Below are 70300 nucleotides of genomic sequence, written 5' to 3'. Positions count from 1 at the left end.
CACCTTTAGCGTTATATCATCCGCATATAAGCTGTGGTGTAGGTGCGCGATGTTTTCGAGTGTTTCCGGGATCCCAGTGAGTGCGATGTTGATTAATACGGGTGATAGCACCGATCCTTGAGGCGTGTGTCGTCCACGTTCATACTGTTCGACTGGTATCCTCCGATCTTCAGGGTAGCAGTTCTGCCGGAAAAAAAATCCGTAATATATCTGTATATCTTATGCCCTAGGCTTAAGTTAGAAAGTTCTTCTAGTATTGCATTGTGGCATATGTTATCAAACGCTTTCTTTAGATCCAATCCGAGTATGACTTTTGTAACCACAAGCTCTTATATACACAAGCGCAATGCGCTTAGCATGACACAAGCTTCGTATAGAAGTAGATGAGCTATGTATCTATTCTCGGTACTCCAGTGGAAACTTCACTTGAACTGTAGTGTGCAACAGGTTAAAACATTTAAAAAAAAATTAATTCTGGGCTTTTGCGTGCCAACACCACGATCTGTTTATGACGTGTGCCGCAGTGAACTACACATTAACTTCGACGCCCTGGGGTTTATTAGCATGGGCCCTATGCACCATACATGGTTATTTTTGCGCCTCGTCCCCATCGAAATGCGACCACCACCGCTGGAAATCAAACCCGCGACCTCGTGCCTAGCTGCGCAGTGCCATGACCTGCAGAGCCACGGCGGGAGTAAATTTTTTTACGCTACGATTTAATTCAGTTCATTCTAGAATAATATATTCGTCTTAGCCCGTAGAACCATCAAAAGGCATCAAAGAGGTGCAACAAAAAGCAAGTGCATATTATCGAAGTCCACGTCTTTGGTCTCGAGCAGCGTATAAAATGAACAACCACACCGTGCCTTGCCATACGCCGAGGAGAGGCCCCGTCTAAAATAGCATATGGCCGTACCGGGCTACTTACGGAGGTCAAGATGAAGCTTCGTCGTCACTAGGGGATTGTGTGAGGAGCGCTGTTTATCTCAACATCGGATATTTTGCAACGCCGAAGTCTTTATAGAAACCTCTGAACGAGTACCGACAAATGGTCTAACCACAAGTGTAGCGTGTTCACTACTTTGGGCATCGAATGTGTACAACACATCATATTTATCAGTAGATTTCAGGTTCGCTGCAGGATGACGGATTCTCCCGAATACGCCCAGTCCGGCGCCTGTGAAACCTCTCCTGTGCCACTCCTAAGCTGATGATTCCAGCCCATCCTCCGACACACTCGGCTGAGCCTCCTTTCTTGTGCCACTCGTTCACTTTCTCTAGGATGCCACCGTTTATGCGTTTCACGAAACACATGACGTGTGCAAGTGCACGTCTTCCTCATATCTTAGAAAGTAAATGTTATCCCCATGTCGTTTGCATTAGTTCCATCCCTCGCAGCGAGATATTTTGCTCCCTGTAAAATTTCTTTGTTGTCCTTCTTTCGGTATCATAAGAGTATGAGTGGAACGTAATGATTGCATATATAGGTATTTCTTTATGAGCACATTGGTAAGGTTCTCGTACACGAGTTGTGAATACCGGCCATATGGACTCCAAACCATCATTTTTTTCCAGCAAATTTCATCCTGACAAGGATTCCACAGAGACTTTATGGAGGTATAGCAACATTTATTTTGTACTTGAGGGTTCTATGTTCGTAGAACTCTGCTATGTCAAAGATAACCATGATGGCACAGAAAGTCTTTATGGCCTCGTCCCGTCGGAAATAGTTGTATGCGGCGCTATTGGCCATTCCAATGAGGAATGAAGCGTTCCTGAATAAAAAGAAGCAAAGGCAGGGAGGTTAACCGAGATCTCGCCTGGTTGTCTACACTACCTTACACGTGAAGAAAGGGAAATGGCAAACAAAGGTAAGAAGGAGATAAACAGAAGGAGAGTCATTGTTCAATCACCTGTAGACGAATGTTCACTCACGATGAATGTTCCCTCACAAATGCTTGTCCAGTCCGGGTCTCTTAAAAAACTTAAGAAACTTCAGTAGCGCTTTAGTGGCCTTGTGCCAGAGGTGAAGATCAGAATCATGCCTTAAGTACAGATACAGATATATATAGGTACTGCGAACCGCTAAGGCCTACAAAAAGCTGTAGCTACGACCACAACAAAATCGGTTTTATGCTTGAGACAATGGAACAGAACACAGTAGAGAAGCACGTGCAATCGAGCTGTCAGGTATGGTAAAAAGAAAATGTGGTTTATTGATTGTTGCCCAGAAGAAAAAATAATCAAGTCTGTGCATTTGCCCGTCCCGATTGGGTCAAGTGGGGCCTCGGAACATTCGCTCTAAGGTCGAGTTTGTGGTGCCAAATTCGGGACGGTTGCCTACACTACAAATGATTACAAATCGGACGGCTCATCACAAATCAAGTGCTACTCGTGTTTTTGCTTAACCGGGAAGGTACGCTCTCTCAGAACACCAGTGTATTCTTTTCCGCATTGCTTTACGACTACAGCGCTCTCCAGGGTAGAAGAAGGAGGAGAAAATTAGGAGGTGCTGAAAAGGAAAAAGGGGAAAATTGCCTGAAAAGTCATACCTCAAGGGAGTCGGGAACCAAGCTCAAGCTTCGCCATCTGAACTGGCATGTTACTGCTTTTGTCTTGGTGGTTGCTTTTTGTCAAGCGATTCAAGTGCAAATTCCCACAGTATACAATTACTCACGTGCCGCGTCGCTCCAATCACTGATCAACGCCGCGTTTTTGCTCTTGGCCAACCAAACGTTGCCTCGCACACGTACAGCTACACATTCAGCTGACTGATTTCGCAGGGTTCCGTGGCACAGGTGACGCGAGCCAAGCTTTGCACGAAAGCCTGACCACTAAACTATAAGGTCAATCAGTGCTGATATCTTCTCTGAGAGCACTTGTACGCACGGATTTATTCCGCGTTTTATAAGGCGCTCCCTCTTTGTATTTTTCTCCTGCTTCCTGAGCCTACTTTCGCTGAAGTGGCCCGACTTGCGTATAGCAGGGATGACACGCTCTCTTTTCATAGAAGTATTTTTCGAGGGTGTACATGTATGTAATGCAGCGTTGGAAACGAGCCCCCGATACTAGAACACATCGTTGTCGAAAGACGCTGCCGAATATGAAGTGACGAAGGAATGACCTAGTGCCTATACATTAACTCTTTGGGCGCTTTCGGTTGATGCAGTCAGTGCACGGACACTACGAACATTGTCGGTCAGAGCTGCGTCGGCAGCTCTGATAAAAATAACGCGACAATACAGCTAAAACACAGCATTACTGCCTGATCCAGGGCATGCCCTTTGAATCATGCCGCCGCGACTTACGAAGCCGTATTACGGTGCTCTGCCCCTTCTGGCGTAACGTGTCCCTTCACGGTGTGCTGATGCCGAAGCCCCTGAGACCAATGTACAAAGAATGGTAGCGGGAATTTTTTCTCTCTTGTTATTTCTTTTTCAGCGCAGTGATTCTTTTTTTTTCGTTATTCATTCTGCTTTGAAAGTATAAAACGGAAATTGAGCTATTGACTAAGAAAGCAACGACTAGCTTCTGCGTACCAAGTCAATGCGTAGCTTTGTGCTCCAACGAATACTATCCGCTATACCTCAGTACACAAGCACTATTGCACAATAGTTCGTAAGAATCCCACTCACTTACTTGACTTGTAAACCGAAAATATGAACTTTTGAGGTCTAATAACCATAAATTTCACTCGTTTTCACTATACTAGAGACTGAGCGCTGCCTATAGACTACTCCCGTTGCAAAAAATTTCCGTAATAAAGCCTACAACTCGGCCCCAGACGCTCGAAAGCTCAATTATTTTTCACTTGATCAGCCTATGCTTCCGCGTCAAACTTGAATATTCGAATCGAAACAACTAGAAACCTGTTCTATCACAGCACTTCCTTGGGCCACTAGAGACTATCTCTGCACTGGCAGGATCAAGTTCCCACGTAAATTTATGAAAAAGAAAGTCGCAGTTTCACCCAAAAGGCGGAACATCGATTGCGATAGCGAATTAGTAGACAACTATACGAAGTAAGGGTAGTAGTTCTATCGGCCGTTTAAACTTGTAAACATGGGCACACTAATTAAATTAACAAGCATGGTGTCACGCGTGCTCAAGCAAAATGACCACATCTGACTCGATATTGTGACCGCAGAAACTCGCTGTCAAAACGCTGGCGTGTGAAACGCGGCAGCAGCAGCGAGCGAAGCGACACTCGTGCTGTCTGTCACATCAACGAAAAGTGAGCGCCGATAATACACATCACGCACGAAGCTAGCAGCCGCCGACCCGCCTAGAATCTGCCCCTAACTCAGATCGCCCTCAAGATGCGGCCGGTAGAAGGATTCCGGCTGCCACATGTGCGGTTGCCACCGAAGTAGAGCGCCCCCCCCCCGCCCCCCCCCCTTGTCTCCCCCGCCCTCCAGTGCCTCGCGCACCATGGGAGACGGCGCGCTTCCTGCCCGCTTACGTCTCTTTCGCGCGGGCAAGATTGAACCGCGATCGTCGGCTCCCCTCACGTACCTTCAGTTACACATACAGCGTAGGGCGCGCGGTGACGGTGTCATCGCCCTTGGACTTCATACGGAACCTCCCGGCGATGGCGACGGCGGAAATGTGCTTGAAGTGTCCATATAATTGCTATCGCAAGAAAAGCACAATGAACACCTACAGAGTTCAGCGATTCCTTGGGCGTTGCAATCTGACTGCAGCAGGTTATTGCAGAAATAACGTGCTCAAGAAGTTCTTCTTTGCGATGCACACAACGTTCTCGTTGGCTACACTACTGAATGTAGTGTAGCCGAAATACATGAAGGGTCACCATCAGTCTCAGTCTGTGTGATCCCCAAAACTTTGCAACAAAAATTACAAATCGTGAAAGCTGCTTTGCAAGCACGCATTACACTTTGGCATTGAATTACCGCAGTGGCAATGACGACATTGACAAGACCTCAAGCGAACATGACCGCAGGGACACCAGTTAGAATGCAGTGATGGGGGCGGGACTGGTTTGTCTTTAGCGCATACACATAAATTTGGCTACGTTCAGTGTGTTTAGCCGACGTTTATGTAGCAAGAGTTTCTTTTCTTAATTCGAAAGCTTGCCCTTATGCAAATTACAAAGCATGTTAAAGTACACTAATAGATTTGACTCGTGTAAAGAATCTAGAAATGAACGATGATATGGGTCCATGAATCCAACGTTCAAGGTCGGGTGGGCGGCTAGGCCGAAAGACCTGTTGCCCGGAGGTGGTGGAGACAGCTTAGATGAAGTCCTGGGCACGTCCATAGTCGGTGTGCCACTGTCACAATTTGGATTTTTGTACCACAAAATGGGCATAGAGCTCCGTAAGGATCATGGTAATGTTGCGGCCAGAGAGCGGTCACAGACGGGGTGAGCGTGACCCCGAAACGTAGCCTCCTTAACGTAACGTCGTCTCGGCGGGTTAACCCACCAGGGAGGTCTGACCCACACGGAGGTATAAGAGCTCGTATGGTACGTAGGCGGTTTTTCTTTTCCCAAATCAGTCGTCCGCAGGCTTCTTCAGGAAAATGTGCAAGTGGGTACGTTGTAATCTGTGGGTGGGTTGCCAAATCTGCTCATGGAGACCCGGCAGGGCTGCTCGAGGCACCCACTGGACGCGTATCAGGATATTCGTAGTGGCAGCAAGACGGTGAATGCTATCTGAGACTATAGTGGATCAGATACCCTACGCATGTCGTGGATGGCTTGAGTCTAGCCTGTACGAATGAAGAGCTGAGAATATCGAACAGCTTGGACAGAAGGGAGCTTGCCGTCTCGTATGGCAGCAAGTTCGGCAAGATCGGCCGGTGGTGTAGCACCGGCAACAAACGAGCACGTCTGGTCTGCCTCTGGTGTCAATGGGCACACGAGAGCTGCGGGAATCATGGTGCCATTAACACAGACATCAGTGTGTGCTACAGAGTCGGATCGTCTTATCATCACCGCGACGAAGGCGGGAAACTTGGGCATTCGCCTGGCGTGAAACACAGCTATACAGACGACCAAGATGCTTATTATTACTTAATTGTACCCTGTTCCACGAAGCTACATCGGGTCTCGTAGATGCTGGATTGTCTGTTTCATGTCCCATGTAAAGGGCCAGTGAAGCAGTCTAGCAGAAATTTGACGATTTAGGGCGCGCGCGCATCGACGTTGGTGTACGAGTTCGTCGATAGCGTTGAGTTGGGACTCGGCCTGTAGGGTTGGCAACAGAATGAGACGTGGTAGTCCCGTTATGGCCCGCATGGCTTCGTAAAAAATGGTCTCAAGGCGAGCCCGTTCCACATTTGTGAGGTGATGAAACTGGGCTCTGTGGACGAGTCGTGGTTGCAGTACAGAATGGATAAGAAGGCGAGCCATGTTGGTGCTCGCTCCGCGAGATTTCTTCACAATCCGACTTATCAACTGTATCGTTTCTGATGCTTGTTGCTTTGCATTCTTGACCTATGGTCCCCCAGATCCGGAGGAATCCATTTCAAGGGCGAGTACATGGAGAGTTGGAGCCTCGTGTAGTGGCTGCCGATCCAGAATTAACTGAAGAGGCCGGAGTTTCAGTAGACGGAGCCCATACTTGTTCGCTACTAACATGTTTGTCGTCTTGTCCTTGGAAATTTCAAGCCCTATCTGAGCATACCAGTTGTGCGTCACGTTTAGGGCCTCTAAGAGCGTTTGTTTTTGGTGGCAGATTTCAGGATGAACTGACCAAACAGTGATGTCATCTGCATGCATTATGTACCGCGCGTTATGTATCGTCGCTAGCTTCCAAACTAGTGGAAGGAGGGCAATGTTGAAAAGGACTGGTGTGGGCACAGATTCTTGTGGAACACCCCGATGTGCGACGAACTGACCTGCTGCTTGGCCAGCCAGCGGAATGGAGAAGGCACGAGCACGCAGGAAGGCTTTGACGAATGTGCAGACTCGTCTACGGAACTTAAGCCAATGGAGAATTCCAACAATGGCGTCGTGGCTCACATGGTCATACACCCTACGAATGTCCATTGCCAGAATGATTTGAATTTTTCGGGAGCGATCTTCAGTGAGAACCATAGAAGAAAGGTACGCAAGGCCATCATCTGCGTCCAGATGAGCACGGAGCCCGATTTGGCCAGGATGATACCAGGAGTATCGCTCGAGCCACCATGCAATACGTGTCCCGAGCATATGCTCCATCAGCTTGCCTAATATGAAGATATTGTCTTGGGTGTTTCTTGGTTTGGGAATAGGGACCACTTCTGCAGGCCACCAAGAATCAGGAATGACTCCTGTATCCCAAGCTTCGTTTATGGCTCCCAATAGCAGATCGAGAATCTTGCCTACCGTGTTTTTATAAACTTCATGCGGTATGCTATACGGTCCTGGTGCTTTGCATGGCTTCGACAGGTCTATCACCGCTAAAAATTCCGCCATGGGGAAAACACCTTGTATGCCCTCGATGTCGGAAAGCGTAGGTGGCATCCCTGCGTCCGCGGGAAGGCAGTTTTGAACAACGGAAGGAGGCGGTGCTGTGTCCAAAGAAGGAAAAAATGTGTGGGCGACAGTTTCCGCGAATACCGCTGGTGTCTGGCCCTATGCTAACAGGGCGCAGGTCGCGGGTTCTGTAGAGCACCAACCACATTCCGTTACCCGGAAAGTGTGCCAAATTGAAGTATTGGACGACGAAGGACCGAGAGAAGAGCACCAATCGATCCAGTTCTAAGCGGTATTCATGGCGCCGAGCTACTGCACTAAGGTGTTGGACCTCTAACCGAATGGCATTTGATGCAGGGTCACGTTCCAATGCAAGTTCTGCTTGGCGGCGCGACGCCCAGAGACGTAGAAGTTGCAAATATGGAGCGGTTCGCGATTGATTAATGCACGACGTACGTGTTGCCTCAAATAATTCCGCACTAAGGCAATGGAACGAGTCCTGCATGGAGTTGGATGCAGTGCTTTCTGACACTGCCCTGTACCGATCTCAGTCTAACACTCGACATAGTCGGTGCAGGAGGCTGTTCCGCCCGAAGACAAGCCAAGGTGAGTCAGATGATGGCTGCCACCCCAGCAGTCGGGTTCACATGATCACGAGACGGTCGTCTTTCCTAGCCACCAAGTCCGGTGAGTGTGACGGCGCACGAGGGTGGCCACGCCGACGGGTAGGCACTAACACATTATTAAGAAGCGTGAATTGGGCGTCCATAAATGTGCCCAACAGACACAAACCATGCGCATTGCAAATGGCGTAACCCCATGTGGTGTGGAGCCCGTTAAGATATCCTGCTACCATAATGGGGCAACCAGGGTGTTTCTGTCGTAGGTGCGCCAACCAACCGAGACATAACCGAGCCGCACGACCGCCGTAGGGGCGGGCATAGTACGAAACGATGATAACGTTTGTGCGCTGGAGACGAACCAATACTGCCACGACTTCTTGCCATGAAATACACCACTGTGAAAGATAAACACGGGTCTGATGAAGAATGGATCTTACATAAGCTGCAGCCTTTCCTGGAAATACATGGGGCGTAGCACTTCTTCGGCACTACATTGAAGGAGATGGGTATGCCACAAATCCTGAAATGGGTGGCAGGCCGTTGGATTCTTGAAGCAGGAGAGCCCAAACATGCTGCTTCCCATATCTGAGACGCTGGCGCAGCTCTTCGACCTTCCAAGCGATGAGCGGCAGTTCCACTGTAAAATTCCTTCTGGCACAATTGAAGACGTGACAGCCATCACAGGTTAACGTTGGCTAGTCGAACCGAGGTGAGATGCTGGAGCTGCTGCGCAACGAAGCGCAAAAGTTCTGGGGTGAGAGAGGTTTAGACATAGGTGCCGGGTTAGCCGTATGAGCAGGAATAGGCATTGACCGCGAATGCGACGACCGCGCTCCAATCATGACGACGCCGGAGCACTGTACGGCGTTCCTTGAGACGTTAGATTTCCTTTTCAAGGGTGGCTAGGCGAGCCAAGGAAAGAAGGCCAAGGGAAGCGGCGTGTCTTCTATTGATTGTGATGCCCGTTGTGGTCGTGAAATGGATGACCTAACAGCTGCGCTAAATGTAGGAATGGCAGCATCATTTGTCGCTGTACTTGCTATTGTCACCTGGCTAGCTTCCTCTTCCAGCGAGGCCAGAACCGCGCAGCGGTTGTACACAGGTACCTGTTTCATTGATGCATCTGGAGGGGTCTTTGCTGGTTGTCGAGAACGGTGTTGCCGAGCTTTTTAGTGGCCTTCAGCGTAGTAGGGCACGTCGCGGAAGTGATGTCATGATCGTTTGTTTGGCATGGGCTGAATCTAAACGATGCTGATGGTTCAGGCTTCATGGTGTCGTCCTTGGGTGGGTAGGGGCTGTATGACTTCATGTGTCCCTGTCTAAAGCAAAAGTAGCAGTACACAACGGAAAGCTTGAACGGACGCGGGCACAGTACGCAGCCGTAATACAGGATACGTTCAGGCGGGGAATTATGACCTTAAATCGTGATTAGGCATGTGCCAGGTCCCTCATGTTGTTATTGGAGACTTGAATGCTCATAATCCTTACTGGGGAAGTGCCGCAATGAACTGCCGGGGTAGGAACTTGATGGACTTCATAGACACAGAAGGTCTGGCTGTCATCAACGATGGATCTCCAACTTACATCCGCGGCACTACCTACGGAAGTTGCTTAGACCTCACTATTGTATCTCAGAGCATCCTGCCCTTAGTCAACTGGTGCTTGGACATAGAAACGCATGGGAGCGATCATACACCAACATATGTGCAGATGAAGTGGTTTGTGCAGTCAACTGCATCTGCTGTACACTGCACTGATTGGTCCACATTCTCTACATCTGTCGAAGAGTACTGCGGAGACATCACTTCACCATCTGATATAGAAGACATTATTGTATCATCAGTGCAGAAGATAACTAAGTTCATCAGTGCACCTACATCCAGAACGGCGATTCATATTGAATATGAACGGCTCCGAGGGATCCGTCGTAGAGCGGAAAGGAAGGTTAGGCGAACTCAATCGTCATTAGACCTTGTCTTATGTCGACGAGCTCAACGAAAAATACGGCGTCACCTTCAAAAAATGGGAAAACAACAGTGGAGGACCTTCTGTTTGTCTCTGGATCCTCGAAAACCACTTTCTAGGATCTGGCAGATAGTACGAAGCCTTCGTACCCCTCCTCAGCAAAAACATCCTTTCCGTGCTCTAGCACTTCACCAATCTCTGACGGAAGTGCAGGTTGCCGAAGACTTCTGTAAGAGAGTAACCCGTACCGATGTTTCAGCATATCCAACATTGGATCGACCCGTGCTACCTCCTAAAGATGATCGTCTTGACCTTCCTTTCACGATGCCGGAATCGGAAGCTGCACTTGCTGCGTCGAGACGATCTTCTGCCCCTAGACCTGATGGTATTTCATATACTGCTCTGTGCCACCTTGGGATGGAAGGTCGGAAAGTCCTGCTGTCATACTATAACGCCACGTGGTCATCCAGTACAGTCCCGAAGCAGTGGAAAACCAGCCGTTTGGTGGCCCTCCTAAAGCCAGGAAAATCGCCCTACGAAATGTCATCTTGCCGGCCAGTAGCTTTAGCTAGCTGTGTCGGTAAGGTGATGGAACGGATGGTGCTCACTAGATTATAATGGTTCATGGAAAAGAATGAGCTTTATCTTGAAATGATGACCGGATTTAGACGTGGCTGGTCTTCAATAGATGGGGTCATTGATCTCGTGTCCACGATCGAACACGAAAAAAAGCGACACCGACTTGTAGGAGCAGTTTCCTTAGACATAAAAGGAGCTTATGACAATGTACTGCACGAAGCCATTCTTGATGCCCTCAGTAATTTAGGCATCGGCGGCCGTCTCTAAATGTGGATTGAAAATTACCTAGATGGTCGTACAGTCTTCATGTCCACGAATGATGGCGAAACGACAAGACACGCTGTGGTCCGTGGAGTGCCTCAAGGAGGAGTTCTCAGCCCGACTCTTTTCAATGTTGCCCTTATTGGCCTTGCGGAAATAATTCCTGATACAGTACGCATCAGTACCTACGCAGACGACACATGCATATGGGCATCCGCAGTCACGCGACCGCAAATTCGTGCCAGGTTGCAGCGAGCTGTTTCTTTAACGTCTCAGTACCTGCAGTGCCAAGGACTGCAATTGGCCCCAGACAAGTGCGCTGCGCTAGCGTTCACACGGAAGCTTATGCATTGGTATCCAATTATGATCAATGGAAATGCCATCCCATATGTCACCCACCACAAATACCTAGGCGTTGTCATTGACCGCGGTGTTTCATGGTGGAAACATGTGGCAATGTTAAAGAAAAAATTAACTGGGCTTGCTCACGTTTTTCGCTTTCTTGCCGGTATGAAGTGGGGTCCATCTGAGCATTTGCTACTCCGGCTGTACCAGGCTCTCTACGTTGGAAACATTGGTATAGTCTGCCAGTTTTGTCAATTATAATCCCTTCATGTATGCGTACGCTGGAAAGTGCCCAGGCACAGATGCTGAAAACATGTCTCGGTGTTCCACGTTGCACCTCAACCCACGGAACAATTGAGGAGGCTCGCGTCACCCCTTTACCTGTCTATCTACGATGCGAACCTCTTCGAGTATTCCTGCGACTGCTTTGCCGTCATGGACGCCATCCCTTATCGACATTACCCGATATACGGCCGGACTCCACTTTTTCAAGAGCCGTTAAATGCCAAGAATCTGCGATACCAGCATACTTTGCCCCGACTCACCTTCCACATATGCCCCCATGGGTAATGTCCAAAATATCGGTACGTCTGTCCATGCCCGGAATTTCTAAAAAATCGCGAGTACCTACCGTCGGCCTCAGACATTTAACACTTGAATATATCTCTAAAGAATATGGCTCCTCGGTGAGCGTGTATACAGACGAATCGGTCTCGTCGTATGCGTCTTGTGCGGCTTTCGTCGTGCCTGCGCATCAAGTCATTCGACGGTTTCGTCTGTATAACAAGACGACTACAACATCTACGGAACTAGCGGCAATCAGAGAGGCCGTTCAGTATATTTCGCGACAGCCTCCTCAAATATGGACAGTCTTCAGTGACGCAAAATCGGCTCTTCAACTACTTAGAGTGGTGTTGAAAGAAAGCGCTTACAGAGTGTTGGCTCTTCAAACTGCCGAGCTCTACACTTTAGCGCAAGAAAACGGCCACCACATCACATTTCAGTGGATTCCCAGTCACTGTGGTATACAGGGCAACGAACTGGCCGACGCCGAAGCGAAGAAAGCACTCGAAGAACGAGAGTCGCTGCTTTCAATTCCTTTTTCAAGAGCGGACGCCAACTGTCTCCTCTCCAGTGTCATCCGAAAATTGACAGCAAAGCACTGGGACAATCCGGATAATCGCCACAGACGACTCCAGAGATTGGACCCTACCATGAATTTTAGGCTACCACCGAAAATTCAACGAAGCTGCGCCAGTCTTCTGCACAGACTAAGGCTGGGGGCAGCGTTTACGCGCGGATACGTGCACCTCATGCGACGCACCGAGTCTCCACACTGTGAGGTGTGCAATGTGACTGAGACTATAGGTCATGTGCTTTGTGACTGCTCTAAGTACGTGGAAGAGCGTGAAAGGTTGGACAACGACCTTAAGCGTCTTGACAGCGCACCGTTGTCGGAGGATGTTATTTTAGGCCCTTGGCCAGATACTCAATCGAGTTTGAAGGCCATCCAGGCATTACTGAACTGTTTAAAAATTACTGGCCTGGATTGCAGACTTTGAGCATGCCAAATTGCTTGCCATATCTTCTACATCTTCCTTCTATCGTGATCGTCACCCATCATGCACCTCTTTCTTCCCTCTTTCTTTCCCCCAATCCCCTTCCCCCAATGCCGAGTAGCTGGCTAGAGGAATATACCTCAGGCCGACCTCTCAGCATTTCGTATCATTAAACTTCTCTCTCTCTCTAGGCATGTGCGACTGCGGCCCAGGTAGCGAGCAGCCACGACCTTGTGTGTGGGACACGATAGTTCCTGCAGGAGCCTATCGGGCTGTTCGTCATGGTCAACACCATTAACCACATAGCGCCTTAAATCAGTACCACTGGCGACGTACGCCTTGACTGGAACGACACATTCTTCTGATACTTGTATCTGTTGCAATTCTTCGAGCTTATAAACTAGTGCCATAGCCGACACCAAAGGTGAGACCGTATGGTAGGCTTGTGTAGAGCGAAGCTATGGAAATGGGTAAGTCTCGAGGCAGGCGTCCTTGAATGGCACATGACACAGAGTGGAGTGGACAGAGTGGACATGTCATATCTAGCGCGAGTCTTGATAGGCACTTTGTACTACGATGGCGTTGGCGACGCCGGAGACGTATGTGTCGGTAGTCCGGGTAGGCCTTGTGATGAGCGAGGTCTTTTTGGAGCTGCTGGAGCTAAATTTTCATCCGATGGAAGGGCGGTAGCTTCCGTCGTTCTCTTGGCCGAGGTGTGCGCCGTGACAGCAGGGCTGTTGTGCTCCATGGTGGTTGTATCCATCTTCAGGGTACCGCTTCGCACGTTGCACTCGTCCCCGCGAAAGGAGACGCTCCTGGCTTGGATGGTAGTTGCATCGTTTATGTTGCGCTCCCTCGACGCATCGGACAGCAGCTTGGATGCTCCGTGCCGACGCGGCCAGTACCGCGGGGGCACTCGCACTTGCGAAGCCGCACAAGAACTTGGGCTGGACGACGCAGCAGGACGGACCTTGTAAATAGGAGCCAGTAGAGATTATGAGCCGCCAAAGCGGCCCATGAACAACAGGGTTCCTGTAGCGGGGAAAACCAGCAAACGGGGCGAAAATCCGGAGCTACGGAAAAACACGTCTGAGCAGGAGGAGCGCTGGAAACGCCCCACCTCCCTTTAGCGTGAGCTTAAATGCAAAATTTGAAAATGAGATTAAAGGCCAACTGCAACAAAGTTCTGGACTGCGTAACACGGATACTTTCAGATAGTATAGATATACATATGCCTCAGCGCAAGTTTGTACATTTGAAATACGTGTGAATGCGTCACAGAAAGCTCTCAAAAGTATTCGTTTTTCATACCGAACTAAACAAATAATCGTCGCTATTACCGCTTACCTGAAGTCATACACGGCTCAGAACGCACGCCTTCTCGACTTCGCCACCGGCATTAGGCATGGCCCACGGCTGCCCGTGTGCGCAGTCATATTTCAGAGGGGATGTGCTAGGTTGTGCAAACCATTGAGTTACATAATGGGTGCGGAGGAAAGGGAAGCGCATTCGAGAACGGTAGAAAAATACGTGGCGTTATGAATTTAGAAAATTTGCAGGCGCAAGTTGGAATTAGCTAGCACAAGAAAGGGGTAATTAGAAATCGCTGGGAGACGCCTTCGTGCTGCATTGGACATAAAACTACGTTCATGATGATGATGCCACGTAGAAGAAACTTGAGAATAATACTATTCTTGGGCACACGTATAGATCTTTAGATAGGTATTGGAGAAACTGTGAGCAGTATGTAGTATAGTATTAGAAATTTAAACACTGAAAATGGTATTAATACTATCGGGGGTATGAACCTGACTGAGGTTTTGACCTTTATGAATCACAATATATTACAGAAAGAAACTATAGAATTATGTTGTCCGTGGCGGCACATTTAAACCTTATAAATAAGCATTTGAGAAACCGTGAACGGAATGTAGTTATTAATAGCATACCGTCTTCCAGGCTAATGACTAACATTGGAATGCCTCAGGGCTCAACGTAGGGCTACCTCACAAAAGATTGCTTCTCACACGCAGACAAGGCGAATATTTTCTCAACAGCCGGAATGACAACGAAAACTGAGTTGCTCTTAAAAACACACTAATAACAATTCCAAAATCCCCTAATAACATTAAACACGCTCCCATTTGTATTACTACGCAATTTACTACTAATACCGTAATTAGTCGCAAATTTAACTTCGTCTGAGGATTAGCGTGAACTTGGCCGTAATATTAAATAAATATAAACTAGGTGCACTTTTAATTCGGAGGACACCCGGAAACGTACTACGAGCATCGCAAGCGAAAATGCTATATGGCAGTTGCGCAAACAGGTAAAGCATTGAAAGTGATAGCGAGGTTTGGCAAGTGTAACTCGAGTTCCTTGGTTCCTTGCACAGTGTTCTAACGATACACGGAGGCAACATGGCACGAGACCCAGCACACGAGACAGCTGGGTCTCTGTCCTTTTCTTCCTTTTTTTGAGGGGCATTGTCAAATTCCGCCATGTTGTCGTGCGGGGTAATGGCAGGTCGTCTTCTTCTTCTTTTTTTTTTTTTTAGAATCAGAGAAGCCCACAGCAGCCTCTCATTGGCTCAAAGAGCCGCCATTATCACATTTGGTCGACAACATGGCGGAATTTGACAATGTCCAGAACGGCACCGCTGCTGCAGCAAACAAGCACCCTGGCAGATGTACCAGACTCGTCACAGCACCGGCCCGATGACGAACGCCAGTAGTGACGTCACAGGCATGCCACTTCGATGGCGCAAGGGCGTAAACTTACGTGAACCGTTGGCGTTTCTCAGAGTCCAGCGGGAAGATTGAGATTTAGCTTGACGCTTGCTTTCCGTTCCATGCGGACCAGTGCGTGTAACACAGTGTGGAATATGCGCACGGCTGCATAGTATGGACGCTAACGCGAGCGCGCACAACGCTACAGTGTGCAGCAGCAGAAGCCAGAGGTCAGCCCTGGTTCCGGCAGAGCCGAGGATCGGGAGCGTGACTATGCGCCCACTTCACTTTGTCGCTTTTGCACCCAGAGACGCTGCGCTTTTCTAGGGGCCCCCCGTAAGCCTCCACGTGGGGGTCACACATTCGCCATCTCGATTCCAGTGCAGAACGAGAGTGGCTTCTCGGCCGTACGATCGCGCGCCCCTTCGAATGCTGTCGAATTGCTTCAGGAGGAAAAAGGGAAGAAGCCGTTGAATATTGCACGTTATTGCATCTAGGAAGAGGCCCCCAAAAGAAAACATTGTTCTAATACCAGCTATGTCTTAGCATATGGGCCCCGCTCAGTGTTCCACGAGGAAATCACCAGTAAATAACATCATACACGCAGAGGTGTCAATGGAGCCATTTCGTCGCCTGCCCTTTCGGACTCCCATCTTTAGCAAGCATAACTGTTGCTCAAGCTAAACGCGTGTTTCTTCTACAAATATTTCGTTCGATACACTAATAAAAATTGCAGATTTCAAGCGCCATCCTGGAACTTGTTCTTAGATGCTGCCTTCTAATGCCAAAAAGATAAAAGGAAAGAAATCTGCAATAAATTATATTATCTTTCTTTGTTTCGCGGTGTACTATTGCACAAGGCTTTTCGGTTTCAATTGCAGTTCATTTAGACATACATTACCTGGGTTGAAAAGACTAAAGGCAGATCAACTCTGCCTAAGTTCCCTCCATCCATGCATTCGCTTAGAAGCAATGAAAAAATGTGTTTTCTTTATTGCGAAAGCAGTTATATGGACACACCTGACGCATTTCTGCTGTCGCCGTCGCCGTGAGGTTCTGTATGAGTGAAACCGTGTGTGGGTGAGCCAGCGAACGCGGTTCCATGTGGCGTGCGAAAGCGAGGAACGCGAACCGGATGCGTGCCCACTACTGTGGCGTGCGAAGCAGGGGCGTGAGGCGAGGGAGCATGGCGTTCTTCTCCGGCGCTTACAACGGTGCCTCGATGTCCTCTTCGCCCACTGCTCCGTACACAGTGGAGACCACCACGGTGTCTACTACGGCGTTGGCTAGGCGAATCGCGGACGCCATGATAGGCGCCTTTGACGGGTGCTGCAGGGACGAGTTGCCGGCGCTTGCGCGTCTTGAAAGCAACTTGCGACGTGGCTAAAGTGAGCGCCCGCGCGGACCTCATCTTCAAAGCGATCTTCGATGTTTGCAGAGTGCGCGTAGTTCCATATGCTTCGCATGTACTGTGCTTTCGACGTTTCGTTCACGCTGAAGCGAGCCATGCACGGAAGTCAATTGGCTCGCGGTTGCGTTCGTGATTCCTAACTCCAGCGTTTTTACAGCCAGTTTCCTCTGTCGTAGAGAGATGTGTGTTCATGTTTACCTGTGCGCACGTGACACTGTGCTGGTTAATTTGTTTAAAACATGTTGACGGGCTAGTTGGTTTGAATCCATGATAGAATGCGCAAGCGTGACTGAACAAGGACGTACAAAGAAGCAGACACACGAAGACAGCGCTGTCTCCGTGTGTCTGTTTCTTTCTACGTCCTCGTTAAGTCCCGCTTACATATTCACTCATTGTTAATTTAGTTAGTAAGCGAATGCTTACAAATTTACACGGCCGATAAAGCTACTATCCTTACTTCGTACAGCTATCTAGTAATTTTCTATTGCAATTGGTGCTTCGCCTTTCGGGCGGAACTGCGAATTTTTTTACATTACAACTGGACAAGGTAGAGGCGCTGTGGTCGCCGAGGTGAACGGACGTGTTCACATCTGCTCTGTCTTCTACTAATGATTTCGCAGCGATTTCAGCCGTATTTCACCGCCAATCTTTCACCAAAGGGTCCGTGAAGTCGACAGGCATTGATGGATGCCCAATTTTGAGGTGGGCCACCATTCGTCGCAGAGATATTGAACTTTCTGTGCTCTGACACCGCCGCAGCCTCGCTAGGTCTAGGCGTGTATACGCCAAACGCTAGGCCTAGCCGGCGCCACAGCTGCGCGCCACCGACGGACGCGGTGCCACGTATACGGACTCTTTCCAACGCAGCGGCACAACCAGAGGAACGTGACTCAAGAATGAACGTGCAAGTGATGGGGGAAGACATTCCCACCGACGAAATTACCGAAGAAGCCGGATGGAAGACCGCCGGAGCGTGGCGCTCGAGACCCCGAGACGGCGGTGCGAACTCGACGCACGACATCGATGCAAGAACGAATGCGCCTGGCACCGGCCAGGAAGGTGCGCGAAACGCAAGCATGTCAAAGGAAAGGTTATCAAAGCGGGACGCATGCACAGCCTACCGAAGGAGGGAATCAAAATCGTGGTTCGACCACACGGCGGCCTCGACATCGTTAAGGTCGGCGCCCCGACGGTCACCGCCGCAATCTTCGCGGCCGCCGACATAACGGGAGAAGAAAGTGCGGAAGACACTGTCTGTTCGAACTCACACCAGAACATCGTCGTCGTCAGCACTCCGAAACGAACAAACGTGGACCGCTACGCCAGAATGCGGCAAATTCACATCCAAGGGAAACCGCACGAAGTCAACGCGTACAAAACGGCGACCGATAATACAACCAAGGGAGTTATTCGAGGCATCCCTATTGAGAACGCAACCCGAGCACTGGACGAGGACAACGTAAACCCGAGAAACCCACTGGCACTGGCGGCCAAACGCATAGGCACTACGGCCACGGTTGTTATTGCGTTCGACGGACTCGAGGCGCCCAACCTCGTCAGGTACGGCGCTACACTCGTCCCTTGCACGTTGTATCGCAAGGAAATTGACATCTGTTACCAGTGCGGACGCCTTGGCAACCGCATGGACGTTTGCCCAAATCTCGCCAACGTCATTCGTACGGGTTGCGGAGGCCGCAACCCCGACTAAGGACACCAATGCTCGCCAAGTGTAACCTGTGCGGCGGCGCTCACATGACGGCTGACAAGGCCTGCAAACCAAGGTACAAGACTCCGTACGGGATTCGCAGACGACGATGGGAGCACGAAAACGCACATGACCAACTGACACAGCAAGACTTCCCGCCCGTCCATTCATCATCATCATCATCATCATCATCATCATCATCAGCCTGGTTACGCCCACTGCAGGGCAAAGGCCTCTCCCATACTTCTCCAACAACCCCGGTCATGTACTAATTGTGGCCATGCCGTCCCTGCAAACTTCTTAATCTCATCCGCCCACCTAACTTTCTGCCGCCCCCTGCTACGCTTCCCTTCCTTTGGGATCCAGTCCGTAGCCCGTCCATTCACCCAGACCCAGATCCACGTCGAGACCGCGTGGCCGGTCCCGGTCCCGCAGCCGGCAAAGGCACAGCCGCCCTCCGACAAGATCCAGATCCAATACACCAACTCCCAGAGACCAGGTGAGCTGGGCGGACACTGTCCAGGGCACCGCGCGGATGGGGGTCGTAAAGGTACCTGAAGTCCGAGAGCAAACTCAAAAAGCCAATAATGGCATTTTAGAGGCGCTAAGAAAAGAGAACGCCGTAATGCACGAACTAGTCCAAAAGTTCATGCAAGAGACGCGAGAACTCAGACGCGAGCGCACCGTGGCGGAACAACACAGACTGAACGCACAACAGCTGGTGCCGGTGAGCGTTCCTGGCGCGGACGCGCCGGCCCCGAAGAAACGGGCGATGCAACAACAACAGCGTGAGGGCGGTTTCGAGAGTCAGGTGCGAGCGGAAATCACAGACATCAAGCAAATGCTATGTACTATGCAAAGTACCATTGAGACCCTACACGCAGCAGTCCTCGGGCTCGCAAACAGGACCACTAACCTCGATAGATAAACACCGACGCCGACGACACCGGCTTTTCTGCGACACGAGCTCCTTAACGCTATCGCGTTAATAATCACTCCGTTTTCACGCAACGTGGACACGTACCGGCGAGCAGCGATGCGGGACCGAGCCACCATCAAGGGCAGCCGGGTAACTCACACCAGCATTAACATGGCCAGCGATAATCAAGGGATAGTAATATGGCAGAGGAACTGCCGCAGCTTCGCCGGCAAAAAGACGGTTCTACAGCAACCCATCGCGCACGCAACACGTAAACCGGACGTAATATTACTCCAAGAAACACTCACCAACGCGGCTACTTTAACAGGCTACAACAGGCACGGCAGCAAAATCGAGGGGAGGGGTGTATGCACGCTTGTTAGGAAGATCTCTCACTCGTTGACCATGAACTAAGCGGTGTCCAGATGGAAAACGCTCTCATCGAACTGATACCCACCAAGCAGAAGAAACAAAGCATTTTCATACTGAACGTATACAGCAGCCCGCCGAAACACCGCCGACGCTTCCGGGCGCTGTTTCAGAAGACGCTCAAGACTGCCGGGTCCCGGACACTGACTGCAGGGGGCGATTTCAACGCGGTAGACATGGCGTTGGGTTAGGGATACAGCATGGCCAAGGGAAGACAACTCAGGCAAGATGCGCAGGAACTTAACTTCACGTTACTTACAGACCCGGCGCACCCGACGATAATCGGCAACTCCACTACCAGGGACACGGCCCCGGACCTGACGTTCGTCCGAAATTCCGGGGCGATGGCCACCACATGGAAAAACACGTTGACCGACTTGAGTAGCCACCACATGATCATCGAAATACACATCCAGACGCCGGACAAGGCGCAGGGCAGTAGGCAAAAATTTTAATGGACCAATTGGGAAGATTTTAGAAAGAAAAGAGACCAACAACAGTCCTTCAGGAGATACGATCACGGAAATCGAAGCCTGGAGACGCTCGCTGGTCACGGACGCCAAAACGTCAACCAAGACCGCCGAAGCCGAGGTGAAACTGGCAAGATGGACAGCCGCCTGGAGCATTTCATCGAGGCGAAGGACTCGGTCCTGGCCATGTGGAAGGGACAGAGACTCACTCGAGACTCAGAAAGAAAATAAATAAAGGAGATCAACCGCAACATCGAGGAGCACTGCCGAACGCTCAACCGCCAGCAATGGGACGAGTTATGCAATGCAGTCGACGGCCAACTACACAAAAGGAAATCGTGGAACCAGCTCAGATATCTGTTGGACGAAACTAAGACCAAGTCCCACCAGAAGAACTGCCTCTCACGTCTGTTACACAGAGAGCTCGAGAAGCACGATTAAGATGCAGTGACCGTCCGGTTACGAGCGAAGTACCTGTCGCACACTTCGATTGCACAACACGGCCCATATAAGGCGATCCGAAAGTTGAATTGGATAAGGACTTTAGCGCAGAGGAGATCACGACGGCGCTGCACAACTTCCACAGCCGATCGACGCCGGGCCCCGACGGGGTCTCGAATGGCGCCCTGAAGAATCTTGACGACCGATTCGTGGAACAGTTGACGGCATTCATCAATGACTGCTGGCAGCGCGGCAGCCTTCCGCAACAGTGGAAAACAACGAAAACGACAATCCCGAAACCCGGAAAAGCGCTGAGCCTCGACAACCTTCGCCCCATATCGCTAACGTCGTGCGTCGACAAGACCACAGAGCACGCACTGCTTAACCAGTGGCAAGCCTACTTAGAGCAGAAAGGGGCATACCCACCATCCATCATAGGTTTCCACCCACACCTGTCCACGCAAGGCCCAACGATACAACTGAAACACCAGGTGATCGACGGCAAGACGAGAGGCACCAGAGCAATTCTCGGCCTCGACCTCGGCGATCGCGCACTCGGCGATCTTACACCAGATATCGCGGCAAACCCAAGGTGTATGCAAGTACAACTGCGTAAATAAATAATTTCTTCAAAGACAGGCAAGTTGCTTTAGTGGCAAGGGACCTCTAGCTAGAAGAGCAAACGCTGGGAAGCACCGGCACCCCGCAAGGGTCCGTCATCTCGCCCACGCTCTTCAACCTGGTCATGATTGGCCTAGCAGAAAAGTTAGAACTCAAAGACGTCCGGCACACCATATACGCCTACGACATTACCATCTGGGTGCACGAAGGCAGCAATGGTCACATCGAAATGGCGCTGCAATTAGCACTCGACACAATAGAGGAATACCTCGTGGGTAGGGGGTTACGATGTTCACCGAAAAAGTCGGGACACCTACTCTAGCGCCCCACGCAGAGGGGTGGACCTCCCGGGTGTGGTGAGCATGCGGCGACGACCAGGCGAGAACATGAAGAGATCAGAATACGCACCAGAAACGGAGCAACCATTACGATAGTGCAAAGAATTAGGGTCCTCGGCATGATAATCGAGGCCAATGGCGTCAACGGCGAAACGATTACTAAAAGCACAATACGCCTAACGCCATGAGAATCCTCAAGAGGGTCACTAGCAGAAGAAACGTAATGAGGGAGGCGAGTCTTACACGACTCAAACACTCTTTCGTCGTGTGCCATATTGCATAAGTCGCGGCATTCCACAACTGGTACAAGGGATAAGAAGCCAAGATCAACGTCCTCATCCGCAGCGTGTACACGATAGCACTGGGTCTACCCGAGTCCACCAGCACTCACCGCTTGCTCCAGCTCGGGCTTCACAACACGCTTAGCCAAATCGCCGAGGTGCAGCGCACTTCACAACTAGAAAGATCAGCGGGCACGAGAGCGGGACGCCAGATCATTGAAAGTCTCGGCATCCGTTACCACGCACAAGGCCAGAAAGTTGCCGTTCCGGATGCGATTAGACAAACGCTAAGAATCAACCCGATTTTACGGAACGTCCATTCGGAACACACCCGGGGAAGAAGAGTGGCCAGGGCCGGAGCTCTCCTACATTCCCACGAAGACGAAACGGGGACACGGTTCGTTGACGCCACGGAATACCCAGAGCGCTCGCGATTTGCGGTTGCGGTCGTCGATTCGAGAGGAAAAGCGCACATATCGGGCAAGTGCAGCGTGCGAGCGCGCAGAAGAAGCAGAGGAAGCGGCGGTGACACTCACCATCACGGATCCGACATGCACGACGGTTCTCTGCGACTCGCGACAAGCGGTCAGAAACTTCACCAAGGGATGGGTCTCACGGAGAGCGGCCCGAGTCCTGAGCAATTGGCAAGTCCAGCGGGAGGTAGATTTTCAAACCAGAATCCAGTGGTTCCCGGCGCACATGGGAGAAGTATCGGATACGTATCACAACTGAAACAAGACGGCACACGACAGGGCGCGCGAGCTCGCAAGCCACGCCGGCGACCGTCGTCTATGGGACAGCAACAAAGACTGCTTGACGAGCTACAACGAGATTACCAAGGCCCTTTGCCTGGCCCGCTGAACGTTCCCTCCACCCAGCGACAAGGTGGACAGGGCGCAGGCGGTGGCCGTCAGACAACTGCAGACGCTCAGGTACCCTAACCCTGCACAATACCACAGGCTCTACCCCGGTACTTACCCGACAAATATATGCAAAGTCTGCCACACTGATATAGCCACTTTAACTCACATGCTCTGCGACGGTGCTAACTCCAGAACCCTTCCGCCGCGGTTGGCCGCTGCCTTGCGCAGCCAAGACGGATGACACAGTAGGTGACACAGGACGGATGACACAGTATGTATAAATAAAACCTCAGGTGCTCTCCATGTACATGTACCCTCCTGGAGCAGTGCTTGTAAAAATGCAATCTATCGTCGCGACTAAAAAAACGACCCGAGACTTATAATACACCACTCAGAACCTCCCCCCTTCAGACACAGCGATCGCCAAATGGGGCGTCCGTGCCCACTGCCTCCCCGCGCGGGCAGCCAGCGGCAGAGCGTAAACAAATTGGACTGCACTCCGCAATGCCGGCATGCCTAGGGGACAAACGCATACAACACGCGTTAAGAAACTTTCTCCGTTGTGCCTAGGCAGACTCACATATTCAAGGAGCAAAGGCCCCCAGATTTTCTCTCTCGCACCCGCTCTTACTCGCGCCTGCACAGAAACGTCAAGCACCGTGAAAAACGCCACGCCCCGCTGTACCTACTAGCAATTGTAAAAACGCGGCCCGGTGCGTGGCGGTGGCCATTGAGTCCTGAACTGAGGACCCACTCAACGGCCTCCTTAATCTTATTTTCCAGACAAAAATATTTATTTCTCTCTCTCCCTCTCTCTCCAGAGGACTTAAAATTCAAGAGGTTATTCAGCGACATTGTCTTTCAAATTACAACGGCCTTTTATGCTTTCAGTTGAATCTTTGCGCTACGATGTGCACGCGCTAGTGATACGAAAGCCGCATCTCGGTGAACGATGACTGTTCATGACACACCAGCGTCGTTAATACACAAAAGAGAGAGAGAAAACATATTTATTGAAAAGTCCTTGCTGGGTTCGGAAGGGGAACGGAGGGGCCGGGCGGCTAGTCGCGTAAAGAACCCCTTTCCGTCAAACGCAGGCCATGCCTTGAACCGTAGCAGCATCTTTCGCCAGCCGGACAGCCCAGAGCCGTTATTCTGGGCATTCGCTAAGCTGTATAGCCTCCCACTACTCAGCGGTCTTTATTTTGGCATTATGGTTTATGCTGTGTCTGATATTGTTTGTAACTATATGACGCGTAACTTTCATATATTCTATGAAAGTCTGCACGTGGTGCATCGCACATCTTACAGTGTGAGGAAGTATGCTTCTGGGTGTATTCGATGCATGAGTAGTGGTGTAGAGAGGCTGCTTCTTTGTAGAAGTCTTAATGTAGTTGACTGATGTTCGTTTAATGATTTGTTAGAAGGAGGGTATTTGTAGCGATCGTTTCGATAGTATTCGAGAATTTGTGCCTAAGTAGTCATTCCATCTTCCATTTGTTTGTATTGGGAAACTTCTTTCTTGATCTGGTTTGTGTTCTGGGGGGCAAAGTTCTATTTGGGTCTCTGGGGATTTGTTGTCCGGAGATAGATGGACGACGCAAATGACTCTCCTGGCTGGTACTTGCTCGGACAGCGTCGTGCGTAGCATTGTTCCTAATTACCCCTGCATGGCCTGGCATCCAGATCAGTCGAACAGTTCTGGTGCGGGTAGGATGTGTTCCAATGAGAATCCGGTATGCTTCAGGTCATATAAGTCCCTTGGTGTAATTAATTAATTACGGCTGCTTTGGAGTCGGTGACGACGCATGATGCAGTGGTTGATGCGTGTGCTAAACCAACTGCAGCTTCTTCGCCTTCTTATGGGTGTTTGGTGCTTACGGAGCTAGCTGTTGCGATATACGTTTTTGTAGCGTTAACAACTGCCAAGGTCATGGCTCGTTGCGACGGATACATTGCAGCATCAAAATAGGCCCCATGTTCAGCGTCTTTGAGCACTTTGCTGAATTTTTAAACTCTTGCTTTCCGTCGCTCTGCGTTATGGTTTGGGTGCATGTTTCTTTAGGGCGGGGGCGGAGGGGAGATTATGAAGGTGTTCCTGATGTCCGATGGAATAGCTCTCTTTTCTTCAATTCGCGTCTGGTATTTTATTGTCTGCTTGTAGTAATTACTAATAATAACTACGAAATGACCAATATATCTAATGACGGCTAGTAATGACCGCGCTTGATTACAACTTGTAACGACTGCAATTGATTAGAAATGACTAAAGATGCTTAATAATGATCAGTAATGAATAATACTGACTGAAATTACTTGTAATCACTACTAATGACTACGAAATGACCAATATGTCTAAGGACGAGTAGTAACGACTACAACTGATTAGAAATGGCTAAAAATGCTTAGTAATGAACAGTAATGACTAATAATCACTGAAATAACTTGAAATGACTACTGACTATGATATGACCAACACGTCTAACGAAGTCATGTAATGAGCATAATTTAGTACAAATGACTAAATATGCTTAGTGGTGTGCAGTGCTGACTAATAATGACTGAAATGACTTGTAATTACTAGTGATGTCTACAAAATGACCAATATGTCTAACGACAACTTGTAACGACTACAACTCATTACAAATGACAATAAATGCTTAGTAATGACCAGTCATGACTAATAATGACTGAAATGACTTGTAATGAGCCCTAATTACTACGAAATGACCAATATGTCTAACGACGAATTGTAACGACAACAATTGCTTACAAAAGACTACAAATTCTTAGTATTGAGTAGTAATGATTAATAATGAATAATGACTTCTAATTACCAGTAATGGCTCACGTGTGTGACATGCTTCTGACAATTTGGTTGTGCTTCAAGTGCGTAAACAACTTTATACATCATTATGTTGCTACGCTTCATTGCCCTGCACTTGATGTTGCTATTTGCTAATATTTGGATGATTCGTGTCTTTTTCTTTTCATTTTTCTGCTTTTACAATTATTGCTCCTCTTTGTTGCAAGGTATATGATCTGGCTATATGCTAATATTTGTACGCGTTGCTTGGATATATTTTTATGTACTTTTGACCCTCCTGCTTGGGCCCCGTTTCGGGTCTGCAGTATTCTCTAAATAAATAACTGAATAAAATAATCAATTGTGTATGACTTGGGATGGACCGAAACGATATGAGGTGAAGCTAAGAAGAAAAGAAGGAAGAAAAGAACGAAGGGAAAGAGAAAGAGGCGAACGATAAGAGGAGGAAGAGTAGGCTTTCACCGTTTACCTCTTAAGATAGATCTCAAGAGACCATGTAGTTTTTTTAGTTTCGACGGCGAATATCACGCACAAACACAATATATTGAAATATATACACAGGACAAAGTTTATGATTTTTTTCCAAGAGGTAGCCAACTAACAATTATGCCTAATGGGGCCTAAGCCTAGAGAAGGAACGTGTTGCCGTGCAGGTATGTTCACCTCGCTTCAAATTACTTTGCATGCTTTTTGATTCTGAAAAAAAACCTGCAGTTTTCAGTGACCCCTTCGGCAGAGTGTTTTATCAACGGCATCTGAAATGCATGTAAATGACATGTGTCTCAGTATCGCTTCCCTTTTTAGCAGGTAATGCTAACGATTCACGTAAGAAAATCTTTTCTAATTATTGGATTTATTCGGGGTGAAAACATACCCACTCGAGATCATATATACACACACACATATATATATATATATATATATATATATATATATATATATATATATATATATATATATATATATATATATATATATATATATATATATATATATATATATATATATATATATAATTCACTCAGTAACCGTAATGGGGGCAAGCCGAAGTCACTCGAAATCAAATTCAATAGCAGTCATGGGCAGCGGCGCGTATACTCGGAGTCACAGGGAAAAAAAAGAGAGGCTGCAGTTTCATCGGCAGGGCGAAGCAGTATTAATAAACGCGAGGTATACAACAATTACACGAATGAAAATTATTACCCTATAAATCCGTGAAACTGCCACACCCTCAACTTTACAGCCAATATTACAAAGAAAAAAAATCAACCTTCAAGCAATCGCGTTCGGTGCGCTAATTCAGATCACGCTCAACAGCGAATTTTCGCGCGCAGCGTGCTTTTGCGCGGCTCTACTAGATGGTGAGAGGAAGCGATCGCTGTGGTTTACAGCAGATTTCATTCGCGTAGTTGAAAAAATTAGGTCAAATTGTCCGGTTCCATATATGGCTATTCAAAATGGCGGCAAAAAAGTGCGGCCCTTACACGAGTCTGTACCTTAGTTATATCTGCCATATAAATTGTAATAAACATTCACTTACTAATTAAAATAACAGGCATAGTGTAATGCGCCTGTACACCTGTAAATATATCAAGGGGTGACCACAAGCGCTCTCTGTCACTACGCTGGTATTATGAAGAACGCCGGCAACGGGGGTGAACGGTTCGTACAGCCGCGCGATTCGCCGCGACTACGAAGATTAGATTAATCATTTTACTATGTTTATGTCCACTACAAGACGGTCTCTGTTAGCGGTATCTCCAATTAACACTCTCTCTTAGACTACGAGATTTGCAACACTATAGGGGCACGGAAACATAGCCTGGGAAGGAAGACAGTGCGCATGAAGATATCAGCCATCCCTGCTCGCCCTTGCCATTGCACCCACTAATAATTACCACAATTAGATACGGCCCACGGTCGATGTTAGCGTCGCCCGCGCACAGTCATTGGAAGCTATACGAGAGGGCTAGAAGACAATACGTTCTCTCTCATTCCCAAATGGCGTTTGATCACGAGAGCTCGTGGGAATAAAATGTCCATCAAGTCGTCATCCTCTCAGGCTCACTGTTAAGTGCCTTTTCTCGCATCCACGATGTATGGGTCGCTCATTCATATGGATTTTGGGCTCCATACACGATATCACGGCAACGACGGGAAATAAAACGACAAATAAGAAACACGCGTCGAGCTCGCTTATACCACGGCTGCGGACGTCGCAATGACACCGGCTACAAACACAGCGTGAGCACCAACGACAAAGCCAGCAGTGGGCACATCGCTTAGTGGTACTTAGCCAGAATACTGGCAACCCTGAGGAGGAAGCTTATTTTCCACCGTATAAGCACCAGCGGAAGCGTAACACTTTATAGCTGCACGGGGAGACAGCGCGCGCGAAGGGACTGTAACCATCTCGGACCGCAAGCTTGAATACGGCACATATCAAATAAAGCACGCTACCCGCGTATATAGTAGAACTCTGCACGCCTGACTTTATGAAGCCCGAGCCCAGCCCGGGCCCACTTTATGAAGACCGAGCCCAGCCCGGGCCTCTGATGCCAACCCCAGGCCCGCCCTGCGCCCGTGTTATTGAGCACATGCCCGGCCCGGGTCCGGTCGTCCATTACTAAGCCTAGCCGAGGCCCGCGTGTGCATGAGTAGGGCCGCCATGTAAGTAAAAGAAATGCATATATTTTTTCCTTACAGATTGTACCGTATCTGTCAGCCACACCTTCTCGGGGTCTACTCAGCTGCGGTGAATTAGCAATAAAAGGCTGAAATCTTTAGTTTCTCCCGTGGGAACATCGGGGATCTGGCCCACCGCCTGTACAGTTATTTTTTCCCTCGTGCACATCTGTTTACCTTGAGGGTTGCAATTCGGGCTTGTTGGTAATGCATCTTCAAGGGGTGTACGGAAACGCGATTAAAAGACTGTACAGAAGAAGACACACAGGGACGCACACAGCGCTAACCTCCAACAATGTTTATTATCGAAAACCAGGTCGTACTTATACACTCAGCCAACATGAGTCACAGCCACGTGAACAGATAAAGAATGTTTCGCTCTGATTGATTGTTTAAGTCATATGTTAAGCCATGCGCAAAAATTTCAGTTCTTTTTTTTTTCAGAGAGAGCCAATGAGGGTTTGCTGATACATGAATCCCCTAGAGCATCAATTTGCTCGGCTTCTATTATAAGTCCAATGAGATTGCACTTATTTCTACCAGGAATGGTTGTTGATTCGAAGAGAGGGCAGCACTTATGTTGCGTACAATGAAGGGAGAGAAACCCATCTGATACAACTTTGTCGACTTTATTTTTGTGTTCGCACAGTCTATCGTTAATGCATCTGCCCGACTGTCCGACGTAATACTTCCCACATGATAAGGGTATACGATATATAATTGATGTCCTACAATCTCTAAATTTCTTCCTGTTTAACTTGGCAGTTGGGGCACTTTTTTTCTTTTCTGGCCTTGTTTTCCTGCACAAGCTGATTAGCTTGTTAGGTGCAGAAAAAAAACCGTATCAGTGTTACCTCGGCGGGCAATATTGTTTAAGTTGTGCGACAACCGGTGGATATAAGGTATGACTGTTGGTCTTTTTTCTCGCGGTTACTATTTCCTTCCGCACGTTCAGGAGTCTCAGATTGCCGCACTTGTCTAAGTATTCCCTCTGCAACTGATGCCAGAACATGATTGGGATAACCTGCTTCATCTAGCCGCATGATCTTTCATCTGAAGGCTTCGTTAGTGCAATGATGGCATGATTTAGTAAGTGCGTTAGTAAAACACTTTCTCGCAATTCCTCTTTTTAACAGTTTAGAATGTGCTGAATGATATGACAAAACGGTTTATTTGTCCTGGGATTGTAGCACCAGCAAGTTAGATCATCCCCAAAGGTAAATTTAACATCAAGAAATTTTATCTTTTGTTCTATGGGCATTTCGACCATAACTTCTAGTGGACAAAGGCACTCACGTATAATATTACTAACAGCTGAACACTCTGTGCCAAAGTTGTCTAGCTTAACATTGACAAACACTAAAAAATCATCAACAAATCTAAATGTTTTAACAACTTTTGTATCATTCATGCGTGAACACAGGTCTCTGTCTAGCTTAGCTAAGTACAAGTTGCTTAAAACAGGCGCTAAGCAGTATCCCATACAGGCCCCTTGTTTTTGAAGATACAGAATGTCATTTCCTTGCACAAATGTTGACTTGATGTACAAGTCTAAAAGTTCTAATATTCAACGGTTGTGCTTGCTTTCGTACTAAATCTTACAGCCCCAAATTCATCTATACATGATTGAACACAACAATCCATTTTGGGGCAAAGAATAATACAGGTCCTTCACATCTGCTGAGAAGGCCTTTAGTCCCGCGTTACAGATGGCCTCTACAAAGGCTAAAACTTCCTCGAAATTTCTCGTGATGAACGAATCTTTAATCTCGAGTAGGTCAAGCTTGTCTAATAAATAGACTGCAATGGATTTCTGCCATGTGCCTTTCTCCGATAATATTACCCTGAACGGGACACCTCCTTTGTGCGTTCTCGCGCTAAAAAATACATCGGGACTGTCATTCTTGCTTTTTCTTATTGCTTTCAATACTTTATCTAGGTTCATGTCTCGACAGATCGCGACAGCTCTGCTCTTAACTTTCGCAAGGGAAATTTCCTTGTGTTCATTGAACACGGCTGTTATTGCTTCATTAGCTTTCTTGTTGTAGCCACATTGTGAAAATAATGCAAAGCTTCCTTCTTGGTCAGCAGGTGGGACGGACAGTGCATTTCCAACTAAGTACGAAACAACGAGTTTCACTGGTAACTTCGAACTTTGGAGCTTACATTTGTTCAGGACATCCACGCCTTCAGAGTACATCCTCACGCCTTCGTATTCCGGTGCACGTCTGGAGATCTGCATCGCGTTCGACCTTCACGCGTCTTATATGCGAACTTAGACGGCACACATCATGTTTTCGCCAGAAATATTGGCTCTTCGTTCTTATAGAATTCGCTCTCAAGGTTCTATGAGAAACATGGTGGAAGGTTTGACATTTCGGCCATGTGTAGCACCAGCTGCTGCGCGCATATAGTGCCGTAGTGGATCAGCATGTCGTTCCCCGTTGATGAAGCGATAGAACACGCATTCACGTTACAGAACTCACGCTACTTATCGCGCAGCTATATTAGCGTGATGTCGGACTATTCTGGCATTTTATGAGACCAAGTAGATGCAAAATGTAGACCGTGCGAAACTCGAATTTCGTGCCCCGAAAGGCATCGGTGTTGTATCAGGCCACGGGTATAGAGATCTGTTGTTATTCTTTGAAAAACGTAGTAGTACAGAAGCACAGTAAACCTAGTAACTGCACGCAAAAGTCAGGCGACTGTTCCCTTTTCTGAACGTTTCTAAACCTTTCAAGCTTCTGTAGAGATCCGCCGTGGTTGCTCAGTGGCTATGGTGTTGGGCTGCTGAGCACGAGGTCGCGGGATCGAATCCCGGCCACGGCGGCCGCATTTCGATGGGGACGAAATGCGAAAACACCCGTGTACTTAGATTTAGGGGCACGTTAAAGAACCCCAGGTGGTTCAAATTACCGGAGTCCTCCACTACGGCGTGCCTCATAATCACAAAGTGGTTTTGGCGCGTAAAACCCCATAATTGACCCTGTAAGTGCCCGCTACAACGCTAGCCACTTTACTGAGGGCCGCCACCTGTGGCGCATAGTGGAGTCTATTAAGCCACAGCCTCCCTCTTTCTCTATCGTCTTTCACCTCCCGCTACCTCTCCCCTGACGATGCTTCGCCGTGCTCCCTCACAGGTTGCAGAACCAAGCGTCTTTCCTTTCTTTAGATCACTATCATCATCTACGGTGTAAATCCAAGGTAAATACATGACCTCTTGTGGCAGTGTTCTGGTATTCAGAATTTTAGGCGCAAGACGCACAGGACGGCCAAGCTAATCGAACCAGTGGACAATACCCGTAGTACATCTGTACCTACCTCACACAGTGCTGCATACGGTTAATGTAATATCCCTTTTGTTTATTTTTTCATTATACATATCATCATTATCATCAGCCTATTTTGTACACTGCAGGATGCAGACCTCTGACTGGGATTTCCAATTGCCCCTATCATGCGCTAACTGATTCCAACTTGCGCTTGCAAATTTCCTAATTTCACTAGAAGGACCGACATTTGGGCGAGTTGGTACTGGTTGAACATCTTGAAGGAGCAGCGCAATAAGACTAACACAGAAGGCAGGAACAGAGCCACAGCCACAGCAATCAGCGCTGTCCTGTGTCTTCCTGACTTCTGTGTTAGTCTTATTGCGCTGCCTCTTCAAAATGTTCCTAATTTCATCCCACACCCAAACCAAACCAGCCTTAGGTTCAGCGAACGCGCACTTGCGACGGCTGTTTGCATTGTAACCTTGCGAGGCTCTAAGCAGCTTGTGCACAAAACAATTTTAAAACACTGCGAACAACAACGAGCGCAATTCACGTTGTTTAGGGTATTGTCATACGTTTGTTTCGTGGCCTCACTTGCGATGCTAGCAGAAGACGCTTTACTTCTCCATAATTCTGGAATTCGCCTCTCCCGTTTAACCTAGTTTAGGGCGTACGAAGTTTTCTGCTCTTGCGCCATAAGTATTTTATGTATAGCAGTGACACCATGCGCTGCCCATTGTTGGGAACTCGGCGCTGACGCCCGTTGTTGCACCTGGGTCGCAAGCCCCAAGGGTAGCGTTGGCCTGGCGGCCTGGGGCACAACTGGAAGCATCCGAAGGTCCCGGCAAAGCATGAGTCGACTGGTAACAACAAAACTTGTTTATTCTAACATCGCAAAGAGTTGGCGGTCAGGTCGACCGAAGTAGAGAGACGGGCGAGCACGTTACTCAACAGAAGAAATCGGAGCCACTCTTGGCGTCCGGGGGCAGCTGCTTTTATACTCTCGCAGTTGAGGGCAAGAAGGAACCCCTCTATAGACGAGCACGTGACTGTGCCGCTCGGGCACAATGGGATGAGAAGGTGGCGCAGCCGTCGTGCCGGCGCCGGTCAGACCCCTCGCTTCACAGTTGGGGGAGCTCCTCTCCCCGGCTGCCGCGCTTCGACAAGCGTGGGCACCAACATGCACATACACACACACACGCACACGAAGACACGTGGCATTGGAACATGCCTGGACGCGCTTGGCGGGGAGGCGTAGCGGCGGCGCCGAACGGGCCAAAATGTCTGCCGCTTTGAACGAAGCCCCAGCGTCCGTTGCATCCGCGCCGGCTATACCGCGCGTCGTAGGCGAAACGTAACACCATCAAGCCACCTGTAAACACCTGGCACACGCGCACGAAGTATTGCGTGAACGAAAGAATACAATTATCAAACTCTGCCATTGTATTGTTACATATACAAACGAGCGCAGCGCAGGGCTTGCGGCTACGGTCGGGTTGACGGCGCCTTCTTGCAGGCCGATTCGCAGGCAGCCTTGGTGAGGAAGCGGTTGGCGCCGGTCAGGCACCGGTGCGACTCTAGCACGCGCCGGGTAAGCCTGAAGCAGTGCCTCCCGCCCTCCACCGCCGACGAGGGCGCCCCTGCCGCGAAGAAGGGAAACTTGAGCTGCTCGCTCGAGCAGGGCCGAGTGCGCGGTGCGGCGCAGGGCGGATATCGTGGGTTCGTGCAGTGCGCCGTGCACTGGTCGGCCGTGGCGAACACGGCGCTGTCGTTGGCAGGGCATCCTCCGGCAGGGAAGTTCCAGGCTAGGCACACCCGGCCGTCGAACCACCACCAGCCGGTGCGGATGTCCTGCCTGCGGGATACAGGAAGGTAATGTGGAAACAGACGGAAGGTAGCCACCGTAAAGACAGGCCACCTGTCCGGTAGTGGGATATGGAAGTAATGCGATTAAAATGTAAATAAAAGAGACCAAATAAGATGTGTCCATAAACGAAATGAGGCCTAGGGGTAGTCTGCGACTCTCTTCATGTGCAGGCAGCAGAGTAATGCACTTACACCCACCTGCCGGTGAAAGTCTTTACCAATATCCCCAGGACTCTTCCCTCCTACAACATGCGATTGTCCGATCCATCTAGTGCAGTCAAAACCTCGTTTATGTGCACACTGTAGCAGACAGTTGTTACAGCGGATATTCATGGTTTTTTAACTGAAGTCACAGCGGTCGCGCATACGACTATCGGATATTCCGATGCACAATGAACAAGCGGCCCTGAATTTCCCGCCTATTCACAGTGTGCACTAAGTTTTGTTTCAGCCAGTGGCTGAATATATACTGAATAATATAGAGAGACCATCGTCAACCGAAACGTCTATTCGTATGAGCTCATAGTAATACTATGAACTGATACTGATACTATGATACTGATGGGTCTCCAACAACTAAGCAAGATACATCATTGTTAACTGCCATACTGAAGTAATTTGCATATTGATTGATAGATGCCACGCTCTTCATCTTTACACGATGACTTCCGCGACAAGTGGACACCATTCGCATCCCGGTCCGACGCCAGGCTGGCCCTCCAGGCCTCTCCCAATCTCCGAAGCGGTGCGACGCCACCCTAACCCTAACTCGCCGCCCCTGCACCTCTGGAATGCGGCGTCTCACCAAGACCCTGCAGCCGACAGCCACCAATGCCCCGCTTGCCTGCTCTTCAACCGCCGCCCGTGCCACTGCGCCTACTCTGTCAACGCTGAGTGCTACTAGCGACGTGAATCATTCTAAGCCGGCAGCCCTGCCTCAACCGGCTCCGTTCCTGCACTCCGCGCAGGCCACCGTGCATATTCCAGCCACATTCAACGCTGTGAGCATGCAACGCTGAGAACTCCAACTCGAAAGCCGCGTCGCAGTCGGCGTTCGTCGCCTCAATCTCCTACGATCAAGCTCCACGCTGTCAGGGACATCAAGAGTCTCGGATCACTAACCATGTCGCAGCCAGCAGCGTTCACCGTTGCCGCCACGGATGCCGCCGCGTCTATACCAACCACATTGGCGCCTGCTGTAAAGAACTGCAATCAGACATCAGAGTCGCCGCTGACCGCACTTGTTGCAGCCGCTTCCACCGGATCCACCACTTCTGCCCTGCTAGACAGTGCAAACTCAATGCTCGCCGATGACATTACCAATGTTTCGAGCTGTGTTCCTGTCGCCCCTACCTCGTTGACCACCGTGTATCCGGCTAACGACTCGTCGGCGGAGATGTATTTCACGACGTCCCCAGACAACGACCATAATACGCCATCATTGGAAAGCGGCTGGAGCAGCGTCAGTACCAGTCGTAAACCTGCCTCCGCCGCCCGCCCTCGCACCGAGCTCATCTCAGTTGAGATCCAACTTCTGCCCGGTACCCGCACTCCCAAGCTGCCTCTTTACGACTTGCTCGCCGCCATCATCTCCGCCGCACATCTCTCCTCCAAAACCAGCGCAGAGATCACCCTTCAGGCCAAGCCAGCTCAGAGCCCTGTATTTCTGAAAACAAACTCCCCTCTCAGTGCCCAACTTCCACTCTCTCTCTCTCTCTCTCTCTCTTACGCATCTTCAGCTCCACGGCAAGCCAATCACCTTCAAAACATATGCCCCCAACTCTACCATTTCATGCCTCGGCATCATTCAAAACGTCGGTGGTCACTTTACTCCTGCTCAGCTCATGCATGACCTTGAATGATACACGACTGATATCCTCGCTGCTCGTATGATGGGCTGCACGGAATCAGTGCACATAACCTTTGCTGGCACCGTCATATCCCACTTCGTATATTTTAAACGCGTCGCTTTCCGATGCCGCCCTCATAAGCCTAAGCCCCCCAAATGCACCCGCTGTCTTGCTCTGGGACACCGTGCTCACCAATGCCCTCAGCACAACGTTCCGGCCAAGTACCACCGCTGTGCTGCTCCTCTACCCGCAGATCCTACAGTTCACGCGTGAATGCACCCATTGGTGCATTCACTGCCAAGTAATCACAAATCCCTCTCTCGACCCCACCTGCCCTTTCCTGCTTGCTAAACAACGCGAGTGTGTCAAAGCCGCGTTTCTCCGTCCCACAGCTTTGCGCAGGGCCACTCAGCCCACCCCTCCCTCCGCCTCTTTCGCTAATCATGCATCTCCTTCAACTCAGGCTTCATCACCTCCAGGCTCCTACGCCGCTACAGCGAAAGGGCCCTCGGTGCAAGCATCCCTTTCTTCCACTACTATACCCTCTCCATCCCTATTGACGAGAACCGCTCCTTCGATCAACGGCTCACAATGCTGGAGCGTCACCAGCGCCAACAACAGCGCATCTCCCAAGATTTAAACAGCAAATCCACGTGTTGACACAAACCCTAAAGGCAACCACCTCCTCTCTTACATCCCAGCTTATCAAGCTAAATGAGCACCTTGCCACGTTCATCACCCCGTCCCCTAACGCCCAGGTCGCCCCTTTGGCTGATCTGGTAGAAACCACCACCACCGGACACCGCACTCGCTTGCTTCAGCTACAAACTTCGATTGTCCAGATCCTCACCACCCTCCAAACTCAATCCAAGCAATTGGAATCATTCGCTTCTATGCTGGGCTCCCTCCAGGAGTCACTCCCCCCGGCCAAAAAGAAGGAATGTGTCCCCGGAAACTCTTCTACCTCTAACCTATCGCGGAAAGGACCTCGGGATTGTGCAGTGGAACTGTTGAAACCTTCCCCACAATAAGACCCCCCTCCACCAGTATCTCCTCACCCGCCTTTCCCTGCCCCATTTTCTCGTTCTCCAGGAGACGCGGGCGGCCCGCACCGTCCCAGCGTACCGCGCCTACCATGTCACGACGGGAACGCCGCTTGCGTACATTTATGTACGCAGCGAAGTCCTCGTCAAGCCACTTGATGTCCCCTCCAGCCTCCATAAATATTTAGCTGGTGTGGTGTATTACCAACCTTCTTCGCGCATCTCACTCGCCCTTATGTCCTTCTATAATCCCCCTGTCACATCCTCTTTATTCATTGCCTTGGGCTAGTTCCTTCATTCTGTTCCCGCCACCACCCATCTCCTCCTTGGGGGCGATTTTAACGCCCCTCACATGCTCCTGGCTCCCCTACTCGAGCGGGCACTGTCTCAAAGCGCTCCACGACACCCGATTCTCGCGGCTCCCTTTCCTTTCACTGACAGGTCACAGCTGAAACCCTCCTCAGCGACCATTTCCTCATTCATATTAGCGCCTCTCTTTTCCACATCCCTCGATCGCACTCAACTACTCACACTGACTGGCACGCATTTCGCACTAATCTCCTTTCCGCCTCCTTTGAATCTTACGACGACTGGACGTCGCGCATCTCCGCAGCGCTTTTGACCAGTAGCCGTCGCGTTCGCTCACGTCACCCTCTTCCAGACCCGGATCCTCACTTTTGCGTTTATGGCGTCGGCTGAAACGTCTCCAACGCTCCTTGCGCTCTCATCCCCGAAATACCCAACTTTCCTCCCAGATTGCTGCTCTGTGGGCCGATATAGTCGCCCACGGCGCGTCCCTCGAGCATTATCGTTGGAGTGCGCTTTGTAACGGCCTTGACTCCGCATTACACTCGCGATCCACGTGGTCCCTTTTTAAATCTTTCTTAGGTACGAAGCCTGCCCTTGCTCCCACTCTAGCAAAAGCCCTCGCTCAGGGGACTCCCTCCGATGTCTTTGACAAGCTCACGTCTTTGTATCTCCCACCCCCTTTCACACCTTCCTACCCAGCCTACTCGGGTGATCCAGACCCAGACCTCGACCACCCTTTCACTCTCCGGGAGCTCGAAACTGCCCTAGCTGTTAATGCTTCTCGCTCGGCTCCCGGTGAGGACGCCATCACATACACTACACTCCGCAACCTTCCTTCCTCCTTCAGACTTTCAACAATGCCTGGGACAGCGGCTGCTTGCCGAGCACTTGGACATCCTCCCTTATTTCTATGATTCTGAAGCCGGGCAAACCTCCCTCCTTTTGTAACCTTCGCCCTATCTCCTTGACGTCGTGTGTTGGCAAGACCCTTGAGCGAATGGCTTTGACTCGCCTCTCTGATTTTCTTGAAGCGAGAGATTTCTTCCCCCATTCTCTTATCGGCTTTCCACGGCGCGTCTGTGCACAGGATATGTTCCTGATCCTCCAGTACACCTTTCTCTCGCCCAACCCCAGCCAGATCCAGGCTCTTGTGACTGTTGATGTCTGCAAGGCCTTCGACGGTGTGTGCCACGACAACATCCTGTCTCAACTCTCCTCCCTGGACTGCGGAAACCGCATGTACTCTTATCTCCGGTCCTTTCTCTCTAACCGAGTTGCTCGCTTTCGAGTGGACACACATCTGTCCGACCCCCATCCGCTCACCCGTGGCACTCCTCAAGGTGCTGTTCTCTCTCCTACCCTTTTTAATCTTGCTATGATCCCTCTCGCCTCCCAACTATAGCCCAAATTCCTGACCTCCACCACATCTCTTATGCCGACGACATCACCCTCTGGTGCTCGTCTGATTCTCCCGGTCACGTACAGGGCACCCTGCAATCAACTCCTTTCTCTCCACTGCAGGCTTGTCTCCTGCTCCGGAGAAATCCGAGCTTCTCCTTCTTAACTACTACTCATACCAGCGCTCCCACAACGCCCTAATCTCCCTCCATCTTTCCGGCACTCCCATTCCTATTGTCCCCCAATGCAAAGTTCTTGGCTTCCCGTTGCATGCAGCCAAGAATGTGCAAGCCTTCCACCACGCTGTCAGGACCTGTCACTCGGTGATTCACCTCCTGCGGCGCGTGGATACTCGGCGCTCGGGCCTCCACGAGGCTCATGCGTGCCGAGTTGCCCATGCGCTCGCCCTCAACAAGTTCCTGTACTTTGTGCCTGACGTTTCCTTCACCCACACTCAGCTTAACACCCTCGAGACCGCCATTGTGGGCATCTACAAGGCAGCTCTCAACCTCCCTATCACCACCTCTACTGCTAAGCTCTTTGCCACAGCCCTCTTCCATCCTGTTCGTTCTCTTCTCTCTCTCCACCGTGACTCCCAGGTTGCCCGACTTTCTCTTACCCGTCAGGGTCAGTGTTTACTGGTCCTGGCGGGTATCTCTCCCATTCCCGTTTCCACCTTTACCGCTCCCAAATCCACACCGGCTCCCAATCTTCTCATCCTTACCCTACAATCCATTATGTCCCCTGTCCTGCATGCCGGCCGTCGTCACGCGGCCGCGCAGCATCATTCCCCCCTCTTTACTACCAAGGGAGTAGCCTACACGCAGTGGCGCAGCAACGAGGGAGGGGGAGGCGTGGGCCCCGGGTGCACGGGACCGGTAGGGAGGGGTGTCATATACGTCTGAAGACACCCGAAAATTGTCGATATCCTCGCCTTCCTCGACTACACCTGGAAGGGGGGGGAGGGGTGACAGAAGAGCTAAGGGCCTCGGGTGCCAGACGATCTAGCTACGCCACTGCCTACACATATGCCTCTTTCATACCACGTCTAGGTGCCTGCGCCTACGCTATCTACCATCCCCACCTTCCAGCAGCTGAAACTCACACGAGTGGGCCTTACCTACACCCTCCGGATGCACTCTCTCTCGAAGTCCTTGCCATTGTACGTGCCCAACAATCATTTCCCTCTCTTCCCTCGCTCCCAGAGTACACGATATACACCGACTCCCAAGCCGCCATTCACCACATACAGAACCGCACCCTACACCATTCACTCCAACTGCAGGTCGAACGAGCGGTCTCCGCACTGCAACCTTCCACCGTTTTCCTCCGCTGGGTCCCTGGGCATTCGGGGATTGACGGCAATGAGCTGGCCCATCAGCTCGCCCGTGACGTTTTTAACCGGGCACCGTTGATGCCCTGGTCCAGGCCCTCGGAGGATTCTGGGGGACTCTCCCTGCGCCACACTATCAAGAAAGTTTACCTCCAGCTCCGTCTCGACAAGCGCCTCCACCCTCCCCTTCATCTATCACTCACTATGCCGGAGGCTCGCCTTCTGCCGCACATCCAAATGTATGCACTGGTTACCCCTTCCCGCTACTTTCTCTATCGCTATCACTCCGACCCCTCCTGTCCCAACTGCCCCTCTACTTATGCAGACCTATCCCATTGCCTATTCTACTGTCCGGCTGCTCAGCAATCAAGTTCCTATGCTCCCCCTTCGCTTTCCATCACCACCTGGCTCGAGTGGCTTGGCACTGAAGCTGAAGAAGAACAGCGTCGACTGGCCACCCAGGCGGTCGATATGCTCGGCCTGTAATTTCGGGCTGAATAAAAGTCTTATACTACTACTACTACTGTATGGAACTCCCAACGCAAGCGTAAAAAGTATGACGGATTATGTCGGTGGCATCGAAGAAATTCCCGATAACAGTCAGCACTACGATGGAGTTTACACCGTTGTCTAGTGGGAAATAACCTGGTAGTGCAATAAGGAACGCGTTCGAACAGATTATTGCCATAGCAATTATAAGGGCACAATCGCTGATTTCCTGATATTCCGTATAAAGTACAAGGGCGATAACGCCGTTGCAGCACTCCGCATGCTGTATGCGCGAGGGTGACGTGATGATCGCAGCTCGATTTCACGAACGTGAGTAAAGCGGGGAGGAAGAACGCCGTCTTTAGTCGCAAGCATGAAAAAAAAAGGGGGGGGGGGGGGTGTAGGTAGGGGCGACGTTATACTTCGGCAGTAACTAAGCATGGCGCAGCCACGCGGCCTTTTTAAACATGAAATGCTTTTAGCTCACGTTGTCATCGACCTTGAGATGACCTTCAGCCAAACATCAGAGAAGTTATCCGCGCACTCAAACGAGAACATCCGGGTATGTTGCGAGAACAAAACGAGATCATAAGGGCAACCAGCCAAAACATTAAAAAATGCGGTCTCTGGCCCCCAACCCCTTCTATAGCATTGCAGTACATACGCTAGTTACTGCCGAAACAAGTTACAAAAATGTTTCTGCCGAGTTGCGAGAGATCATTCGGACAACCAGTCAAAGCTTAGGAGAATGAGATCTGTGGCCCCGAATCCTTTGTACTGGATCGCATTCATTACAAACGCCAATTACTGCCCAAACAAGTTACAAAAAAAAAACGAGCGCAGCTTGCAATAGTGGGGGTAAGGCTGGAGTCAACAGCGGAGCTTGTGATCACCTAGCTATTACGTGGCTTGCCTAAGTTGTTTGTAGGTTTTGCGAGGTTATGCTAGCTTTTGCTAAGTTGTTGGTAGGCTTGGCTAAGTTGTTTCTAGGTTTTGAGAGGTTACGGTAGGTTTTGCTAAGTTGTCTCTGCGGGCTTGACGCTGGAAGCTTTCGAGCAGTCGCAGGCCGGGATCGCTTTATCGGCGACGTCGAGCGCTCAGGCGCCGACTCTCGCGTTCCCTGGACTGAAACTCGGGATCGTCGACTCGGGGTCGCCTCTTCTTAGCCGCAGCTTCGGCGCGGTGTTTTGGATCAGCTCGGCGGTGACGCACCGCTTCTCGCTTGGCGGTACGACGCTCTTAGTGATAAGCAGCTTCTTCGTGCGTCCGGACTTTCTTCGGTCTTCCCATGGCAGCAGCACATACGCACGGAGTAGACGAGGCGAGAGGTGTGTCGCTGCGCCGGCTGTTCCGAGCTTTCACTCGCCTGTGACGTCACGACTCCACCCTACGCGCATGGTGTGCGAGGAGGTAACGTGGCTCGGTGCTCTCGCAGGTGGTTGCTAGGCAACGCGAGGTGGCGCTGAGATAGGCTGAGTTTTCTTGTAACGCTCCACAGCGGAACTAAAAGCTTAAACAGCTCCGCCGTTAAAATATTGACAGTTCTTCAAGCTGTAAATTCTAGTACGCTGAAGTTTTACTTGTCATTTCCTACAGCGACATTCAAAAGGCAGATCAGGGCACCATACACTTCAATGTCATCTTTTCGCACTGAGCGCTCTTTTGAACGCCAGCGATCCGCGAGTTCCGCGGCGCGGGTTTCGCGTCGCGTCGAGAGATGGCGCCATGCTGCGTGCCTCCTTCAGGCGCTTCTACCCGCCGCGGTGGCTTAGCGGTTACGGTGCTGCGCTGCTAAGCACGGGGCCGCGGGATCAAATCCCGGCCGCGGCTGCCGCATATCTGTGCAGGCGAAATGCAAAAACGCCCGTGTCCTGTGCAAAGTGGGCATGTTAAAAGCCCTCTGGCGGTAAAACAAATGCGGAGTCTCCAACTACGGCGTGGTTTTGGCACATAAAATCCCAGAATTCGATTCATTCTTCTTCTAGCTATAGTCAGGTACAATTTAAAAAAAGAAAAGGTAGGCCCCGCCCAGATGACCGAAGCGCGACAACCGATTGCCTCCGCGATTGCCCCGCTCAAAAAAAAAAAAAAGAAAGAACGTGCTTCGAGAACGCGTAATTCTCGGTATAAATCAAGACTTCTGTATTTTGATGACTGGTTTGTTAGAGCTCTCGTGATTGGAATGTTATAGTGCATGCAGGACCACGAGAGAAAAATAACCCGTGCCTTGTACAATGCTGCGCGTCGTCTGCTTTTTAGCTTCATTGGAAGGGACGAAACAAGAACGGCTCTGCATTACTTTCGCGCTGGTTTACATATACACGGCACATCTACTCGCCTTGCGAAATTAAAATGAATCAGTTGCTATTCAACAAGTACTTAAAGAAACAATGCATTTATTGAAACCATCACCAACCTGGGGCGAGAAGACCATCGAGGCAGGGAAGGTACAAAAATGCTTCATTCATCGCTTTAAAAAAATACTATTGGTTGTAAATAGCATAAGATTTATATTTTTAGTGATGTGTTTTCGCAAACTTATTTTCAAGAATGTGATAGTTTTTTTTCGTGCCTTGTCACGTATTTATATATATATATATATATATATATATATATATATATATATATATATAATATAATATTACATCATTGAGCGAGGCTCAAGACACGAGCCGCCGCGTGAACGACGAAGAAGTTGGTCGGTGCCCTTGGCACGAGCGCGTGTCAGCCTGGCTCCAGTGTAAATAGCGTGTAAGTAGCGTGGAGGTGCTGGGTACCCCGCACCTCCATTAGAAATGTTACGTGTGGTAAGACACAGACGAAAGATGCTATTTACACGCTATTTACACTGGAGCCAGGCAGCCAGGCTGACACTCGCTCGTGCCAAGGACACCGACCAACTTCTTCGTCGTTCACGCGGCGGCTCGTCTCTTGAGCATCGCTCAATAATATCGTATTATATATAAATATATATATATATATATATATATATATTCTTTTTCTTGCAAGTTTGCAGTCTCGCCAGTTCGCGTAGCGTAGCGTCAGTGATGATCGCCGCTATCTTTCGTCGCCGGATGACGGCTCATGATAAACCAAAGTGGCACAAATTGTGCATTGTAAACTCGCATTAATGTCTCCGGTATAACAGACCACCACAAACAGTTCGTAAATTCACTTTAACGAGAGGTAGACGCGCACGACTGACGCGATTCGGCCCAATTCGAAGCGCTGGAGGCCATCTTCTCCATCGGTGGGTACCCCGGCTGTCCGGCTCATGACGTCAGTCTAGAGTGCGCGCTCATTGGTGTAGGCTCGTGTGCGTTCGCCGTGGAGGAGTAAACGCCCCTTTTTTCTGAAGTTGTATCCGGCTATAGATAGTGCGCTCTGTCTCACTGGCATCTTCCGATGCTTGTCGTACGGCCTTAAGCCGGTTTACTACTTCTAGCTGTGCAGCGTCCATATGGACCAGTGCACAGTAGGCGTGGTGCGGTGTGGTCTAGTGGGCTGGGGGGTGTCGCTGCGATTGCGCACTACACCCATTTTAAAATTGTGACTAGTATCTCCAACCAACCTGCCTTGCCGGTTGCCATTTCATGCTTACATCTATTCTCGATTAGGGGAGAGCCAGCATTTCTTTTAATCGATCTGCTTAGAGGGAAGAGTCTAGGTGGGCCGAGGGCTCGTAGCTTTGCATGTGTTGCGTTCTCGCCGCTCAATTTTTGCGCGCACGTGATAGACACAATGGAGGTCACTTCGCTCGCTGCTGCTGCCGCGATTCCTTACGCTGGCGTTTTGACAGAGCATGTACGCGGTCATCGAGTGTGATGTGTGAATGTTTGCCTGCGCGCGCTCACACCATGCTTGTTAATTTGGTTAGTAAGCAAGTGTTTACATGTTTACACGGCCGATAAATCTACTGTCCTTACTTATTATACCCGCCGTGGTTGCTCAGTGGCTATGGTGTTGGGCTGCTGAGCACGAGGCCGCGGGATCGAATCCCGGCCACGGCGGCCGCATTTCGATGGGGGCGAAATGCGAAGACACCCGTGTACTTAGATTTAGGTGCACGTTTAAGAACCCCAGGTGGTCGAAATTCCCGGAGTCCCCCACTACGGCGTGTCTCATAATCAGAAAGTGGTTTTGGGACGTAAAACCCCATAATTCAATTTTTTTACTTATGATTGTCTATTTAATTTACTATCACAATCGATTCTTCGCCCTGCGGGCGAGACCGATTTTTTATTGACACATGTACATGTTATCTTTCCCTGGTGACTTGTTTTCATCAGTTAACAAATGTTAAAAGTTATCGTTCGGCGCAGGACGCACCTGCGTGTATCTGAAGTTTCTGGAATGTTATCGACGGTTCTATCCATTATATGTTGTCACCGAACCTTGTGTAACCTAATTGCATGCGCGACGCTAATTGCGCAGTGCTTTGCGGAAGGTACTCCTCCACCAGCGATTACGATGGAACATTAGACGAGTCATGTATAAAAGCCGGCGCACTGGACCCACTGATCATATTTCGAGGATCGACGATTGCACTCCCCGCTCTCTTGTGCTTTATGTGTCACTTGCTTAAGTGCGCACAGGTTCACCCAATAAAGTGTTCGTTTCCTGATTCACAGTTTTGCTACTGTGTTCTTCACTATCCCTACGACGTGACATCTGGTCGAAGTGATTGAGCGTTCATGTACCAGAGGCCTTCACGAAGCCGTGATCCAAGCCTGAGCCATGATGTCAATACCAAAGCCGCCCCGGACCATCGCGCAAACCCCAGCCTACAAAACGTGCCCCTGAATTACAGACTTCTACCCGAGATTACAAAAAAAAATATCAAAGCGAAGCAGCCGCGATGACAGCCATACTGCCTCCTACACCGATCCTGTTCCAACAACCAAGTGTGCCCCCTATTTTCCACGGAGCTTCATCGGGCGACCCAGAGACATGGCTTAAGACATTCGAAAGACTGTCAAACAAGTTGAATGCTGAACACAGGCTGCGCCAAGTCTATTTTTTCACTGGAAGAAAGCGAGAGAGCTTGGTTCAAAAATCCACAGTCCTCGTTAAAAGCATGGGGCATGTTCTGCAGCTTCTTCCTAAAGACATTTACAAGCGTCGTCAGAAGAACATATACTGCAAGCACGATTGAAGCTTCCCAAAGAGAACATCAGCTTCTTTTCCTAAGAAATGACCCAATGTGTCTCTACGCCGACCCGGATATGCCTGAGGAGAAAAAAAAATACGGTTCCTCATGCGTAGTGTAAAGCAACAACTCTTCCCCTGACTTATGTGAAACTCACCAAAGATCGTAGCAGAAATTTTGACGAAGGCTACGACGATTGAGGAGACGCTGGAAATGCGTACTAGACAGTGCAATCGCCATTCCACGCCCGACAACGCAGACCTTCAGACACCTGCGGGAGACGATAAGAGCAGTTGTGCGAGAACTGCTAAAGATGTTCCCAGCGTCGCAGCCCCAAATGAATACATAGTTAAAGAGGACATCCAGCAGTCGCTGTGAGTTCCTGAACCACCCCAGCCTCAGCCTGAAACAGTGACCTGTGCCACCGTTACCCGCCGTCAGGTTCTCCCTTCACGCCCTAATTTCTTCGCCAGAGGCCGCCACCTCGCCAGCCCGTCGGCCCGCGCAATGCCCCAAGCCAAACGGACATTTGGCGCGTCCCCGACCACCACCGACTGTGCTAACACCGCAGAGAAGCGGGTCACGTCTACCGCCGGGTCCCATATCGAGAGATGGGATTCCAAGATTTGACGTCAACGCGCCGGTTCCACAGCAAACGAACAACCTCGTGATACAGCCGACTACCTTGCCGCCATTCAGTGGAGCACTCATCGACCATCCCGTTTGCCTTCACCGGGAGGCTACCTGTGGCCGCAGTGCTGACGATCCACTCGCTCAGCCTGCGGCCAGTCCGTAAGCGCGCATCTCAAAAACTAAACATAGCAACCTATGGAGAAATCACCAAGATCCTCCGCCATCGGCGAAGACGTCGAAAAGAACATCTCGCCGACGTGGCGACGGCATGACGCCACCCGAACGAAGCCTCATAGCCAAGAAAACGCTCCCTAAAGAAGACCTGACGACTCAACGTAACATCGCTGTGACAATGCGACGCAGCCGCGACCCGACGCCGCACCCTAACTGCAACGCAAGACAAAGAACCACCGAATTCGAAGTGTTCTCGATGGCCACGCAGTCACCGCTTTAGTGGACACAGAAGCAGTCCACTCCGTCATGAGAGGACCCTACGTCGCTCAGTTGAAGAAAGACTGCATGGGAAGGCCCTCGAACTGGTACAGCTGGAGGACACCTGATAACAACGAGTGTAATCTGCGCAGCAAGAATTACCGTTCATGACGGGACCTATACCCTACGACATTCGTTATCCTCAAGAGTGCTCACGAGAAGTGATTCTTGGCATGGACTTCCTGAAGCAACACGGCGCATCCATCGACCTGAAGTCCAAGTCGACAACGCTATCCGATGACCAAGCGATACCGCCGGTAAGCTCTCCGAGTCACCATTCCTTGAGTGTGCTCCAAGATCCAAGTCAGAATCCCGCCTCACATTAGCATCATTTCCGTCGTCACTGAAACATCTAAAGATCCAGAAAGCGTCATCGAGGACGAACAACGTCTTTTTTACGGGTATTTGGGACTGGTCGAGCTTGCACCAGCAGCTTTTCCCCCCGTTTTGTTCACGAGACGTAATTATAGGCATGGACTTTCTGAAGCAACACGGCGCAGCCATCGACCTGAAGTCCAAGTCGGGAACGCTATCCGAAGACCAAGCAGAGAACAACAGAGAACATCACCGTTTTTACGGAAGATATGGCCGAACTCTTACAAGCGTGGTGATTAGCTAGAAGTTTGCATTAGAAGCATTAGAAGTTTGCATAAATGCCTACAATATATATATATATATATATATATATATATATATATATATATATATATATATATATATATTGTAGGCATTTATGCAAACTTCATTTTCATCTGTACAAGGTCATCATCAATCATCGGATCGTGTTCGTTTTTGCGTCGGCGCCATTTTTCCTTCTTGGAATAAAGCGTCCTCTCTACAAGGGCCCCTACAACGTCATAGAGCAGACCTCGCCGGCGAATTATCGCGTTACACCTGTTGATGCCCCAACTGACTGCCGCGGAACAGAGATCGTGCACGTTTCCCGCCTGAAGCCCTTTCATCTCCGTTCCACTGCCTAATGTGCGGCCAGGCTGGCCGCTTCCGTCCACGGGGGAAATTAGTGTAAGCATTTATGCGGACTTCATCTTCATCTGTACAAAGTCATCAATCAATCATCGGCTCGTGTTCGTTTTCGCGTCGGCGCCATTTTTCTTTCTTGGAATAAAGTGTAGTCTTGACCATGGTATTTTAATATATATATATATATATATATATATATATATATATATATATATATATATATATATATATATATATATATATATATAAACATTTCAAAACCTTTGCAAAGCCGCCGTACACGCATACTCGAAGAGTACACAAAACTGGTCAATTCATTTCTGCATTATATATATAATAATATATTATTATATATATAATAATATATATCATGCAGAAATGAATTGACCAGTTTTGTGTACTCTTCGAGTACGCGTGTACGGCGGCTTTGCAAAGGTTTCGCAACAACCGATGTGCGTCGTACCTCCTGCATCCGAGTAGCAGCGTCTTGTCGAGGCATGCCTCGAGCGGTGGCTCCATCAGCACGCAGCTAGCCTCGCATTCGCGCCACGAGGTGAACCGGTTGGGGCCGCGGTTGCAGAGCTGCGCGGGCCGATCGTCGGCGGCGGCCAGGCAGGCGTTCAGGGACGCCCGGTAGAGGAACTCGCGCCGGGGCTTGCGACAGTACGTGTAGAAGACTGCGCCGCACTCTGGCTTCGCCTGCGACAAATAGCAGCAATGAGGGGAACGGGATGGTGAGGCCTACCCATCAGACATGTCACTGTAGCAACCAGAGCTAAAGCCAACCAAGCCAAGGTAAAGCAGAATAAGCCAGCCAGCCAGCCAGCCACAGCCTGCCAGCCAGCCAGGACAGAACTGATTGATTCACGGCGTTTAACGCCCCAAAGCCACAGTGGTTATATGATAAATGCCGTAGTAGGGGCCTCCCGATCAATTTTGACCCCTTGAGGTTATCTAAAGAACAGTTAAATATAAGTGCACGAGCCCTTTTGAAATTCGCCCCCATCGAAATGCCGCAACTACGACCGGGAATCGGACCCGCGACCTCCTGCTCAGCAAGGACTGGTGAGGCACTTATCACTGCTGACGTTTAGTAAACAGCTACTCAGCAGCATCACGACGCAAATTGCAAGAAAAATGAATAATTTCGTTCATTATTTCAACTTATGCTCATAACACTTTGCGTCGATCACTCATCGTCGTCAGACTTACGGCTCTTCGGAACGGCAGCGCCAAGAGATCCTCGGCAGTCACCATGCCACCGCTGGCATTGCCGTATGCAGTGCCCGGCTGCTCAGTGGTCAAGTCCTCCTCAGCTGGCTCACTTGTAGTGGACGGCGTCTTCCAGGAGGCCCCCAATGATGCGTCATTGGCCCCGGCATCGTCCAGCCGTGGAGACTCAGTGAACGGAACCATGCCGGGGAGAAGTGGCTCGGTGGGCGCCACTCCTGGACCGGATGATTGACATAGAAGGTATTTCACCAACGTATGCGGCCCTACATTGGTGGTCGCTGAAACAAGTGTTCGCAAGCGTGCTCCTCGATGCCTTCAAGATCAGGGCAGTGTTTCAGTCTAAGGCCACCAGGTTTGCACATTGCAAATAAACTAGCGCATACACGTTCGTGTCTGCAAAATATTACATCGATGTTGGAGGCTAGAACAGCTGAAAATTCGAACAAAAGTCCCCGCATTCTCTTTCTCGAAAGAGCCGCTTTTCCCACCAGCAGTGACAATGCAATACGCGTAGAGACTGCAGCGTACAAATAGTCAGCAGTACCGTGAGGAGCGCGCAAATTCTTGAGTGCAACGCAGACAACCCAAAGTGGCCTCTAGAAATATCCCGCGTAGCGTAAACAAAAAAAAAAGTTACGGAAAAGAAGAGTCTCCTCGCAGCATGGCCTCGCGACTTTTCTTGTGCTTCTATTTCGTGTACTATACAGAAGCCTTCCTTTAAAGAAATTATACAGATCCCAGAAGGCAAATACACCTGGTACCAAAGCTTCCCTAACCACCCATACGTTCAAAACATGGCGGCTCTTCGGTGGTTTATGGGGCTTAGCACCATCTATGCGACGACTAAACACTTCTGGCGAAAAAAAAGTGTGACGCCATTTCCGTTAAAACAGAAGTGGCGTCATTCTACAGCGTAGGCTTCAGTTGGCGCTTCACAGCCGCTTCAGTTGGCGATGTTGGCCGCCGCCACCGGTGTCCGTTGTAGCTCTCACCAGCCTTCTACCTACTATGATGTATTGTCCAAGAAATGATTGGATTGTCTTAAGGAAGAAAAAATGATGATTCAGGAGATGTATAAGAAAGGCTCGAATGAAAAACAAGTATGTCATACCTTAATAAATCAAACAGGCTAGGTGACTGTCACCGTCCCACTTCAAAAGGAAGGCTAATAAATCGTCATCATCATCATCGTCATTAGCATCGTATCTTGCCACTTGTGGCGCAATGCGAGATGCGCGCCACGTAACGTCTATATGTGCGCACTTTGCGTTGCAGTTGTGCGCCTGGTTAACTCAAGCAGGCTAGGCGACTGTCACCGCCCCGTATCGAAGGAGATACCAATCATCATCATTATCATCAACAGCATCGTGTCGGGCCACGGATCAAAGGATGTGACATGTGAGCCGCGTAGTCTCGATACTTGTGCTTACTCTTCGGTACACTTTATGGAGCCGCCTCGCAAGGTACGAACCGCCGCTGAAGAAGCTAATCGTAGAGCTGCTCGCTCGGCTACAACCAGGCAACGTCGCGCTTAACATGCCGCTGTGCAGAGAGCAGCGCGAGCCGTAGCCCGTTGTCGACGCCGGGCGGACAGTTGAGGTCGTTCTGGAGAAAACAACGCGAAGAGGCTTCGCCGCGAAGATACCCTGCAGTGCGCGCTGCCGAAAATGTACCTATGGAGCCGCTTCTCCTGCTTAAGCTGGGACTGTGCTGTGTGTGTCGCAAAGGCCTGCGACTTTTTTTTTTCTTGTCAAAGGCGCGAAATTTCTTTTTGTGGCCTTACATTGAAGCTGTAGTTTCAAATTACCCACAATTCGTCTCGATGAGTGCTTAGAGCTTTTAGCGCAACGTCAAGCGCACGGGCGGTCCAAATCGCACCCATTCATAGAGCATGGTTTCTTTGCTAGGTCGAAGGAAGCTTTGAGTGTTGAGTGCTGATCGTATTGTTGGACGCCAAGCTCGTCGGCCAGCGCGGCTGCACGAAGGCAGCATAAGTAAACAATTATCTGGTAGTCACAACTCACTACTTCTGATTGAGCATGCAAAGAACGATGAAACACACGTCGCAAATGCCGTGCCACCAGAATTCCGACAAAGATTGACAAGCGAAGCAGCACATCGGTGCTTAGTAGCAATTGAACTTTATGCGCATGCCTTCAATAGCTGCATTGCATTAGGTTTGATAGCGACGTGAACAGCCCCCTTTTATAACGGCCGCTAAAAAGCAAGCACGTCTGTTAGTCTTCAAGTAAAAGAGAGCTGCTTTACCACACATTACCAAAGTAAAAGCTGACGCCGAGTTGCCTTTTCTTTCCTCGACACGTACAAAACATTCATTAGGAAAATTATTTTTGTTGAATGAAATGAAACAGTTCTTAAAAACATTTGCTATTGGAAACAGTTATTCTTTCTGAATGTTTGTCCTCTCCTAACATAGTTGCGCTTCCATCGCTGCTCCCATAACTACCCTTGTTGATGTCGGTGATCATTGGTTCTGGACCGCTTTTCGCCCGAAGCTTCGCGATCTATTCGGATCGGCCTTGGATCCCACGCACTGGGAAAATCGATGTCGAGCGCAGCGCTTTGCATGTAGCTGGTTATCCCAGCCGTCGTTTGGAGTTCCGCAAGATGTTACCAGATGGACCTACATGATTCTGTAAGGCAAGCAGTTGATTTTGTGTGCGACGACAGCCGCAAGGTGACGACATTGGCCATAATATTACGATGAGTGTACGATTGTTTTATTACTGCGAAGAAACATTACAACCTCTCCCGACACACTTTAGGCCGATCCTCAAAGGTGGTACTATTTCACAAAGCATATTTAAGCTCTAGATGCCACTAGGGAAAGATGAGAGAGTCGGCAAATGTTCACGCGTTCCATTCCTATATACGCGCCGTTCATTAGTTGGCCTACTTTAGTTCCTCATACGCATAGAATAAAGCACAAACATCTATGTAACTTAAAGACTGCGATATTGTAAACAAAAAGTATGGTGCACATAACAACAGCCGACTTATGAGCAATAATCTGGACTGCATGCATCTCAAGTACAATGTTTCACCACCACTTCGCGCTACATACTCTGTTTCGTGACTGTCTGGGTCAGTTCAAAATAACAATTCCGAATTCAATCGCGAGACAAATGCTCGATCCTATGCCTGTAAATCATGGACTTTTCATTTCAAGTAACATCTCATGACATGTTCTAGGTATTTGTCGGCCGCTTTAAATTACCGTCCCATTCCCCCTGACGTCATGAATTTCTGCAAGCTATGCTTCGCACCCTTTTCTCGTTTATCAATAAATATTAAGCAAATAGCGTTCGAAAGTGTGAAATGACTCAACGACAACTTCCGCTGTAGATAATGGCAGGCGTGACACAAACACAAGGAGAACGAGGACAACTACACGCCCCCCCCCCCTTTCCGAGTTGCACTTCCCGTTCTTACAAGGCCTGTCTGAAAAATGTGATCTTAGTAATTTCAGGGAAAACTACAGGGCCGATGTTGCAGCACTGTGTGCTCTGGAAGGAGGGCCTGTCTAGTCTTGAGCATTCAGGTGGCATGATCTTGACCTTCGTCTACTGTTGTGCAGTACCTGTCGCATTGGGTATACTGTCTTCCGATGTCGGCGCGATTCTACCGTGGGAAAAAATTACAGAGCAAATTTAACAACCATAATAAACGAAGTTCTGTGCTAAGCGCAGTGATTGTCAGGCATAATCAATTCGGCAGATCCGAAGAACCCTTGTAGATGACGCCATGGGTATGAAGTAGATATGAATGTGGTGCAACCGATTGAAGAAAGGCTAAACATTTGGAGAGAGTGAGCCACGCTTTAGGGGGTACTCACAAAGCTATCGCGATATGATTTATGCTTACTAAGCACGAACATTGGTAATCATAGATTGTCGGTTAATTGTCAGATAAATTGCTCAGTTATAGGGTATTGGAACAAATATGCTTTGAATGCCATTTTAAAGACAATTTGGGTACGCAGCGAATGTCTTCAATGCCTGCGCCCAAAATATAAGACCTGGCAGCGGCACCAAGATAACCACCTTTGTTCATGCAACTTCAGCTCGTGTAATTCGATATTTATAAACCATTACAGTATTTTGGTGATTTGTAAGCCCCTTACTCTCTGCCCCGTGCGGCTATCAGTTCTTTTTCCCAAAAAATTAAGGAACCTTGAAGAATACGCTTTCACATCCGAGAGGGCATCAGAAACGCGACCGCATCCAAACAATGCTTCCCGAAGAGGGGTTCCGAGACTGTTTCGAGAGGTTATGTAAGAGTAACTGGAATCGGGTGTGTCAAGCAGGTGGGAACTGCTTCAAGGTGATTAGACCAGGCGACGCTCATTTTTTTTCAAGGAACATGGTCTGATGCTTTTCGGATAGGCCTTGCATAGCCATGTTTTGCGCGCCTGCCTTTCCGCACCATGAAAAGCTCCCAACTTGTTCAGCTTCGTGTCGCTTCCATGTTGCAACTTTATGTAACTTTCAATCCGCAAAAGCAGCTTAAGAGGTGAAAATAAATTAAATGTGGCAGACGGACAGAACAATCTCATAGCTAATTATTAACTTCTCAGCATGGTTTTCAAATCCGAACGTCGTCAATTCAAATTGACACCGCATTTGATGCGGTCAGGCCTTTTGTTGTTGATAGTCAGCTTTGTGTGGGCATAATAGCGTAATGCCACGACGACCCTTAGGTTTATCGTTCCGGGCTGCCTAGGACTACCCAGTGGCGCTGATTTCCACAAGTAATATCCCACAAGTAACGCCGGAAGAAGTGAAGAAAGCCTTGGGAGCTATGCAAAGTCGGAAGGCACCTGGAGAGGATCAGGTAACAGCAGATTTGTTGAAGGATGGTGGGCAGATTGTTCTAGAAAAACTGGCCACCTTGTATACGCAATGCCTCATGACCTCGAGCGTACCGGAATCTTGGAGAAACGCTAACATAATCCTAATCCATAAAAAAGGGGACACCAAAGACTTGAAAAATTATAGACTGATCAGCTTACTGTCCGTTGCCTACAAAGTATTTACTAAGGTAATCGCAAATAGAATCAGGAACACCTTAGACTTCCGTCAACCAAAGGACCAGGCAGGATTCCGTAAAGGCTACTCAACAATAGACCATATTCACACTATCAATCAGGTGATAGAGAAATGTGCGGAATATAATCAAACCTTATATATAGCTTTCATTGATTACGAGAAAGCGTTTGATTCAGTAGAAACCTCAGCAGTCATGGAGGCATTACGGAATCAGGGTGTAGACGAGTCGTATGTAAAAATATTGAAAGATATCTATAGCGGCTCCACAGCCACCTCAGTCCTCCATAAAGAAAGCAACAAAATCCCAATAAAGAAAGGCGTCAAGCAGGGAGATACGATCTCTCCAATGCTATTCACAGCGTGTTCACAGGAGATATTCAGAGACCTGGATTAGGAAGAATTGGGGATAATAGTTAATGGTGAATATCGGTCATTGCATCATTGCAGCTTCGTAATCTGACTCTCGCCTCTGGTTATCGCGTGCTACCTGGGCTCGAGCCAGATGGCTTGCATGGCATCTTGGCAGCCGAACACCGGTTTGTGGCTGCATCCGGTCAAACAGCGATTGGAAAGTTTGGAAAGTAAGTTTCCCACCAGCGCTGATTTCCGAACACCGGACAGCATCGCACTGCCTCCTCGTTCCACCCGATACGCAAACGGGACTTTCACGGCCCCTTTTTCATCTTGCCAGGCTGCTTATTCAAACATCGAGAACTGCTCTTTCCTGGCGCTCATAGTGTCTGAGTGTGACAACGCTGCACTGAATTTCACTATGGCAGCATCGTCCCGGCTCGGCCAAGGCGAGCAGTGCATGCACCCCGCCACTCTTTCGAATGGCTATAAAAGGGCACGGGCTTCAGGTAGTGCTACAGCTTCACCGTCAAGTCACTTGTTTTTGTCCTCCTATAGTGTTACCACGTGCTGCATTCCACGGTCATTTACTTTCTGCGTTTCTTAGCTATCTCACATTTCCGTGCCGTTAGTACACATGCAGATCATGCAATCGTCGTTACCGTCGTCGTTGTCTTGCGGCTGCCGTCACACACCCACTCTCGCCTTAATTCTTGTTCACTGTATTCGCGTCACACACAAAAATACTGGGTTTATGCGAAAATGTTTGGTCAAGCTGTTAACGCTTCGAGCAGCCCAAAGCAATGCTGTATAGCCAGCTGCCTGCGAAATTATTCGCATAACGTCGATTCCGACAGTGCGTGGGATCTACGCAATTTTGCTGGAAGTGGTAAACTTGCTAATTTACAAGACCACGAGAAGGACGAGGTTTATGCAGATTCATGTGCTTCACATTATTACCAAATTAGGCTGAACCGCAAACAATTTTATGTGCTGTAGGCACTAGCATCAGAGTTCCTCCAAGTAACTTTTGTGGGAAACTATGATATGTAGCCAGTGTTGGCTTGGCCACACCAGTAATAAAGTTATCCCCATTTGTAGAGAAGAGCTACTTTACTCTTATTACAAATGGGGATTGGTGCCGAGCTACATGAAGTAGCTTAGAAGCCGTCAGAGAAAAACTGGCGCTTGCTGTGCGTATCAAGGCCGCGCGTCAACGCCGTTCAACGCCTTTGGCTGGTTCTTTCCCGCCGTCCCGCGAGCGACCGCCAACCAACCTTCAAACCAAACCCGTGGCCTCCGAGACTACAAGGGCGCAAGGGCAACCGGTGCGATCTCGGACGCCACGCGAAGCCTCCGCTTCTAGCCACCCTTGACTGCAGATAATAATAATAATAATAATAATAATAATAATAATAATAATAATAATAATAATAATAATAATAATAATAATGCCTTTATTTTCCATCCCAAGGATGAGGGAGGGGGAGAGAAAAAGCTAGATATCCAGCTTGACGGGCTCTCGCCTCCCCGATACAATACATGATGTTTAGAAAAAAAAGGCAAACAGTACAAGCATGTGAGTACAGACAAAATATCACAATATCACAATATCACAAATGACAATTTTTATAAAAATGTACAATTCCAAAAAAAACAAAGCGATGTGCATAATATCATATCGTATATTTCAAACAGAAAGTGCTGCCCTTCCACTTATAAGTGAAACAAGATAGCAATGGCTGCCTGCTCGTTGACTCGCCAACACGGCGAGACGAGGCACGAAAGACAGGCTTGATTCGGACAACGACGCTGCGTATTCGAAAAACCACTTTCTTACGGCGGCTACACAAGCGTCGGCTTCGGGCCACAGATGCCACTGACCTGCGGCGGCGGCGCCATCACGTAGGCGGTGGCCGGGGACGCTCGCTGCGGTCGAGCGCCGGTCCACGATGCTGGCCGTGGTGGCGGCAGCCGACGCGACCAGCAGTACGGACAGCAGGGCGGCGCCCGCAATGAGGAGCCTCTCGCCGCCCATCCAGTTACGCCAGCGGCTGTCGTACTCGGAGGGCGGCGCGTCCGTCGCCGTGGCCACGTCGCGACGCGTGCACTCGGCAGGGACTCCGGTGGACTTCGGAGCCACGGCGCCCTGGCTACTTTCGCGCCCCGCACGTGCGGGCCTGTTACCCGCGAGCAGCCCGCGTACGGATACGATGTATACATTGATCTAGCACTACGACTCGTAAAACATTAAAAAGAAGACTTCCCACTTACGGCTAGCTCCGCCGTTCTAGCTAAAATTTTGCAGCGAGATTGCATTTCTCGGTCCACATCTTTTAATAAAACCGCCAATAAGGTATGCGACCGGGCTAGTTGCTGTTGATCTGAAAGAGGCGAAACACGAAGACAAGCGCCGAGTTCCGACTTCGCCGTCCTTTCTCTACGTTCGCGGTGTCACACATCACGGTTTAATAAAACACTTAGCATCATCGTTTGTCTTCGTTTGTTAGCACTTTCAGTTGCTATATTAAATGGCGGAACCGTTACCCCCCTGTGCGGCAGCTCAGTTTGACGGCTATGTGCGCATAAGGCAGTGGCTCCTATTTTTTTTTTTTTTCGTTACGAACCAGGTTACAGAGATTCCAATTCTCTAGTTGAACGATTCAGACGACAAATGAAGGAGAAGGAGAGGGGAAAGAAAGCGTTCTTTTGGCAAAGTTTGATAGAAAATAAAAAGAAACAAGCAAAAAATTTTATTAATGTAAATGTGCAGGTCGCTGTATAGTCATTTCAATAGCAAACAATCATTTGCGCCAGAATAAACAAATCCCGTGCTGACAACGTACATTGTGTAAGTTCATTTTCTTCGATTCTATTTTGTATCATATACATCGCAGCAAGCAGTCGATGCAGGCAATTTATCGAAGACCTGCCGCTTTACCAGCCAATGATGTAGTGCAAAAAGGGGGAAAGTGAAAAGAACCGTAACATAACATGTAGCCTTTGGCCTGCTTAGACAGTAGCTACATATAATAACAAACAAGTAAATAATTGCATAATTTATCATTTCACGCTTGGTGCACAATCTCTCGCTTCATCCATCCTTGAGTCTGCAGCGCGCAGCACGTGACGGCCCGCAAACTCATGCAGCAGAACATTTGCATTTGCTTTAATTTGTAAACAAAAAAAAGAAAAAGGGACTTACTCCTAAAGCTTGCTGCGACTTAGGTGGAACATTCGTTTGTTTGCACACTTCAGTGGCACTTCACCTTGAATATTTGCCTGTGAACTGGGATAATCAATCTTGCGAGTTACGTTCATCCGTTTGCTGGCAAAGACATCACTAGATATATTATAAAAGCGTAAAGTATTTATTTCTGCACGCTCGCATAATAGTTTTGAATGATTTCACTTGTAAGCTGATGCATGCGAATTCGCGCAACGCTGGTGCCTGTCAGTAAAGACGGTTCGAAATTTCAGAATCAAATGGTAAGGCGATCCCCATTAGAGTTGGCGACTTAGCGCAACGAAGCGTTACTGTGGCTATTGCGGCAAATGAATGAATAAATTAATAAATAATTAAGTAATAATGTATCCATTAATTTATTTATTAATTAAGTTGAAGACAAATAAGAGCCTCGTAGACCATCAGCCGTCATTTCCAATTCAGTAAGGTATCGTATGACCAGACAAGAGCATTTTTATTCGCCCTCCCCGTGCCGCAGCAACAGCACCGAGGCGCCCGAAAGCTTCATGAAAAAGCACTCGGTTGCGAGCGCCGAGGTGCGGAGGCGAAGCCGGCCATGCCCACATCTGAACTTATGCTCTTTGTGCGCATGGGACGGCCGGAACAAAACCTGCCAGCGCGCGCAGTCTCGGAGGCCATGTAAATTTGTTGGCACAACACAGACATAAACCTCCTGTGGTTCATGAGGCCCACGTGCTTTTGTGACGTCTGATGGTTCTTGCAAGAAATGTTTGCTGTTCTGATCACTTCGAAAATGGTTTTCAGGGGTGGCGCTCTTAAAGAAGCCTCGCATCACAACCTGGCGTTGGGCCAGCCGGATGTCCTAATTCATACTTTACCATGCTTCTTTTTTTCATTTATTTCGAATTCCGTTTTTAGCTACATGAAAAATATAGCGCATTTCAACCTCTTCAGTTGGATAAGCTGGAGAGCGAGACGTTACATATGCGGCAAATCGGAGTGTCCAGTGGTCAATCGAAAAGATTCCTTAATAATTGTTCACTTTAGGGTACATGTTCCAAACAGCGAAATTGAAGCCGACGAGTAGTGAAATTATGTGGGCTTAGCAGAAATCCTAAGGCTATCGCTACATTCAAGGTACTCGCCCGAAAACCTGCTAAAGAATGCACAGACATTACAGTTAGGATATTCTCAAAGTGCTGCACACACACTTTTGGCACAACTGTTAGCTATCTGGAACGCCAATGTATTATGTAGAACACTTTAGGGCCTGACATATAGAAAGTTGTGGTACTTTTACGTATTTAAGGAAACGATCACATTATTTCATTACTGCTCGGCAATAATTTCACAACTGCAACATGTGCGCTAAAGTAAATAGAAAGTTCATTAATGAACATTTTATTTGACCACTTAGCCATTAATCACTTGACCATGTCAATTTCTCAGGTAGGTCATTTCCGCCTCACCCATAAATTAACCTGGAAAGGTGTAACCACGTTATCTCACGCAGGTTACCTTTTCTTTTAATTTATTCGAACTAAAAAAATTTGTGGAGAAACCCTCGGCAATCGGTGTGAACGTGAGCGAATTGGCGAACGCTACTAGAAATACTCGCTTTATAATTGAAGGAGTGATGAACTTGAGTGCGTATATATGTGAATTGAGGTTATCTATAGGCAGCGTTTCTTGTTTCATTTCCAAGTTTCATAGAAAGCAGAGCCGTTAATCAGTACATGCACACCTGCAGCCATTTGGATTGCCAATACAGGCGTTTTCAAGAGATATTTGTTGGCATTCGGCGACGAATCTGCCGGCAAGTCGGTTGCGCAAGAGCGCGCACGTCCACGATCCCCGAGTCGGCGCCTTCGTATCGGCGGTTACAGTGCAACTGCCACCAAACACCGACCCCGAAAAACAGGTGCAAGAGCCAAAGAAAGCTATTCGCTTTGAAAAAGGAAGGGGGTGTACAAACGAGACGCAATAAGGTGCGACGTCGAGCCCGCACGCTTTCCTAGCGCCTGTTTCAGTAACCAAATGGAAACACGAGGCCTCCCCATACGTACAGAACGGGCGCGGTGTCGCTGCTGCTCGAACTACTGGTGGTCGTGCTACTACTGCTGGTGCTGCTCGTGGTGGCGGAGCTGCTCGAGTCGCTGTCTGCACTGTGCGGGCACCTCGAGTGTCGCCAGTGCCACGGGATCAGCGGAACAGAGCCCGCGGTGAAACCGGCCGACGACCCGGCAGTCCACTGCGTCGTCTCAGCGGGGTGCTGCGCCTGCCATAAAGTGACAAGTTTCCTCCCAATCTGAGGCTCTTCCGACGAGGCGGTTTCCCGGTGAATGGTTAGTTTGGCAAACGCCACCCAATTACGTGACGACCGAGTGCTAAACATGGAAGGGCAGGGAGCGTACTTCCCTACCACACCGATTGCGAGCAGTGACTAGTGCAAATCAGTGTAGCCCCTTTTATTTACACTGCGGAAGAAGTTTACTTGCGACACCATGAAACTTCAGATCGTGTGCCTACTTAACTGAAAAGTTCGCCCCTAAAGAAATGAAGTGTTTTGTCCTGCTGTCCACTACAAGTGCACCTTCATAATGGGTTCAATTGTAAGAAACACGCCTCCTGCATTCAGCTCATGCATACATTTTCTCGTGTATTTAAGGTTTATGCTGATTTATCCAACCACATTTGAGCTGTGTAGCAATGGAGGCAAATTGAGGAACTTATGTTGTGCTAGTACACTATACCTACATACCGTCGCAGCTCACTGAAGACAAGAGCGGCGCGATGTATTTAATGGAGATAATTAGAACAAGGGCTCAGTTCAACCTTCTTTAGCTCCTCGACCACACGCTCGAGGTTGTCGTCTCCGTCGCCAGCGTTGCAGAGCACACATAGGAACGCGGTATTCGCCCCCTTCCAGAGGGAGCATCGTCCCGATGCTCGGCAGTGAGCACCCGGTTTCCACCAAATCAGAAAGTAACCATATTCAGAAAAATATGGTTTCGTGCCTAGCACTTGCACACTCTCAGGCAGGTCCTGACGGCGCCTCGAGCAGGATGGGCTGTCAGGAATGACTTCATAGTCGACGTCGCTAAGGCGTCGCAGAACCTTGTACGGTCCGAAGTATCGGCGTAGAAGTTTCTCCGAGAGGCCTCGGTGGCGTACCGGAGTCCAAACCCACACTCTCTGACCGAGCTGACAGACGACGCATCGATGGTGTTGATTGTAACGTTTGGCATCATGATCTTGCTGGCTAGTCATTCGAACACGGCCCAGCTGTCTTACTTCTTCGGCGCGCTATTCAATCTCGGAATCGCCGAAACCATGAGGCAGCGCAGAATCCAGCATTGAAATCACTTCTCGACCGTGGAGGAGACTGAATGGCGTGAGATTGAATTGCGCATTATATGCAAATGCAATATTTTGTCCATTTTATTGTGCTCCACGTCGACATATGTGCACAGCCTGTCTGCGAGAGTTTTGTTGAGGCGTTCCGTAAGTCCACTGCTTTGTGGGCCGTAGACTGTCGTCCATCTGTGCGCCGTGCCATTGAACGTGAGTACACTTCATAAAACCTCAGCCGTGAAAGCAGTTCCCCTGTCGGTTACATTGACTGCTAGAGCGCCGTTCCCTCAGGAGGATGGTTTCGATGAAGGATCGGGAGGCCTCGGCTGCGGTGCTGCTCGGAACTGCCTCGGCTTCCGCACATCGCGTGAGGCAGTCTGTCGCAACTATGACCCACTTATTTCCTGTAGCAGATATTAGGAATGGGCCCAAAAGGTCCATCACAATCTGTGCAAGCGGCATTTCCGGCACCGGTACAGGATGTAGTAGTCCCGCAGGTTTCGCAGGTGGCAGTTCGGGTCGGTGGCGGTCAATGCACATTCGAACGGAGTACTTCACCTGTGCTGCGAGCCGTGGCCAGTAGTATTTCTCTCTGATACGCTCTGATACTCTCATGTAGCCCATAAGTGGCCTGAGGTGGCTTCATCGTGAACCGCTTGCAAGATTTCGTTGCGGAGAGCTTTAGAGACGACTAGTAGGTATCTCTTCCCTGTTGAAGTGAAGTTCTTCCTAAAAAGAACACGGTTGCATATCCAGGAGTATGACACTTTCCTGGAGAACACTCCAGCATGTTTGTGGCGCGGCTTTCCAGGAAATCAATTTGTAAAGCTAGCTCCTGGTCGTCTTGCTGTTTAGAGATGATGGTCGTGCCAACAACTCCTAAAAAACCTGCGGATTCGTGATCATCACTGCCCGGCGACTCGATCGGTGATCTGGAGAGGTAGTCAGCATCTAAGTGCTGCCTTCCCGATTGGTAGACCACTGTAATGTCATACTTTTGAAGCCTTAGGCTCCAACGTGCCAAACGTGCAGATGGGTCTTTCATGTAGGTCAACCAACAGAGAATGGTGGTCAATTATGTTTTGAAAAGGTCGGCCGTATATGTATTGGCGGAACTCTGTAACTGTCCATACTGCAGCCAAGCATTCCTTCTCCATGGTGGAGCAGTTCCGACTCTGCACGCGACAGTGTGCTATTCGGGTAAGCAATGTTTCTCTCAGCGCCGTCTTGCCGCTGAACTGCTCGGTTGGCATCGGTTTGGATCATTGTCGGCGCATCCACATCGAAGTGGCCAAGAACAGGCGATGTTTGTAGACGGTGCTGCAATTCGTTAAATACCGCTTCCTGCTCCTTTCCCCACAGGAATGTGACAGTATTTACGGACTATTGCAATAGACGACTTAAAGTATGTCAGCGTCACCTGTCGGCTCAGGGCATATGGGAAATTTGAGGGTCGGTTTCGGTTTTGGAGGCTACATGTCCTGTCAGCTAGATATATATATATATATAGCTGGCAGCGCATATGGCCGCGGTACACCGCGGCAGCCACGGGGTGCTGCGACGAGCCCGCTCGCCAAGCTCGCCATCGAGACGCTGAAAACTGCGTACTCTGATTTATCTCTACGGGTCAGCATGGCGACACGAGCCAGCCCGAGCTTGCGCTTCGACGCGCATGAAATGTCTCGGACTGTCTGCGCGCGCTGGCTTTATGCACGGAACTGAATCAGCAGCGGATGCTTTTTCGCGGGCCTTGCGGCTACACTTGCTGACCCAACCTCCTTTCTCTGAGAAATGTCTCAGAAGTTATCTGCCATGCGAAACGTGCGAAAGGCTTGTCAGCAATGTCGGATGGTCGCTGCAATCAATAGTGGTTGCGCGATGTCATTTTTTTTAACTGCTTTTGTGAAACATCCATTAACAATCAAAACACACTTGCCGAAACCTCATAACTGTTGCCATTATACACCAAGGCGTATTTTCTGCATATGAAGCATCAGCAGTAGGGAATGCTTAGCTGCAATCCGTCAGTGAATCCCAGCAATTTGTCAAAACGCGTTGGAAGACACATTCTCAGATATTCTTTCAAGATATCATTTTGGGTATTCAAACCGGTGTGATGGTTATTCTAGTGCATATCATACAGGGCGAAGAGCCCCACGAGAAACTGTTTACGCACCGCATTACCATGAGCGTGATTCCGGCCGGAATGTCTCTGCATATACAGACAGCTGAAACGCAACGAAGTTTTAGTGTACGCAAAACTTCATGTTCTAATGGCAGGCCACTGTCTTCTGAGCAGTGTCTCGTGGCTGCACGTTTAGCAAAAGTAGGTCACGTATACAAGTGAGCAAGTGATGCAAAGTATGCAAGTGATGAAGTGGCGTGCGCCACTTTCTAAAGTCGTCCATTCCCATGCTTGTAACTACCTGCTAAATTTAACGGACATTCCAGATATGTCTTTCGAAGTTGCCGCACTACACTAATTGATAACCAGTGCGGAAACTTCATGTCAGGGGGCAGTTTTCATATAGTGGGCACCGTATGCGGGTGCGACGTTGTGATTCTCAGGGCCGCAGTTACCGTTTACCGACTACATTTCATAGTCGGCCAGAGACGTAACGACGCCACACTGGCTCGATCACAGGCGACGATGCCAGGAAGCATGACAAATAAACACGACCGGGCCGACTGCAATAGAAGCAGAAGTGTAGCCAGAGAGAGGGCTGGGTGGGAGACAACCACCAACATGTGACCCTGGCCGCTCCCTCCCCCCCAGAAAAAAAGAATATTGTTTACAGAGGATACCTTGCCTAAAACGACGGACGACATCATTCCCCTGCGCCATACCCCTGCCCCGGTCGGTCAAGTGCGAGCCTTTTCCTTCCCAGCCCATTCGGTAAAAAAAATTCCTGGCTGCGCAATTGATTAGTAGTAGTTCGAAGTAGCAGTACTGGTAGTACACTACCAGTACTGCTACTACGAACTACTACTAGCAGTAGCACCAGCAGCATGTAGTAAGTGTATAGTATAAAGGCAAATAAATATCCGCTTACACCCTGTCCTCCGTGCCCCTGGTGCAAGACACCACGCGCTTGCTGCGATGTCGTTCCCAGTTGGTGGCCTTCCGGGACAGGAGGCAGCGGCGGTGTCGCGTTGACAGGCTGCCGCGGAGGCGGCGGGAGCAGTATCGGCTGCAGCTGCCCCTCTGACTGGCAGCCTCGGTGCCTCACGGCGCGCAGCCGCTGGTGCCTTTCGCACGGCGGCGCCTTGCACAGTGCGGAGTACGGCAGGCTGGAGTTGATGCTGTACGTGAGCTGTCCGAGAGACACATCTTGAGCGGGGGCGGTGGGCGCCTCAGCTCGAGCGAAGCTGGCGCTTGTCATGTCGTCTGCCGTGTACGTGGCGCCGGTCGCGGTGCTGCGGGAGTCTTTGTCATTGTGCGTTGCGGTGGTCGTGGTGTCCTCGGAAACCCAGCGTCTCATCGTCGTGCGCTCCGTGATCCTTCTACGTGGTCGCCTTGTGCGCGTGGCAAGCGAGAGAGCGTGCCGCGCGGCGCGTGTGTTTCTTCGATTGCTTCCTCTTCCAGCTGGTTGGTTGCACGTACCCACAACGGTACATTGCCCGCGAAGAGGAAAGGGCAGTATAACGAGAAAAAGAAAAGTCGTAGTATTAGTACTAGCAGGAACCGTACGATTTTGAAGATAAAACGTAAACAACCTTCAAATGAATATTTACTTACCAATAGAGGAAGAACAAGCGTCGTTGAGCAGTCCGTCCACTGTAAGAAAAAGCGAAATTCAAAACGGAAAACTGAAGACATAGGAGAAAGCTTGTTGGTTGATGAAAAACTTTATTTATCCGTCTTTAAAGGGAAAGGGGCAATGGAATAGAGGGTGGGAGGAGGAACTACTTGAAGTAGGCCTCCTTTATCCTCGCAGCCCACTCCAGGATGGCCTCCTGAAGATCGGGCCTGGAGCTGCGCAAGGCAGCCTCCCACTGCTCCTCACTAGATATTAATTTCTTGAGTAAAGGGGGAAGGGGGTGCTTAGGGCACCCCCACATGATGTGGTTTAAGTCTGCTCTGGGAGAGATACAGAATTTACAAGAGGGAGAAAGGTAAATGGCGGGATGAATGCGGTGGAGGAGGTAAGGGGACGGAAAGGTGCGAGTCTGCAGCTGTCGCCACAGAACTTCACACCTACGCGGGGATTTGCCCATGAGTGGCGGAAAGGTTAAGCGGTCTAATCGGTAGTGTGTGCAGATGTCGTGGTAAGTAATAAGTCGATCCCGCGCTGTAAACAGCACCTCCTCCGTGGCGAGGTCCGACACGTCCGATGCCTGAGCCCGGACTGTAAATCCTCGGGCACTGGCATGAGCCGCCTCGTTGCCGGCAAGGCCCGCATGCGCGGGAGTCCAGATTAATGCCACAGTTTGATGGAAAGGATGGGCCAAGAGGAGAGAAAGGGCTAGCTTAGAGACCCTACCCGCTCCGAAGTTATGTATGGCTGCTTTGGAGTCGCTAACGATAAGTGATGAATTTGGAATTGTGAGGGCCAGGGCTATGGCCGCTTCCTCCGCCTCCTCCGAGGAAGAGCCAGGAATGGAGGCGGCCGCAGCGACCTGGCCGTGGGAGTTAATGACTGATATTGCGTAATGATTTCTGTTCCCATATTCGGCGGCATCAACATAGAGCACGTCTTTAGAGGTGGATAATCGTTTTTGGAGAGCCTTTGCTCCCTGCCTCCTGCGCTGCTTATGATGCACAGGGAGCATGTTTTTAGGAAGTGGGGGGATGCAGAGGTTCTCGTGTATGTGATGTGGAATGATGTATTTAGTCTTGATGATGGGTGCCGGAGTGATAGAAAGAGTTTGTAGAATGTGTCGACCTGTTGCAGTGTTAGAAAGTCTGCTATATTGGGATGTGAGGTGGTCTTCTGTGAGTTCAGTAAGTGTGTTGAAAGTTCCAGTAAGCATTAGCCTTTCAGTGGAGGTACGTATGGGGACCCCCAGAGCGAATTTATATATTTTGCGTAAAAGAGTGTCGATCTTATCTGATTCTGATTTGAGGAAATGTAGATAGGGTGTTGCGAATGTAATCTTACTGATAACGAAGGCCTGAATCAAGCGGAGAAGTTCGGCCTCCTTTAGTCCGCCATGTTTATTGGAGACTCGCCCTAGAAGACGCAGGGTGTGATCGACTGTGTTGTGGAGTGTATGTAGGGTATATGTGTTGAGCCGGTTGCTTTGAATGTGTAAACCGAGCACCCGGAGCCTGTCCACTCTAGTAACGGGGATGTGGTTTAGGATTACCTCTATACTAGACATGTGTTTTCCGGCCCCCCGGTGGGATGGCAGAAGAAGTAGCTCGGATTTTTGAGGGGAGCATGTGAGATTCATAGCCCCGGCATGAGCCACGATGGCGTCTGCTGCGGCCTGTAGAGTGTCTTGAATCTCTCCATCGGAGCCGCCAGTCGTCCAAAGAGTGATGTCATCGGCGTAGAGTGAAAACTTGAGATCGGGAATAGACCGCAATGCTTGCGCCATCGGCATCATAGAAAGATTAAAAAGAAAAGGGGACAGCACTGAGCCTTGGGGCGTGCCGTAGCTACCTAAAGCGTATGAAATAGTTTGCTGTGTGCCTATGTGTATCGTTGCGGTACGGTTGGATAAGAAGGTACATATGTAGTCATATGTCTTTCCGCCAACCCCAATGAGATTAAGCTCTCGGAGGATGGCGGAATGTGAAACGTTATTGAAGGCTCCGTGGAGGTCCAGGCTGAGAATTGCTTGCGTATCTAGACTGCTATTGGGTGTAATGATGTCATGCTTCATTCGAAGCATGATATCTTGGCATGAGAGAGATTTTTGAAAGCCTACCATTTCTGATGGATAAAGATTGTTGTCCTCCATGTATTTACTGAGTCGGTTGAGGATGACGTGTTCGAGTGTTTTACCTAGACAAGAGGTTAGTGATATAGGCCTGAGATTAGAAGTGTTGAGTGGTTTGTTTGGCTTTGGGATAAAAATTACCCTGGCATCTTTCCACGAACTAGGGAGGGTGCCAGTGTCAAAGCAGTGATTGAAGTACACCGTGATGGCTGTGACAGAGTTGTCGTCTAGATTGCGGAGTATTTTATTGTTAATAAGGTCGGGGCCTGGTGCTGACATTGTGCGCAGGGTGGCGAGGGCATGGCGAACCTCTGCTTCCGTGATAGCGGCGCTAAGTAGGTCGTTGGGTTCGCCAGTATATTTCGGCATGTCATACTTCTGAGCGGGAGGCAGATGTTTATGGCGGAGGTCGTCGAAGAATCCGTTGAGATTGTTTTTGTGTGCATGTAGCAGTTTGTTTATGCTATGGTTGTGGTGTGTGCGCGATGTGGTAGGGTCTAATAAGTGTCGCAAGAGCTGCCATGTGCGCTTGTTATCGAGGTTGTCATGCATGCTTTCACATACCTGGCCCCACTGCTGGCAGGCCAGTTGTGTGGCGTACTCCTGGATCTGGAGGTCTAATTTGGCAATTCTGAGTCTTAGTTTTCGGTTGAACCGTGGCCTCTTCCACCGTTTGAGAAGGGACTGTTTGGCTTCCCACATGTGTAGAAGCTTGGAATCAACCGTAGTGAGAGCGGTTTCGGGGGGCAGAGTGGTAGTGTGCGCCTGGGCGTCTGAGTGTAGTTGCTGAACCCATTCTGAAATGTCTTGAATGTTTGTGGGAGCTGATATCTGGCGGGCCTCTCGAAAATTGTCCCAATTGGTAAGGCTGAGGCGTTTGGGTGCAAAGGGTTTGTGTTTTTATTGTAGTGTGATGGTAATGATGTAATGGTCGCTGTCGAGGTTAACTTGTGAGTTGTGCCATGTGACGTGTTGGATTCTGTGTGTAAGCGTCAGATCAGGGGAGGTGTCCTTAGCTACGCTATTGCCTAGCCTGGTTGGTGCATCGATGTCGTTATGTAATGTGAGTCTGTGGTCTTGTATGTGGATCCATAGGGCTCTGCCCTTAGGAGTAGAAACGGAGTGACCCCACAAATGGTTGGGTGCGTTGAAATCTCCAAGGATTAGGAGGGGGTGGTTGGTGGCACCGGCAATAGCTTGAGCGAAAAGGGAGTCGAAGCGGTGATGTTTGTCTTGTGGACGACTATAGATATTGAGAATGTAAAGGCCAGGTGCATTATTTTTGCGAGGAATAATTTCTAGAAAATCGTGCTCTATATCGACGCTGTCGAATCGGGAATGATTGGCAGTGAGGTGCTTTTGCATAAGAATTGCCGTATCGGGCCGGGAGACCTTATTGTTCTGATAGACATCATAACCTGGGAAGCTGATTAGTCCGTGAGTTTCCTGAAGCGCAATGACAGCTGGGAGATTAGAAGAGGAGGCTAGAAACTGCTGGAGGTGTGCTTTCTTTTTTCGAAACCCCCTACAGTTCCACTGCCACACTTCAAACTCGGAGCGGGTCGGGTTATTGGCCATTGTTAAGCGGAGCTGGTGGGGAGGCGGTTCGAGCAGGTGCAACTATGTTAGGATGATTCGCGGTGACTCCAGCTATCCAACTTGTAGTTTGTTGGATGTGTGCTTGTACGAATTCAATAAATTTGTCGAGTTTTTCATTCCTGGCTGTGTAATCTGTATTGATTTTTTCAATTTCAGTGAGTATATTATGGAATTTAGTCTACAAAGCGGTTAGCCTGTCGTTATAATTTAAGATTGTCTCGTCCAGGGTGTCCTCTGATCGCGGAGTGCTCGGAGTTTTACGTTTGCTGGGGGGAGGGTGAAGCGGTTCCCGTTCAGTGGAGGGGCTAGTGTCCATGGGGCGGTGTAAAGAGGTTTCAGGTAGGGCTGATGGATGATGAGTTGAAAGGGTCGTGTTAGAGAGAGGGGCTTCAGGGGTTGAAGTAGAGGGGTGACGAGATTGGAGTTCTAATTTAAGTCTTTGAATTTCGGCTTTTAGAATTGTATTTTCTTCAAGGAGGGATTCATTATTAGCAGTCTGGTTTGAGGAGCAGCTGGAAGAGGCTACCTTAGCCCAGCTTACCTGGGGTGGGTTGCGCGAGGAGTTGACGAGAGTAGGGCTTGATGATAGAGCTGGCCAGGCGACGTCTTGGGTTGCATAGCCAGGCCGACGGTCCTTGCTTTTGCTGTGACTTCTTCGCCGGCTTGAGTCGCGAGTACGGTCGAGACTAAGAGTTCGGTTGGTGGGTGAAGTGTCTTGTTTATGCCTGGGGCGGGTAGGGCGCGGTCTGAACCTTTGTTTGCACAGTGAGGAGCCGGTTTGATGGTTTCCGTTGCAAACAACACATATCGGGTCACATTCGTGGTCCATGGGTGCGTCTTTCATTCCACACTTGGGGCAGAGTTTGTCGGTGGCATTTGTGCAGACGTCCTGGCGATGACCAGTCCCGCGGCATCGGGTGCAGGCTTCTACCTTCTGCCTGAAGGGGCGGCATCGAAGTGAACAGCTGTCGTAGTTAACGTAGAAAGGGATGATTTTGCCTTGGAATATGACCATGATGGTTTCAGTATTGCTCAGGCGTCGTGCACCCCCAATAATCAATGTTGGGTTGCATCTGCGGAGGGTTGAGGCGATGTCATCTTCTGAGTAACCTGGGGGCAAGTGAATACATCCTCTGCAGGTATCGATGGGATCGGCCACATGGGTGGCGACTTCGTAAGGGTTACCATTGAATTGCAGACTCTGGATGTTGTGGTAGAGATCTGCACGTCCCATGTCTGGTGTGCTCATTAGAACGGTATTGTTGATGGTGTTGACACGAATTTGGTCAGAACTGGTGCGGTCGGTGATGGGGAGCCCCGCAGCCTTGAGGATGACTTGTCTGAGGATGCATGCATGGATTCCAGCGCATTTGAGGCCCCCACGAACTCTTAGGATGATTTTATAATCGCTGCGCCGCAGCGGCGGGGGCTTCGGTTCAGCTCTTAATTGAGTCCTATGAGCCACTGTGGGGTATGCTGGTGGCGAAGGATGCTGACGCTGTTTCGAGAGGTTATTGTGGATCTCGCGCCAGGTGCGAGCGCCATCGCGCTCCGTTCCTGCGCCCATGCTAAGCGGAGCTAGGCCCAGCAGCGAGATGGTCAGCCGAGAGCCCTAAAAAGGGCTGCGGCTCGCGTAAGGGACGTCGGAGTTGCTAAAAGAGCTGTCAAGAAGTGCCGATAACACTCACATAGGTCCAGGCAGGAAATCAGGCTCTTGAAGCGATTGGGTAGGCATAAAAAGAAAAAAATGCAGGAGCCGAGGCAACATGCGACCGCTCGCACCCAGCTTGTTGGTTAGCTGTTCCCCAATGCAATGGCGTCACCCGCTCTTGCCTTTCGCCATAAGTGAATGTTGGGTTCCGATCCCAGTTGTTGATCTTGGTTTCTGCAATATTATTTCGAGGTTAGCGAAGAACTGGACTGTATAAGAAGGGTTAAATTTATGAAAATGATTCTTTGGCTGTAAAAAACAAAATTAGTAACTAAATTATGGAAATCAGGACTTAGCCAATACACACATGGAGAGAATACGGATAACTACAGTTATACGTATAAATACAGTTACTGTGGGAATTGATGTTATATGCAATGTGTTTTACAGATAACTGGTTATTTAGCACCGTATGGGGTATCGCAAAGTGTTACGAGATGGAAAATTGTACAGGCTAGGGCGCGACATATATTTGTATACATCACACGAGCGTTAGTGTGACGGCAGCAGCAGGGCGGCGACAACAATATTACCATGGCGATGGCGACGGCATGACTACATACGTTTTGTACACCGGTAAAGAAACGT

The 70300-nt window shown here is 49.4% G+C and overlaps 2 protein-coding genes across 2 annotated transcripts; one reads left to right on the top strand and one right to left on the bottom strand.

Moving 5' to 3' along the window:
* Positions 1–20154: 20154 nt before the first annotated feature.
* On the top strand, positions 20155–21808 carry LOC142586210 (uncharacterized). Its single transcript, XM_075697461.1, has 3 exons — positions 20155–20392; positions 20938–21459; positions 21576–21808. Exons 1-3 carry the CDS (start codon positions 20155–20157, stop codon positions 21806–21808), a joined length of 993 nt encoding a protein of 330 aa, XP_075553576.1.
* An 11388-nt stretch (positions 21809–33196) lies between these two features.
* LOC142584258 (uncharacterized) lies at positions 33197–64329 on the bottom strand. The gene is made up of 7 exons (XM_075694404.1): positions 64253–64329; positions 63567–64099; positions 59226–59437; positions 55836–56131; positions 48511–48746; positions 47762–47997; positions 33197–33610 (listed from the first exon to the last, which is right to left on the bottom strand). The coding sequence occupies exons 2-7, from the start codon at positions 63993–63995 to the stop codon at positions 33241–33243; spliced, it is 1779 nt and encodes a 592-aa protein (XP_075550519.1). The 5' UTR covers positions 63996–64099; positions 64253–64329; the 3' UTR covers positions 33197–33240.
* Positions 64330–70300: the final 5971 nt, after the last annotated feature.

The sequence above is a fragment of the Dermacentor variabilis genome, chromosome 6, assembly GCF_050947875.1.
Source record: "Dermacentor variabilis isolate Ectoservices chromosome 6, ASM5094787v1, whole genome shotgun sequence".
Lineage (NCBI taxonomy): Eukaryota > Metazoa > Arthropoda > Arachnida > Ixodida > Ixodidae > Dermacentor > Dermacentor variabilis.
The sequence above is the reverse complement of the archived record's forward strand: the minus strand, read 5'-3'. Positions and strand labels throughout refer to the sequence as shown.

What these genes read in the sequence shown, in the direction of transcription:
- LOC142586210 (XM_075697461.1), top strand. Translation starts at nt 20,155, where the DNA reads ATGGCCAAGGGAAGACAACTCAGGCAAGATGCGCAGGAACTTAACTTC. An exon ending in GCCGGACAAGGCGCAGGGCA is followed by an intron (nt 20,393 to 20,937) that starts GTAGGCAAAAAT and finishes GGCCCATATAAG; the next exon opens with GCGATCCGAAAGTTGAATTG. An exon ending in TATCGCGGCAAACCCAAGGT is followed by an intron (nt 21,460 to 21,575) that starts GTATGCAAGTAC and finishes GCACCCCGCAAG; the next exon opens with GGTCCGTCATCTCGCCCACG.
- LOC142584258 (XM_075694404.1), bottom strand. Translation starts at nt 63,995, where the DNA reads ATGAGACGCTGGGTTTCCGAGGACACCACGACCACCGCAACGCACAAT. An exon ending in TGATGGCGCCGCCGCCGCAG is followed by an intron (nt 48,747 to 55,835) that starts GTCAGTGGCATC and finishes CATCCGGTCCAG; the next exon opens with GAGTGGCGCCCACCGAGCCA. An exon ending in CGCTGCCGTTCCGAAGAGCC is followed by an intron (nt 47,998 to 48,510) that starts GTAAGTCTGACG and finishes TATTTGTCGCAG; the next exon opens with GCGAAGCCAGAGTGCGGCGC.